Source organism: Jatropha curcas, chromosome 4, assembly GCF_041381405.1.
Source record: "Jatropha curcas cultivar XTBG-Jc1 chromosome 4, XTBG_Jcur_1.0, whole genome shotgun sequence".
Taxonomy (NCBI): Eukaryota; Viridiplantae; Streptophyta; class Magnoliopsida; order Malpighiales; family Euphorbiaceae; genus Jatropha; species Jatropha curcas.
Genome location: NC_143154.1, coordinates 26,556,267 through 26,628,355, shown reverse-complemented (window position 1 = coordinate 26,628,355; position 72,089 = coordinate 26,556,267). Strand labels below are relative to the sequence as shown.

Below are 72,089 nucleotides of genomic sequence, written 5' to 3'. Positions count from 1 at the left end.
AGTGCTGTTAAATTTATAATAAATATATGCAATGGAGAGTTGAAATTCTCTTTTTTAATAATTTTTGATGTATCTACCGACATGGATTAATATCAGATGCAGGAATACCAATAAGGTGGAAGTGGCCAGGTAAGCCATTTGGATGCCTTGTGAAGAAAAATTGTCTGCCTCCAATCCCTCCCATAAAAAGATTCCCTCCCAGAAGAAGAATCTATGCCCCACCTCCCCCCCGTTGAGTTCCTTACAGAAATAAGGGTTGTGATTCTCATATTACGAACCCTTGAAAATATATATATATATAGACGAAGTCATCTTCATTTTATACATAATAATAAATAAATAAAAACAAATGTTATGGCCAATCAAATATGGTTTGGTTCACTTATATGAGGAGTGAGAAGTTTTAAGTTCGAGTCATTTTGGCTACAAGTGTTTTTATTATTTTAATGAGTCAAGGGGATGGTTACCCCTATTGTGTAGCCCACAGTGTTATTTTAGTCTATTGTCAACTATACGTCAAGACTTATATATATATGCAGATGTTATCTTAGAACATTGCCTCTTCTTATATGAAGTTTTTTTTATTTATTTATTTACCTTGTGTTGCTTGTCGTTTACATATTTATAATTTTATCTTCACATATATAATTTATTATCATATGATCAACCGTTTATATTATTAAACTCTCTCACAGTATAATCATATTTTAAATTGATTGGATAATTCAAATTGAGGTGAGAATTAATGGTTTAAATTGAAAAATCAAATTGTTTTTTGATTTGCGCAATAATTCTTAAACCTTGAACGAAATCATAATACTCAAAAGAAATTTAATATATTTTTTTTTAATTTTTAATAAATCAAAGGTGTAAATAAAAAATTAAAAAAAATAATTCTTAAGGAGTGAAAATATTAAATTCCAATTTTTGGATATCTAATACAATGAATTTTTTTCTTGGTGGATAGGTAAAATATTTTCTTTTGTTTAATTTAACAAAAAAAAAAAAATGTATTCATTGTTTTCTGGCAAAACCATCCTCTGGACACCTATTAACAGGTAAAAAATAAATACATAAAAATATGCAAAGATAATTATATAAGAGATTTTATTAGTGTGAAATTTACAATTGAAAATAAACAAATTATATATGCATTGCCTCTTCCAATGATTTAATAAATTTGTTAATTGGATATCCAATTGGGTATTTCAGCATTATTAAAAGGTAATAATACTGCAATATACTTTAAATTGTATATTAAAAGGTTTTGAATATCGAATCGTAAAATTAGAATGTGGACTATCAAAATTTAAGTTGCTTACGTATACTCTCGGAATTTAGAGAAATCAAAGCTCACGTAGTTTCTACCTATTTTGTACCAATTTTACCTTTTTTACCTTAGTCGTTATTTCCATCACCGGTTGATGTTACCTTAGTCTCGGGATTTGTGAAATAATTTCCAAATTTTCATTTAGATATCCTTCAAGATTATATTGGTCGGGAGTGCAATCAAAGATGTCATTTGTAGGGATAAATGAATATTGTGTTTTTCCAACCTTTCCCTTACATATTATTATAGAAAAATAATATGTAACTTGGAAAACTGAATAAAAAAATTAGAGAGAATAATTAGAGATTGGAATTTGAGGAAATTAATTCACAATAATTTGGCAAATAATTAGAAATTGGATTTTGAAGAAATTATTTTGCAATATTTTGGACAATAATTTATGAATGAAAATCAAAGAGATTGTAAAGTAGAGAATAATATAGAGTAGATATTATTTTGTGTGAGGGGATTGTAAATGCAAGGAAGTATTTATAATAAATCCAAAAAATTATTTTTTCACAAATACTTTTGAAACTAGCCGTTATGTAGCTATTTATAGCTGTTAGGAGGGGTAATTTGGAAATTTCATAAAACTATTTGAAAAATAAAAAAAATGCTAGAACCGGTTGGAACCGCTAGTTCGCACCGTCGGTTCCGGTCGTTTAACATAAAATTCAAAATCTATTAAATCAAAAATCTTGATTTTCAACTATTTGGGCTATAAACACTAAAAAATCTTAACTTGAGTCCAAAATTTTGCGAGTTGGGTCCAAGACCAAGTATATTGTCGGAATTTTCGATTTGAGAACAGTTAAATCGGGTCAAAGCATTGATTTGGATCAAATCGATTAGAATCGAACCGGAATGGCCCAGAAGTTTCTGGACCCGCCTCTCTTCTTTTTCTTTTCTTCTCTTCCTCTTCTTCTGCGCGCGACCTCGTTGCCTCTCCTCCTCTTGTTTTTCCGACCACCAGAACCAGCGCCTCCTCGCCGCGCCTCCTTGCCACGTCGCCTCCTCACTGCAGTAGCTCCGGTCCTCCTTCCTCTCTCCCATTTTGTTGCTGGCATACACAGTGGTCGCAGGAGATTTGCGAGTTGGTGATCGGAGAATCGCGTCGCCTCTCTAGCTCGACTCTCCGGCGATCGATCGACTTCATTTGCATCCTTCATCGACGGCGAGCACCGAACGTAGGAGGGATGCAGTGGTCGGCGTTGGAATGGACGCAGAAGACGACAGTGACACCAGACCACTGCCAAGCCCGGTTCGACTGACTGGAGTGCTGATCTCGCGAAACGGAGGCCAAAAACTGACTCTGGATGAAAAATCGAGCCAAATGGTGTGGAGAGCATTCGGTTCTGAGCGGCCACGACTTTTCGGCCACCGTGGACGGCGGACGGCGGCGGAGGTCCGGTGACCGGATCGCGATACTCCGGCGAGGCCCGTGAGACAGAATTCTCTTCTCTTCGCGCCGATCATGGAATCGTGACCTGATTCTTAATTGGTACGTTCTAAGACCAATTTCCCCATTTTCGGTATAAATTCTAAACTTAGTAATTATTACTTAATTAAATTGAAGTTGAATGAATTAATTCATATATTATATATGAGCTAGGTTGAGAAGGACCCATTTATTTTGACGAACAACAACTATTTTGAATAATTGAGGACATTTAGATAAACTAATCATAGGAATTGATATATTTAAGGGCGAGTTGAATTACTTAGTAGATGTATTCATGAAATTTTAGTTTAATTGAAGCATTTGTTCTTAGTGTCTAATTTAAAATTTGATAAAGGTATAAATATGTGATTGTCACCTTTAAGCAAGGAATGGATGAAGAAATGAAGGTTTGATAAAGAGTTCTCTAATATATAAAGGCTAGGTAACTATCAAACGAGGATGACTGAATTTAACTTATTGATATAAGTTTTGTTTATAAATTATTTGATAATTGGTTAGATAACAATTAATAATATCGTTGGAACATGCTTGGAGGTTATTATAATTCGTAAATTAATTGGTGCATGTGGACATGGTTGTTTTGAAAGGAGAATGAGAATAAAGCTGATTGATTGCCCGAAGGATGGGCTGTGTGCATTGATTGATAAATATATAATAATATTGTGATATTTAAGCAGGTAGATAGTCATACTTTTAGGGGAGGTGCTGTCGAAATTTCGATAGAATCTAGACTAGTTTTAATTAATAACATAATAAATAAGCTTATTTAGATAATTCTATAATTTGATACATAATAAATAAAGTGCTTTAATTAATTTATCATTATCATTATTATTCATTTAATTATTCAAATATTTATTTATTTTCATTATCATTGTTTATTATTATTATTATTATTTATTTTATCATTGTTGTTTATTGTTAATATTATTTATTTAATTATTTATTTGCATTTGAGAATGAATGTCTAATTGTGCATTGCATTATGATGTTCAACTGATCAATATGTCTGCATTTAATTGCAATGTTTGATTAATTGTGTTGTGATAATGCTATGCTTTGTTTGTGTGGAATTGGGATGAAGTGGGTCACCATGGGTTTGTGAGACCGTTACCGTTATATGGATCCTGATTATGATTACCGTTAGCCGGGTAAATGGGAGATCGGCTCCCCCGTGTGCACCTACCGTTACCGTTACCGTTAACCACAGGATGGCTGCTTGTTGTTGCGCACCTGAAAATCTAGATTTGATTGCAGCCCGCAGGGTGGCCTCCTGTTGTGTGTGCATGATGATCTAGATTGGATGGAGACCACCGAGTTGCCTCCTGTTAGTATGGAAAAGAAAAGAGAGAATGGAAAAACAATGAGAGGGCTGGTCAAGTGAAGATTAAACCGGTCAGCCAGAATGGGGGATCGACTCCCTGGTGCACACGTGAGTGGATGAGCCATGTGGGAGGACGGCTTATCGGGGTTTCGGTGATGCCATTGACTAATTTCCACGTGATGTAATTATTTGAATGTGAAATTAATTGTGAGTGCTGGTGATATGCCATTTGTGTGACTGACTGTATGAGCATATAACTAGTCGGATGACTAGATTGATATATTTACACATTTGTGTGAATGTGTGTGTTGTGCAATAGTAGTTACTCCTTAGAAAGCTCACATATCTTGTTCAATTTTTCAGGAAGTAAGTTTCTCTTTAATTCGGTTAAGCTATATTCTTTCGCTGCGGGGCTAAAAAGAAAATTTTTCTAGTTCAATAATTATTTTGCTATGTATCTATATGTATAAAAATATATGTATATCTATCAGTTAGTGACTCCGCAGTTGTAGAATTTACTTACATTTAGTCATGTATTATCATAGACGAAATTATTCTGTGAGCCCATATTAAAAATGTGATGTATTGTTAATTGGACCCGAACTGTGGAATGTGGTAGCTGATAAATTTGGGCCGAGATTTAAAAAAATCTTGAGGTTTATTTTCCTATAAATTATAAATATAGGCTGAATGTTTAAAATTATATTAAGACAGTAAATTTTTAGTGTTTCAGGCATAATACGGGCCTCGGGGGCTTTAAGCTTACTTAGGCCCTAGTGCCAGTCCGGCCTATGGAATCGGGTCGTGACAAGCTCTCGCCTACCATGAACACAAGAAAAAACATGAAAACTTCTAAAAATGGCATCTAATTCCAATAATCTGGTTCCATATTGATTATCAGTTGGGTATTACATAATTCATATCGATAAATTAAAATGAATTTTTTATTTATTTATTGGAAGACCTAATGAGCGAAATAATTATGGGTTACATAAAGGTAGTCATCTTCTTAATCATCAAATTGATAATAATTATTAGAATCCAAAGGACTCTAACACATAATTAAGAAGATTAATCAGACCACGTTAAATAACAAAATGAATGTTACATTGTTTTAAAGCTCCAAAATCATATATAGATGAGAATTTTGTTCTTACACATTAACATAAGAAGAAGGAAAAAAACATATTTATTATTTCAATTTAATATAATAAATTATTGAATTTCTTCTCATTATTGTTGTATTTCCTTCCCTATTCCATTCGACCTACTAGACATATAAATAGGAATATCTATTTTTATTACTATTCTATTTCATTTGTGTATTTCGCTTAGTTTTTATGATTTGGAATATTTAGAACTTAAAGGCCAATTTCAATAGATGATTCTTGATTTGCCTTGACTAACGAGTCAAGTTAATTAAGTTATTTAATTTTTTTATTATTTTTCAAAAATATTTTTACCCATACATGAGACATCATAGTCGCATGTATCAATTACCGGTAAGTGGTTTCATTTTAAGCAAATATCATTTTGCAGTTCATGGTCTTCGTTTTACCCATACATGCTAATGAGTGGGATAGAAGAGTACTTGAAGGGAGCATTTCATACTGATAACCTGGTTTCCACTGAAGAAACATTTCTCCATTTTCAATACTCTCTATTCTTACTTTTTACTTCCTTCCCCCTTTCTTTTCTTCTTGCTAACCTCCTGAAGACAATAGTTAATGGAAGGGTCAAGATCCTTTTGATTATAGGTTGCTGCATTTGATGAATAACACAAATACCAATTATATGCAAGTCAATAATGTTGACAGTGAGATAGAATAAGTATGCCCGACTAGATCCTTTTGATTATAGGTTGCTGCATTCGATGAATAGCACAAATACCAATTATATGCAAGTCAATAATGTTGACAGTAAGATAGAATAAGTATGCCCGACTCTCTAAACGAAAAAGCCATAGCATTGTATTAGGATAAACGTTTGAGCTGCTGAAAACGTGATTCTTTGATTCTTGTATCTGCTAGTGGCATTCCAAGATCTATAGAATTTGCATTAAACATTAACCCTAATAGGAAGTAATTTACTTTGTCAGTTTAGTTTATGATGATCTCTCAGCTCAATTTCAGCCCCTCTGAAAACAAATAAGCTTTTTAAAGAGCTTGGCATACATTCCATGTTATCTTGCTTGCTTATTTTTGTTCTATTTTCACCCATGTAAATTATATTTGATGGACATGTACATGCAGAAATTTCCCTCAGGGAACCATCAGTGATATGCTAACAGATGCTTGTCAGGGGATTTCATTTATCTGCAACAACATCTCAGAATATGGAGGTGACCCAAACAGGTAATAGAATATTTTTTCTGATTTTTCCATGTTCCGTTTACTTAAAACTATGTTTTTAGTTCCTTCATGCTTATTGTGTAGGATTTACCTTATGGGACAGTCAGCCGGTGCACATATTTCTGCTTGTACTCTTGTGGAGCAAGCAATCAGAGAAGCTAAGGGAGAAGAGAGCATCTCCTGGAGTGTTTCCCAGATAAAAGCATATTTTGGTTTATCTGGTGGGCAAGTTACCATCTTCCCCTCTCTCTCTCTCTCTCTCTCTCTCCCAAAAAGCAGAAGAGAGCTAGTTTATGCTATTCCAAATTGTAAAATTTGTAGTTAATACCTTTTCAGATCTATGGATTCAGAAATTTCCATTTCCTTTGTTGTATAGAAATTTTTGTATTTTGGATATAGAAAAGCAACAAGCATCTTTCTGATTTTTGATAAATTAATATTTTTATCGGATCTACCTGTTCAAATATTTTTGGAACATCCTCAGACCTAATGAAGGACATCTACCTGTTCTCATGTGCGTTAAATTCATTTCGGAGTGTCATAGTTTTGTTTCTTTTAACGCCCTTTTTGTGGACCCAAGAATATGAAGGCAACTCCTTTTGTTCATTATGCCAGGAACTCAGTGTATGATGTTCTGTATTTCAAATTTGATGGACCATATCCTTACTAGTAGTCCACTGATAAGGTCTAGAGGGGCTTTCTAGATGTTGGCTTTTCATCAATCTAAAAAAGAAGCAAATCATGTAATCAAGATAAGTCTGGCAGTTGACATTGATTTGTTTTTGCAAACTTTTTAATCCGCCGATTCATGATTGCAATGTCCTTCATAATTCATTGGTTTCCTTTTAAACTCTATGCACTGGTACAATTTATTGAAGTTAGTTGATCACTTCAAAAATCGGGGCCTTTACCGCTCTCTTTTCTTGAGGTACACACTGGAGATATCTTGCAGCTTGCTAATATTTATATGCTTATTGTATATGTTAATTTCATTCGTACTGTTTGCTGCCTAATATAACCTTTCCGGACATGGCAACTGCATAATGGAAGGGGAAGAATCCTTGCACAAATTTTCTCCTGAAGTTAGAATAAAGGACCCAACCATTAGACATGCTGTTCCACTCCTGCCTCCAATCACCCTTTTTCATGGAACTGCAGCTTGTTCTATACCATCAACTTCCAGGTCAGAATTCGATTTCCTTGTTTTCAACATGAATGCCACATCCTTATTCCAAAATGAGGATATATGAAGGATTCATGGCTGAAGTACACAAAAATTGATATAATGTATATTTATCATTCATAGGACGATGGATGTTTACAATATGGTTTTTGTGATATAATGACGATATAATGTATATAATATGCACACCAATCCGTCTTGGTATCAACATGTCCAGGAAATAGGAATAGCAGTTTTTAGGCAAAGAGATCTATTTTTTTGGCTAATGAATAATTTATTTTTACAATATGGTTTTTGAACAATAATATTGTAATAGCTTGTTGTAATGGTTGTATCTGAGGAAGAAAGAGTTATCTCACGTTGGAAAAACACAAAGTTTAAATGTGTTTATAAAAACAAGTTGGTTTGGAGGGACAGTTTATTGAAATCAAAATTTTCATAAAATAATATTAAACATCTAAATAAAGTCTTTTCTTCCACTCCTTAAATACAAATAGAAAAAAGGAACTGTGATTGCCCGTGAAAGAATAGGGAAAGGGGATCCTGACCGTCCATGGAAGAATAAAAGAGAGCTTTAGATTTTGGGAGAAAGTACTTTCTTATTGTAATTGTTGGTTAATATATTTTATAGAAAGCATAAGTGTTGAAAATTATTTATAAAAAATATATTAATGCACAATATACGTAAACTATATGATTTAACATATAACATAGCTAATAATATCAACATTTGAATTTTAGGTCCATAAAATATTTAATTTAATGATGTAAAATAAATAATTGAAATATAAAAAATTAATGTGAAATTGAGAATTAAATATATATGTAAAGGTGAAGATTAATTTTTTATGTATTCATAAAATTATGTTTTAATACATTAATCATAATCATAAAGGGTGGTAAGTGACTCTCCAGAGTCATTAATCAGATATCTGTGTTCAAGCCCTGAATATAGTCCTTTTAAACATTTTAAAGAAAGCATTTTTCTCCTTCTACGAATCTAATCTAAATTAATAGGATCAGTAAACTTTCGAACGCCTGACAGTTAAAAAACTAAAAATAAAGGGTGCTAACGGAGGAAGATGTAGAGTCCAAATTTGACCATTAACAACCCCATTGAGCACAGAAAAAAAAAAAAAACGCTGTCGCTATCACTCTTCATCATGCCCATAATGAGTTTTAGAGTAGCCATGATTCCGGAACCGACGGTTTCAATTCCAAAAAAATTGAAATTGGAGCCGAATCAAAAGTTTTCAGTTTCAGTTCAGGTTCTGGTTCCGGTACGGTGACAAAACCAACTGTTCCGATCGATTTTTCGACAAATCGCATAATTTTAAATTTTGAATTTTGAAGACCAATTTTTAAAATTTAATAAATTTGTAAAAAAATACACCTAAAAAATTAAAAAATACTTCAATTAAATATATTTTTTTAAAGATTTTAACTTAATTATTTTTTAAAAAAAATTCTTTAACTGAATTTCACAATAAAATTTAAAAAAAAAACACAAAATTGACAGAATCAAAGCCTCCATTCTTGATTTTCCGGTGCGTGGTAAAACTGGCCCAAGAAAATTTGTGGCGGCAGAAGAAAGAGAAAGCGAATGGAACGGATACGAAAGAGTAGTGGGGTGCCACCAACTTGGCAACTTGGAGGATTAATTACTTTATATAGGGGAATAGGTAGGGGAGGGTGCCCCTGGAAGAGAGTTGATAAAGGGCACATGCATTTGGGGTTTTTCGGGATTTTAAATTTTTAATGAAGTGTTGTCCTTTGGTTGGGACAGGGTGGCACTGGCTTTGGCGTATTTGGTGCCTTACAGCTGTTGCCAACGGTTTCTTTGGCCTTTCTTATGATAAGAATGGACTCATCCAAAGTCAAACATTGCGTCTTTTGATGTAGACGTACAATTTTATTATTTATATGTGTGTTTTATAGCCCTCGTAAGAATGGAGTCATCCAAAGTCAAACATTTCGTCTTTTGACGTATACGTACAATTTTATTATTTATATGTGTTTTAAATCTATTTAACGTACTTTTTAAACGAATGTAATATCTATAAATTTTAGACTATTAAAAATTTAACCTATTTAATATCTATCGATCTATATCTATCTATTTATACAATATATAAATATAAAAATAAAGAGGATTAATGAAATTTTTGATATCGTCCTTAATAAAATTTTAAATATCCTAAAATAACATTAGTTGTAACATATTGTTATACGAATGGATATTTAGATGACTGGTTCGACATTCTTCTCCCTTAGGTTAGGTCGAGGGTTTGATCCTTATGTATGGAACAAATACTCGTTGAGAGCATTTTATCTCTTTTTGGACTGAACTGGTGCAGTAGGATTTAGTTCTAGTCCAATAGGCTCGGAATACCTGTGGTTAAGACAAAAAAAAAAAGAAAAATTATATTTTATTATTTGGTTGGATATAATTTCTAAAAATTATTTTTTAAAATAAATAAATAAATATATAATAATAATAATAATAATAGTATACTCTTCTTTTTTTGTATGGTTATAGAAAAATTATAAGTTTATTTGGAGAGGATATAACGTTTCTTTTGTGTAATCTTTCTATTATTACTTAATTAATTAATTAATTAATTAATTTTTTATTACTTAATTAACTTATTGGATTCTAGCATGATTTGCTTTGTAATTTTTATTTATTGACTGGGCTTTTTTTTCCCATCAAATTGAAATTTAATTAAATTATAGCATTTCCAGAATTATTTTTGAAATTCAAATTGGTAATTTTTTTAATATAATTTATTATAATATGTTGAGTTCTTAAAAGAGATTTATTCTCAATAAAAATTTATTATCTATTATTTTTCTTTTTCGTTGGCCTCCTGATTAAGCATTTTTAATTTTCTTGATATTTTTTCTTTTATATCCTCAATATGTTTGACTTGAAAGAAAATAGTGTTTATGAAATTGGAAAAAAAACCATAACTATATATTTCTGTGTTTGGTCTTTCTTGGATTTCAAGAGTTTGTGTGTAAGTTCATATATTCCTTTCTCTAATGCACTGGGTAAGTAATACTATCACTATAGCTAAAATGATTACTATTATTAATTCAAATCATCTTCTCATTTCTTTTCTTTTACCTACCATTAGAAAATAATTTATCATTATTTTTCATTATAGCTGTATATAGATATTGATTTGAGATTGAGGATAAATGTTGGGAATTGAGTGGTAACTTGATTTTCTTTTTAAGTACCTATCAGAGTTTTAAGAATCTGTATTTATAAATTAGAGACTGAAGGATTAGGTATAAAGATTGTATTGAATTTTATTTTTAGACCACTTCATCATATAAAAATACAATCAAGTACATAAAAAATAACATTGCAAGTATCTTATACGGCAAAGTCTACTACAAATTAACCAATTATATTTATTTTAATCTAAAAAAATTTATGTTTTAATATTATATAGATAAAAAATTAAAAGAGTATAAAAAATAAAAATATAACGAGCATTGTTAATGTGCAACATACGTCATAAAAAAGACTACTACTATATATAAAAGTAAGAATGAGGCGGGAATAATGAGATTGCCGATATTGTCATTATAGAATTTAAGATATCCTAAAATAACCTTGGTCTTAGCCAATTAAAAAATTTAACCTAAAAATATATATAATACTTCTATAATTTGATTGGATGTTTTTTTTTATTTTTTAATAGATAATATATATAAATATTTAAGCATTTCAAAATTTTAAATTTTTACCATTATTATCTTATTATGTCTAACTATATTTTATTTCATTATATTATTATGTAAATTATTAATAATAATTTAATATTTTTTAAAAATTTATTATTATTTATAATTTATAATTTAGTTTCAGCATTATTATTTTAAATAATATATGTGAACATGAGGCATTTGAAAACTTTTACATTTTTTGAATTTATTTTAAATAAATATATCTAGATGATTCAAATTTTGATTTAAAAAGGATATGATTAAATTTTTTATAATTATAAATTGCACTATAATTTGATTGACCAAAAATTAAGATAAAAGATTATTATTTTTAAACATCTTGAATTTTATTAGTTATATGGATGTCTTACATATTCAAATCCTTTATTTATTAAAGAATAATATTCAATAATTTTTTAAATGCTTTCATGATTTTAATTGGCTAAAAAATAAAAATAAAAATGGAAATTTATAAATATTTAATTTAATTTATTAGATTGGTTTCTTATTCTATTGTTAAATAATATTTATTTACTACAAGAGATTATAATGAAAGTTATTAACAAAAAATATAAATTAATTATAAAACTTATAATAGAAGCTAAACGATGATTTTTTATAAATAATTTGGTTTTTCTTTTAAAAAGAAAATGAAAGCAACTAATGTATAATAAAAATTATATGAATCAGTACATTGATATATAACCAAAATATTTATTGTATCGATAAAGTATATTGTATTTTAATCACTCAATCTAAATAAGAATTTATACTTTAATATTATATAAATAAATAACTAAACGAGTATAAGTAATGAGCATATAACGAGAATAGTCAACGTGTAACGCACATTATAAAAAAGACGAATCATAATTAAATGGGTACATATATCGATAGTTAGTAGTGGATACTAAAAATTTAAATTGGTATAGTTGTCGAAAAATCCCAAGGAGTAATTTTACTGGTTAAACCATTCTAATCTTGTTTATAAGAGAAAATTAGTACGATCCCTGTGTTTATCCCTGATTTTTTTAAAATATACTAGTTTATATTTATGTTTTGCTTCTGATACACTATTAAGTCATTTTGTTTAATTTTTATATTTTTTATTAAGCCAATAAGAAAACACAGATGTCAAATAAAAGATACTAAAATATTATATCAGAAAAATTATAGCGCAGTTCCTATAATTTGAAAAATATAACTAGTTCGTCCCTTTGTTTTTTAAAAATAAAAAGAGTATTTTCGTCATTTCATAAGATACTTAACAGAAAAGATGCAAAATTTAAAAGGAAGAACCTTGTAAGCCGATGAAAGTAAATTACAAAAAAAATTTAATATATATTTTCCAAAAGACAGAAATAGACTAGTTGTATTTCACGAACCACAGGATCTCACTATCATTTTCCCTATTTATAATTATTCAAACTCGTAATAAAAGTTCAGAGCACGTACCAAAAAAAAAAAAAAAAAAAAGAAATCTAACAAAAAAAAAAAAAAAGAAGAAATCTAACGAAATAAAAACTAATTTTTCAAAATGTAATTCACTATTCTTGATGGAGATATTGGCATGTAGCTTTTTTGTCATTCAGCTTTTTCGCTGCGTTCAATTTTGAAAGATTAGTCTGCAATTAATCTTTGGACAGACATTAAATTTTCTAATGATTATCAGTATTTTTTTTCAATTAATGCTTATCAAGAAAATTAAGAATGATTACTGTTTATGTAGCTATAAATAACGCAATAAAGTAGACATCAAAGAGCCAAAAAAGTTTAAACCATACCTAAAAGATGAAGGCTTTTATCATAATATGCATTATCTTGGCAACCGCTCTCTTCTCTCCCTTTCTCATCACTGCAAGAGAATTAACAGAGGATGGTGAGTTTTGAATTTGTGGCTGTAATAATATTTTTAACATCACATAGCTTATGCTAACACGTTATGGATGTGATTTTTTTGCAGGAAAAGTCAGTGTTACCCTTCCAGTTCCAAAACCCAAAGGCAAGCCAATTGAATGCAGTGGCAAATATTGCTTCCCTTTAAAGCCCCCGCACATTGAAAAGCCTTGCACGAAGCCTCTGCCCCAATGCAATTAATTATCTATCTATCTATATTTATGTGAAATAAATATGTATTTCTCAATAAATTGTTGAGAGGATATCTTTGAACCTAAGCCAAGTCTAATAGGGGATTTCTTTGGCTTTGCAAAATCCTTATTACATGTAATCCCATCTTACAATAGTATATAATAACTCTTAATTCAAGGCAACCATGTTTTCGGAGTAAATATTGTTAAATTCCAATTAATATTAAAATTCACAAATCTTATTGCATGCGTTTGCAGTTATTTTTTTATTTAGAAAAAATATAGAAATTTTGATAAAAATAAAAGGATAAATCAGTCTGAAAAAAGATAACCAGTAGAGGATGAAACTTCCTCTATCCAAAAGAGCTCTTTATAAATAGAAGAGAGAAGTTCTTTAACTAAAGTATGAGCGACGGACATTATTACCAGCTCGACAGTGAATTTTCAAAGGATTAATAATCTATTTCCAACCTCAGAATGAGTGACTTCATATTTCTGTAGCAAGTTAATCGAAGACAATATTGCATGCCATTAGCAGTTTTTACTTTTGATTTATTTCCCCTTAACATATTTATTTATTTCTTCTTTATTTATTCCTCGTATAAGTTGAAAGTACCCCTTTAGGCGTTCATGTCTTCAACGTTGTTTTTCCAGGTTCAGAGGATTGGTTACTTCGCGATGTTCGTGAAGTAACAAATTCTAAGTCATGTTCTTATGGGATTTATTCTCTCTCTTTTGTAATAATAAAAAAAACATATGGTAAGTGTCACCAATAGATATCTGCCAAATATAATCGATATATATATATATATTGTAGTTTCAAATTTATATGTTGTAATCAAAGTTGATGTGGATTAATAGTAAGTCATTCATTTTAATTAATAGAAAAAAAAAAAAAAAAAAAAGGATGTGCCTTTCGAGAGACAGAGCCAAAAACTAATGAATTCTTTGCACAGACAAGTTGAAGTGACAAAAATTGCTGTCTCAAAGGACTTGTCAAAAGTAGTAGCAAAGTCAAGAAATGGATAACAAAAGGTGCCATTATTTGTTGAAGCAGTTGATTGAATTGATGTTGCTAAGTTTCCAAAAGTCCCAATTCATAATTGAATCTGAATTTTGATTTAAAAATTTTATGTCACTCTAAATTTAAAAAATGAACGATGGTATTTAAATTTCAATTTTTGTAATAATTTTATAATTTTTTTTACTACTTATAATAATTTTAAGATTTTTAATTTTTATATGCAAAATATAGATTTGATATGTGATTACACAGTTTTTAAAACGATAATTTTCATATTTTCAACTAATAAATAAGTGTTTAATTAATTTAATTTTACAAGTTGAACTGATCAATTGGTCAAAATAGAAGTCAAGGGTACTACAAAATTTTTCATAAAAATACATAAATAAATTTATATACTGTGCCGTTTTCAAAATGAAATTAAATTTATGTCACGACCCGTTTCCATAGGCCGGACCGGCACTAGGACCTGGGTGGGCTTAAGGCCCCCGAAGCCCATAGTAAGCCTATATTATGCAAACGTCATTTCCTATTCATAACTGTGGATGCAAGCCCAATAATTTATTTCAGTTATGTATCACTAATACAGTTCATATATTTAATATGGACTTTTATTATTCATTTACAACCCAACTGGAATACAATTGCGGAACTCTACCTTTACATTTACATCGTCATTTCTATCATTAACAATCTTCTATAATTATTGTCTCAACTCCATAGGATTTTTCTTTCTTCTATTACCTGGAAAAAAAATAGGTAGGCAGGGATGAGCGCCAAACTCAATGAGTAGGGTTAGATGACCCTCTCACCCCACACAATCACACAGATGCGAAAATATTTTTATCTGGTTACCGTTTAATTATATGATCATGCAGTTTGTCACACAAATGGCAATACAACAGCAATCACAAGTATTATCACCTTCATATAATCACATCACGTGGAAATTAGTCAGTGGAGTCACCGAAACCCCCGATGAGCCGTCCTCCCACATGGCCCATCCTCTCACGTGTGCACCAAGGAGCCGATCCCCTATTCTGGCCGACCGGTCTAATCCTCACTTGACCAGCACTCTCATTGTTTTTCCATTCTTTTTTTTTTTTTTTATACCAACAGGAGGCAACCCGGTCGTCTCCTTCAAATCTAGATCATCAGGCGCTCACAACAGGAGGCCACCCTGCGGGCTGCGATCAAACCTAGATTATCCGGTGCGCCCAAATAAAGAAGTCAACCTGTGGTTAACAGTAACGGTAACAGTAGGTGCACACGGGGGCGCCGATCTCCCATTTACCCGGCTAACAGTAATCAGTATCAGGATCCATATACAGTAACAGTCTCACAAACCCATGGTGACCCACTTCATCCCAATTCCACACAAACAAGGCACAACAATATCACAGCACAAGTAATCAAACAATATTTAATATCAACAAATAGTGCATCACAATATGGCGATAATGCATGATAACATTTAACCGTGAATGCATGAATGCAGGCGGATGAGGCGAATTATCTAACACTACTCACAAATCTTTATTGTCCTCTAAGGGGACTGCCTTTCTAGCCACGTGCTTCCAGCCTTTGTCCTCGCATTTCGGAATTTTATAAACCTCTAAAATAAACAATAAAATTCTAAGTAAGAATTTTAAATTTGAAGATTCTATTTCATATTCGTTTACTAATTTTGGTTACCAGTCATTTAATTCACTTATTAATTTAAACTATATATATTTATAGATATATATTGAGTTTCTTTATTTATTTATCACTCTAATACTCTTATTCTATATTTTTAATTTCTATAAATAATTTAATTTCTATAAGTAATTTAATTTCTATACTTAATTTTATTTTCTACCGAAATTTCGGCAGCATCTCCCCTAAAAATTGGACTATCCACCTGTTAAAATATCAACAATTTAACAAATATTCAACTCAATCCATACGGCCCATCTGTCGGGCAATTAATCAAATAAAATTTTTCCCATCCTCCTTCAATCTCAACATCCCCACACAACCAAAATTATAATATACAATAACATTATATCTAAACTACCTTAATCTACACTTTAATCCTATTAATATATCATTATCAAGGTTCCTTAATTAAATCAACACGAATGGAGTTATACTAGAATTAAATCAACGCAAAATAAATTAGCTAATCACAAAACTAAGAAAAACATTCTGAAAATAGTCTAAAAATTAAATTTATATACCCAAAATCTTGCTGCCGGAATTGTTCGACTGGAAAAAGGGAGCTACGCGTGACGGAACTAAGAGCAAGTGAGAGCAATTGCGTTGAGTCGACCAAACCAGGTTGCTGCGCTCACCGGAACTGCGAGCAGGTGGCGCGATGAGCTAGAGGAGGAGCTGGCGCTGCACGATCTGGCCGAGGGTAAGGCGGGACTGCTGGCGGAGCTATTGCGGCGGCCAGTTGCGGCGAGGAGCACCGGTGGCGCGCGATGGCGTGGGTGGCGCGGCTCTGCTGCTCTGTCTCACCAGAAATGCAGGCGCAGTGAAGAAAGGAAGAAAGAAAGAAAGAAAATAAAAGAAAGAAAAGAAGAAGAAGAAGAAGAAAGTGGAGGAGAAGGCTGTGGTGGTGCTGCGTACAGGTGGAGGCACAGAATAGTGTAGGGGAGGGTGAAGTATGCGCTGGAAATAGGGGGAGAAGAGGGTTCTAGATGTGATTTGGGTGGGTTTGGGCTGGTTCGATTCGATTCCGGTTCGATTCAGCCCAAATCTCGATTTTTACTTATTTTTTTTTTACTTTTCAATTGGTTTTCGATTCGGTTTATCACTGTATGAATTATTAATTTGCGTTTAAATAATTAGATACATTTTTCACACTGTCAATTTATTAAATTTAAATGAAAAATCTTTGAAAATAAAAATTCGGGTTATTTCAATTTATATTTAACTGTATGATGGTTTCATGCACACATATATAAAATTTCTACAACAAAGTAAAAATTTCTTTGATTTATTTATATAAAAATTTTCATTTGGTTTTAATGTTGCGACTTCCTAAAAAATTTATGAAATTCAATTATTAAATTTCATACATGTTATAATTATTTATATTTATATAAATGATAGACTAGTGGATATGGCTAAGGTGATAACCTATTTCACTTGAAATTTTTATTTTTCACATATCAGATTATTGATAGATTTGCGATGTGATTGTAATAATATATTTAGAGTTGTTGATATCTTATAGCAAAAATATTTCATAGCAAATAAATTTATATTGATAATAAAGAATTGAATTATAATCCATTCAAAGAAAAAAAGAATTGAATTATCATGGACAATTGGACATACAAGAAACATATATAATTTAGAAAATTTTAAAGAAAAATCTTTCTTTTAATTCTATGCATATTTGAAATTATCTTAATAATATTTCAATATTATCAAATTACTAATATTTTTTTGAAGTTTTAAAATTTTGATCTTTTGACCGTTAGATATGCATCTGTTAGCTACCTTTCCCACCAAAACTATGTTTGAGAGGATGGAAAATGGGTGAAAAATATATTTAATTGGCATTACAATCAAAATATATTTTATCCTTTTGATGTACAGAGTCTATATTACAAACCAAATGCATTTTCAACCTATTTTCTTTTCTCCTATTTTTGATCCTCTCAAAAAAGAACATAGATATCTTTAGCATTTCTTGCTCTATTATTGATAATATGTTGATGGAATTATGTTCGTACTGTTCAAATATCAAAAGAATATATATATATAACCAACAATCCCCTAGATAAGCCAAAATTTTTTTAAATACAATTATAAACCTAATTCGAAATACATGGATCTCAATGTGGTTAATCTGTCGGTTCGACATGAACCTGCTTAATCCACAAATGATTAACGTTAACATGAGCACGACTCATTTAGTAATCATATTAAATATTTAAACATGAATACGGCATGAAAATTAAAACAATGATACAAACAGTATACATGTAATTTGTTTAATTAAATGGATCATATATGGAGAAAAAAATCCAACTACTAATTAATTAAATGGATTTTATACTGCTAAAAGAATCTAACATATACAATACATATAATCCACTTAATATATATATATATATATGAAATTATCATTCTAATTTTAATTAAATGAGTTAGACAAATTATACGAGTCAACATTTGACATATCATATTTATCATATTATACACAGGTCAGCCATTTATGACATAAATTTATTTAGACTCAACTTAAACTGCTTAATTTCTGTATTAGGTGAATTATGTTCTCTTGTTATGACCATTTTGACACCCTAGAAACACATAGGGTATATATAAGGAAATATATATAACACGTGCCATAATTTGATAACGAAATCAAATAATTCAGTGATCCATTTTTCTTTTTCTAGTGGAAATTCAGTGATGCATGGTTTTGGAATTATGTGGTATATTGTATCTTCTAGCTATAAATCTTTATCATTTAATTATTATTATTGTCATCTTCATTTTGTGGACGCGACATGCAATTCAAATTTGACGACTTCTGAAAATTGACATGCATGGCTGCTTTTATTGCTGCTATTATTATTTTTAATTAAAATCTCGGCAAATTACCCATATATATCTATATATATTAAAATTTAACTGAAATTAAAAAAAAAATTTAGATTTTTAGCCATGTTTCTCTAACTCTCTCGTTTTGTGTGTTTTTTAGATACAGTCGGCGGTGATTTCTTTTCGTTTATATCTATCGTTTTTCTTTATTTTATTTAGTTTTCTTTTTAATAATTTCCAAAAGTTGAATTTAGTCTCTTGGATATATAATAGATCTTGAGTGTTTTTGGTACTCTCTTAGTGGAGTTATTAATTTTTCTTCTTTCATAGGGTTGTTTTTCATTATTAAGGAATTTTTTGTATATGTTTTATTTCTCTAATAGTTCGAAATACAAGATAGATTGTTGGTTACCTGTAGTTGAAAACTTCGTATCTTCAAGTTAGCTAAGTTTCTTTTATCTTATCAATGAAGTCTGATAGTGCGGCCCCTCATTAAAATTTGGTATATTAAACTCTTTTATGGGTGAAAGTTGGATCAAAAAAAAAAAAAAAAAAAAAAAAAAAAACAATGTTGGAACAATATTGTGAAATGTTTCTTTTATCGTACTATTTGAAAATGGAATAGTTTTTATACGGAAGATTAACATTTTCTGCCAAAATTAAAAACATCTTCAAACATAAGATTTCTATATTCGTATTTCTTATTATGATGTACTTAACTTATATTTATTATTAATGAATTGTTAAGTTAAAAGAAAAAAAAAAAAAAGAAAAAGGAGTAAAAGCCAATTTGGTCCCAAACTTGTTTAGTAGGATAAAAAAGGTCATTTTTTAGGATAATTTAACCCTTGAACTTTTTTCATTTTATAAATTAATAATTGATTTAATTTATATAATTGACTTTTTATCCCTTTTTATCTTACATTAAAAACATCTAGATCAAAATTTTCTAATACTTATGAATATAAATTTAAAATGCATAAAACAACATTTCTTGTAATATAATAAATTTATAAATATGCATTATAACTTTAATTTATTCAACACGAAAAATTCACAGATTTCATAAGCGATAACTCAATAATAGAGTTTAATTTTAAAATGTTCAAAATATACATATTTATAAACTCAAAATTGTCAATCAAGATAAAGAGAGATACAATATACTTCATATATCATTTTTTATATTTTATAATTAATTAATTTTTTACTAAACCCAATTACAGTTTTAATAAATGTCTATATAATAATTTTTACATGTAAGTACAATGAAGAATTAGAGATTAAATAGACTCAAAATGTCAAATATGAATTTTTTTAATTATTTTAAATAAGTTCATTGGTTAAATTGATTTAAAATATTAAATCTAATTTTTAAAATTATTTTAAACAAATTCAAGGACTAAATTGATCTAAAAGGTCAAATCTAACATTTTTTTATCCTGTTAAACAAGTTCAGATAAATTAGCCTTTATTCTAAAAAAAAAGATAAAAGTTTAGATTCAAATTGATTTGAAAATGTCATTTCTAAACCAAATGAATGAACGGTTTCAGGATTTAGCTTAAAGATCTAATTTAGTATTGAAATCACTCCTAAATTATTTAAATTATAAAACTATTTTAAAATTAATCATAATTATGTTTGCTGTTCAGTATTAAATAATTTTATGACAAACTTTAATTTATCATTTAAGTGAATTAATTTAAATTTTAAATGATATGTAAATACTAACAATCTAAATTAAAATTAAAAATAATTGACATTTTTAATTTCAAGTTCAAAATCATATCATGAAGAATCACAATTTAAGTTCAAGCATATCATATGAATATGTGAATCTAAAGTCTTTACTTCTATATACTCAGCAGCTGCACTCAATAATTTATGTAAGGAAATGATTATATAGTTGGTATTTGTTCTTTCAATATATATATTTTAGTGTCTAAAATTTTATCTTTTTAGTTAAAGTGTCTGCATATATAAATAATATTTTCAATTACGTACGTTTGATTAAATTTTTTTTATTGAAAAATTTAAATAGATAATTCTTTGCCACATAAATATTTATTTTTATATTTTTATTATTTTTTAATTTTATTGTCTTATAGCGCTTTTTTTAAAAAAGAAAGACAAAATTTTTTTATGCTAATTTGATCTCAAAGTAAAAATAAAAAAAGAGAGACAAAATTTTTATACTATTTTAGATTGGTTGGCTTCTCATGCTTTCTCTCTTGGCCTTGGTGTCCATCCTCTTGATTATCCTCCTGCTGATATTTTTTCTTTGATTGTTAATGGTTGTTGATGTCTTGCTTCTAGGCATTCTATCGCCTCTTGGAGCTCCCTTTAGTCCGCAAAAAAAAGAGAGAGACAAAAATGATAATCTAAAAAAATATATAGTGAAAAATAAAGAAATAATTCTTTTCAATTTTCCGACTAAATACATCTAATTGGCAATTGCTTTCAAAGAAAAATGGCAATAATAAAAAAGATTTTAGGAGTTGGGACAAATTCAACATGCATTTATGAAATGGTAGGCCTTTCTGCCATTAAGTCTAACAATAGTTTTTATTATATCACATTTGAAATTTCATGTTTCTTTAGAAAATCATTGAATTTATCTAAGTTACAATAAATTATTGAGTAAATTGACTATATTATCCATAATTTAATACTAATTCTTTAAGAAAACCATTAAATTGAAATAATAATTATGGGTCATATACAAAGGGTAAACATGGAAACATTTATTACTCCTTGAAACTATAAATGTGACAAGTATTTTAGAACAAGCTATTTTTTCAATTCTGACAAGTATTATGAAATAGAAGTAGTATTTTTTTTTTCCATTTAGATAACACTTTTAGAAAATTAAAACAATATTAATTATTTTATTTCTACTTTACTATTTCCTCCATTGGGTGATTATTTTATCCTAAAATATAAGTCTTTTTGAGTATTTTAAGGAGCAATAGATGATGTTTTTTCAATTTTTCACTTATATTGATTAGTATTAATGATAATTTGGTCAAATTACCTTTAGTTTTCTTATACTCTAAGAGAATTAATTGTTTTATTAATCCTTGTGCAAAAACCTTGAACAAGATATTTTCACCTAATTTTTTCTTTTCTCTTTTTGATATCGAGGCAGTGTTTAGCCCTTGGCACTGACTAAGGGAGAGATGTAGTTCTTGCTTTCTACCTCGGATCTATGCAAATACCTCTTCTATATAGACCGGGAAAATTTTGAATACACATGAGGTTATGATCCATAAACATTGGCAGGCTTAAGTTCAAGCAGGGTTGATTAACTGTTTGGATGCCCCAAGAATCGAACCCTAATTTTATCTTTTAGTTATAAAATATTATTTAAAAGGTAATTTAATTTATTATCCTTATTTCATTTTCTTAATTTTCATGAAAATGAAGTAAATGTCAAAATTAATTGTAGGGAATTTAACATCATATATTTATTACTATAAATAAGAGTGAGTAGAGAAGAAGGAAATTGCAAAGTGGCAAAAGAATTCAATCGTCTCTCAAAATGAAGTCCCTCGTCGCAATTATATCCATTCTCTTTGCAATCTTTCTCTTCTCTTCCTCTTTAACCACAGCTCGAGAATTAACACAGACAGCTGCAGGTAATTATTCACAAACACACACTATTCTTACTGATAATAGTAATATAATTTCCATTTGCTTAATTATGTTTCCTAAATTTAAGAATTATCCTTAATTAAAATTCGTCGTTAATCTCAATCATAAAAATACTGCTACGTTAATGACTTACAAGTTCTTCAAACTAAAAAAAAAAAAAAACCCTTTGACAATTAGTTACTTTTATAATATGAATTACCAACAAGTTTTGATTTAACGGTATTGAAGTCATTTCTAGGGTTTTGAGTTCTCCGAGTTCAAAAATATGTACGTGGATTCTCTAATTTCGTTATAAATAGATTTATTTTTAACTTTGACGGAAAAATAAATTTAACGTGTTATTTATATAGATGTGAATGCCTTAGGTGATGGTACTATTGGCCAGATCGATGGTACTATTGGCCAGATCGACAAGCCTCAACCAAAGAAAGGGTATCCATACAAACCTTATCCAAAGAAAGGGTATCCATACAAACCTTATCCACGGAAGAAAAAGCCACCACCCAAGAAGAAGAAGCCACCGACGTAAAAGCCTTGTTATCAATACAAGTCCCATGCTTATGAAACAAGTAGTTCTTGAAAATGGATTTCTGTACGTGTGGACAATAAATGTTCTCGATGACACTGTCTTGAGAACTTTAATTTCTGGCTTAATTGCACTTTCTTAGTACTTATGTGTTGTTTGTACTTTGATTATAAAAAAAATACTATTAATGCAATAAAATTAGCCTATCCATATATATTTTAAGTATATGGATTATTAATTTGATTTCTATTATATTAATTCCATTTTCAATAATGAAAGTTCCTTTCTTATCTATCTTTAGAAATGGAGTGTATGTATATATCTAGTGGTTGGGCTCGGTGAATTTTTGAAACGGAGTGTCAGTGGCCCTAGATATATTGGTGTGTTGAATAAATATGGTAGAATACTGGAGGAATTGACACTGACTGCCTAAATGGTTGTGGACCATAATATGTGGCATGAATGACTGAAGGGAGTTTTGAAGGTTGGTCAATGGTAGCTGACGTTGAAGTTTCATCCGAACTTGCAGACATCCCATCAAAAGATATTGGTTGCAAATTCAAATCCTTTCTTTTCAAATAATATCATATGAATTAGGATTTTTTTTAAAAAAAATCTTTTAACTTTTTTATATTATGTATGAAATTTGAAAATACACATATGATATACATCCAATAAATGTTATTTAATATTTATATAGACTAGCAAAAATATAGAATCATCTCCGGCACGAAGGTCTTTCTCCTAATGTGCATCCTCTTGGCTACCATTTTCTTTTCCCTTCTTTCTACAGCTAGGGAATTAGGTTGCTCAGATGGATAAGAGCCAGCTAACTAGCTAGCTACTTTGTATTTCCACAATTTAAAATATTATTGTTACCGGATTCTTATGATTTATGATGTGAATTTTACGATTCGATTCAATTTTCATGTTAAACAATTTGAATCTTATGGGTGAATCGGTATTAATCGCAAATCTTACGATTCAAGTCGATTCTCATATGCGACAATTTTCTTACCAAACAAATCTAACGAAAAAGTCAATATAGAGGAAAGAAGCAAGAGAATATAAGTATATTAGAAGAAAAAGATAAAGAAGGGCTTGAATTTGGAAATGATAATGAATAAATATGGATTTGGATAAGAAATTTTAATGGCTTTATATTTTTACTTTGTTTTATATTAAAATTTTTAACTTGATAGTTTGATATTTTAAACTTGCAACACACAAGTCATTAAGTTTTCTTTCATTTTGTATTTAGTAAATGATTTAGAATTGAAATTTATATAAATACATTATTTGCACTTAATATTTTGCATCATGTGACAGAATTAATGGAAATATATCCATATATATACATAATTAATTTGAAAAGTTATACTCAATTTACAGTTTGATTTTCGATCCTCGATTTTAAAAACAAAGATTTCAATTCTCGATTTGATAATTATAGCGTTAATTATGTTTTTTAAAGTGAAAAATAGTGTTTATGTATTTCACTAAAGGTCCAATCAAGAAATTCTTACAGTTTCTTTCACGGATCGAAGAAAACATACAATCTAGAAAAATAAATAAAGTGAAAAAAATAGAGTAAAATATTGTTCATTTTGAATTTCCGATAAAAGGCTCATCTAATAAATTTTATTGAATGATAATCTAAAATAAGACGTTAGATTCAAATTTCATCGATATAGATTTTTTTTTCATTTATTTAGGTATATTATAAAATTTTTTTTCTGATATCAGCAAAAAAAAATATAATTCTCTCAATAATTGGTTCAATTGACGAGTCAACTTTGGTCATCTTTCCTTTTTTAGTAACATAGAGAGATCAAATCTTGAAAATAAACTAGTAGTTGGTCACCAATCCCAACTACTAGTTGATAAGTGGAATGAGGTGCTGGATCTTTTAAGTAACGTCTAAGACTCGAACTGGTACTGTTAATAGAGAACACTGGATTGGAAGGGTCACCTCCATACTAAACTTCTGCAGAACCTAAAATTTAAGTCATTTTTGGATGATTATTTTGTACCAAATTATTATCAACAAATGGAGTAATTTATTAATTTATTATAACAGCTATACAATTGCTTGGAAAAAATCTATCTATGGATTTACTGTGGAGTCACGTTGTAATTGATCAAAGTCTTTGGCTTTATATATTTTTTAACATATAGTTGCAAATAATTGTGTATTTATTGTGGAAACAAGTTGTAATTGATTAAGTCTTGGCTTTATATATTTTTTAACATATAGTTGCAAATAATTATGTTATTACAATTCAAATTTGGCTTGCTGATTTATTACTATAAATAAGAGTACTCAAAGAAACACATAATTGCAAACAAAAATATAGAATCATCTCCAACATGAAGAAGGCCTTTCTCCTGATTTGCATTCTTTTGGTTACCATTTCCTTTTCCCCTTCTCTCACTTCAGCTAGGGAATTAGCTGCTATTGGGAAAGGTAAGAACTAGCTACCTAGCCAGCACTTTTTTTCAATAAATTTTTCATCTCGCTAAGCAAATTCGAATATAAAATTTTCTTATAACGTCTCTTACGCTTCACTCTTAAAATGTTTTTTTTAATAATATTTTTTTTATTATTAAACTTGTTTACAGGCTAAGACTGAATTTTAAAATGTAAAATTTTACAAGATAGACTATTCATAATCTTTTTTTCATAAATTGAAGTAATAAACGTGTTTTTTGTAATAAAGTTGTTAAATTTATAATAAATATATACAATGGAGAGTCGAAATTCTCCTTTTTAATAATTTCTAATGTATCTACCGACATGAATTAATATCAGATGCAGGAATACCAAAATGGTGGCCAATCAAAGGTAAGCCCAAAAACCTACCATTTGGATGCAGCCGTGGGAAGAAAAATTGTGTGCTGCCTAAAGTCCCTGCCAGAAGAAGAAGCCCTGCCCCACCTCCCCCACGTTGAGGCCCTTACATAAAGAAGGGTTGTGATTCCATATTACGAACCCTTGAAAATATATATATATATATATATATATATATATATATATATATATATATGAAGTCATCTTCATTTTATACATAATAATAAATAAATAAAAATAAGTGTTATGACCAATCAAATATGGTTTGGTTCACTTATACGAGGAGCGAGAAGTTTCAAGTTTTGAGTCATTTTGACTACAAGTGTTTTTATTAATTTAATGAGTCAATGAGAGGGTTACCCCTATTGTGTAGCCCGCAGTATTATTTTAGTCTATTGTCAAGTATATGTCAAGACTTATATATGTATACAGATGTTATTTTAGAACATTGCCTTTTCTTATATGAAGTTTTATTTATTTATTTACCTTGTGTTGCATGTCGTTTACATATTTATAATTTTACCTTCACATATATAATTTGTTATCATATGATCAACCGTTTATATTATTAAACTCTCTCACAGTATAATCATATTTTAAATTGATTGGATAATTCAAATTGAGGTGAGAATTAATGGTTTAAATTGAAAAATCAAATTGTTTTTTGATTTGCACAATGATTCTTAAACCTTGAACGAAATAATAATACTCAAAAGACAGTTAATATTTTTTAATTTTTAATAAATCAAAGGTGTAAAGAAAAAATTAAAAAAAAAATCTTAAAAAAATAATTCTTAAGGAGTGAAAATATTAAAATGACTATTAATGCCTTCCAATTTTTGGATATCTAATACAATGAATTTTTTTCTTGGTGGATAGGTAAAATATTTTCTTTTGTTTAATTTAACAAAAAAAAAAAAAAGTATTCATTGTTTTCTCGCAAAACCATCCTCTGGACACCTATTAACAGGTAAGAAATAAATACATAAAAATATGCAAAGATAATTATATAAGAGATTTTATTAGTGTAAAATTTACAATTGAAAATAAACAAATTATATATGCATTGCCCCTTCCAATGATTTAATAAATTTGTTAATTGGATATCCAATTGGGTATTTCACCATTATTAAAAGGTAATAATACTGCAATATACTTTAAATTGTATATTAAAAGGTTTTGAATATCCAATCCTAAAATTAGAATGTAGACTATCAAAATTTAAGTTGCTTACGTATACTCTCGGAATTTAGAGGAATCAAAGCTCACATAGTTTCTACCTATCTTGTACCAATTTCACTCCTTTTACCTTAGTCGTTATTTCCACCACCGGTTGATGTTACCTTAGTCTCGGGATTTGTGAAATAATTTCCAAATTTTCATTTGGATATCCCTTAAGATTATATTGGTCGGGAGTGAAATCAAAGATGCCATTTGTAGGGATAGATGAATATTGTGTTTTTCCAATCTTTCCCTTACCCTTAGTGGAACTAGAGTTTCCTCTACTTGCTATTATAGAAAAATAATATGTAACTTGGAAAACTGAATAAAAAAATTAGAGAGAATAATTAGAGATTGGAATTTGAGGAAATTAATTCACAATAATTTGGCAAATAATTAGAAATTGGATTTTGAAGAAATTATTTTGCAATATTTTGGACAATAATTTATGAATGAAAATCAAAGAGATTGTAAAGTAGAGAATAATATAGAGTAGATATTATTTTGTGTGAGGGGATTGTAAATGGAATGAAGTATTTATAATAAATCCAAAAAATTATTTTTTTCACAAATACTTTTGAAACTAGCCATTATGTAGCTGTTTATAGCTGTTAGGAGGGGGTAATTTGGAAATTTCATAAAACTATTTGAATTTCATAAAACTATTTGAAAAATAAAAAAAAATGCTAGAACCGGTTGGAACCGCTGGTTCGCACCGTCGGTTCCAGCCGTTTAACATAAAATTCAAAATCTACTTGGAACCGCCAGTTCGAACCGTCGGTTCCAACTGCCGGTTCGAACCGTCAGTTTCAACCGTCGGTTCTAACCAGCTGTAAAAACTGTCGGTTCCGGATGATTCTAAAAATGGTGAAACCAAAACTGAACCATAGGCCATCGATTTCGGTTCCCATTCGGACCGATTTTGGTTCTAATTCTCATCGGTTCAGAACCGACGGTTCCCATTCTCACCGGTTCGGAATCGACGGTTCCGATTCCGAAAATCGTAATATGGCCAAGTCTGTAACTAGCTACGTACTTTGTATTTCCAGAATTTAAAATATTAGTATTATCAGAATTTAGAATTGAAATTTATATAAATACATTAATTATTTGCACTTAATTTTTAGTATCTTGTGGCAGAATGAATACTAAATCTTATGATTCGATTCTTGATCCTCGATTTTAAAGATAAAGATTTCGATTCTCGATTTGATAACTATAGTGTATAATATTATGTTTTTTTGAAGTAAAAAATGGTTTCATTAAGTGAGCCACAGGAGATAGATTTGCTTATTCTTTGCTCAACATATTCAGATATATATGAAATCTTCTTGTAGAGGTTTTGACCTTTACTCCTAAAATGGTTTTTTGGAGAACTTTCACCCCCCCCCCCCAATTATTAGAGCTATTTATGAGCCTAGACTAAATTTACGAATGCAAAACAAAGGTCCAATTAAGAAAATCCTACAATTTCTTTCACGGATTGAAAAAAACACAGAGTCTAGAAAAATAAATAAAGTGAAGAAATAGAGTAAAATAAGATGAAAAACAGAATTTGGAGAGAAAAAAATGAACGAAAAACGTTATAATTATTATTGAATGTTCTGCGTATTTTTCTTGACATCATACAAAAGCAATTGTCTATTTAAACTAATATTCTGCTAGGAATTAAGCTATTCTAGGACTCCTATTACAACACATATTCTTTAATTATTAAACCTTATCACTCCTATAAATCAGCCTTATCCCTCCATTATTTACTCAAATCGGCTGCCTTGGGGATTTCTAGAATAATCTACCTTATCGCTCCTTAATATTCTATTATCCCCCCTCAAACTATGGCGAGGGCTGAGACATAGTTTGGTGATGACAGATCGAATGGCAGACTTGGAGACAGATTTGGTAAATATGTCCGCGAGTTGTTGTGCGGATGGAACATATTTTGTAATGAGGAGTCCTTAAGCAACTCTTTCCCGAACAAAATGATAGTCTAACTCGATGTGCTTGCTTCGAGCATGCAGAACTGGATTTACAGAAAGATACAATGAACTCAAATTATCACAATATAAAACTGGAATTGAACTAGGAACCCGAAGTTCTTGAAGTAAAAACGTGAGCCATGTGAGTTCAGCTGCTGTATGTGCCATAGCTCTATACTCGGCTTCCGTACTTGAACAAGATACGGTACTTTGTTTTTTGGCACACCAGGAAATGATATTCTTGCCGAGGAAGGTACAATACCCAGTTGTTGAACGGCGTGTTGCAGGACAACCTGCCCAATCAACATCGGAATAAGCCTTAAGCTCAAGCGTCGAATCCTTTGTTATTTTGATTCCAAGCTCGAGCGATCCTTTGATGTAGCGTAGTATTCTATGAATGAGTTTCATGTGTGAGGTTGTAGGAGCTTGCATAAATTGTGACGCATAGTTGACACTGAAGGCAATATCCGGCCGCGTTAGAGTGAGATACTGCAGTGCTCCAATGGCACTTCTGTAGACAAAAGGATCGGCCAGTGATTTGGCTTCTTTGAAATCATGCTTCATGTATTGTGGGCTTGGCATTGGCTTACAATCCTGCATTTGAAACTTCTTTAAAATAGAAAGAGCAAAGTTAGTTTGTGAAAGATGTAACCCATCTGCCGTTGTTATGACTTCCATTCCCAAAAAGTGATGAATAGGACCAAGATCTTTCATGTTAAATTCACTGCATAAAAGCTCCAGAAAAGATTTGATTAATTTATCACTAGACCCAGTTAATAACAATCCACATAAACCAATAAAGTTAATGTTTCTGAACCATAATGGCAAATGAAAAGTGATGGATCAGCTAAACTACAAATAAAACCATGAGAAATTAAAAATTTACTCAAGCGATCAAACCAGGCCCGTGGCGCTTGCTTCAATCCGTACAACGCCTTTTTTAGTTTGCAGACATATGACGCCTTTGATGAATCAACAAATCCAGGAGGCTGAGACATGTAAAGATCTTCGTTCACATAGCCATGAAGAAATGCGTTCTTGACATCCAACTGTCGTACCTGCCAATTTTTAACAACAGCAATAGAAAGTACAAGGCGAATTGTACCTGGTCGCACAACAGGAGAAAAGGTTTCAAGAAAATCAATTCCATCTACTTGATTGTATCCTTTTGCTACCAGGCGAGCTTTCAAGCGTTCCAAAGTACCATCAGGCATAAGCTTTGCTTTAAAAACCCATTTCGCTCCTATAACGTTCATATCTTTTGTTCTTGGCACAAGATCCCATGTACAATTTTTTTTCAAGGCTGAAATCTCTTCCTCCATTGCCTTCTTCCATCCTGGATGTGCAATTGCTTCTTTTATTGTTCTGGGTTCTACTGGAATTGAATCTGTCGTTGTAACAAGCAAGGCATACTTCGGATTGGGTTTCACTATTCCACACTGAGATCGAGTTACCATAGTATGTTGTCGAGGTGCCTGTTGAGCTGATGCATCCGATTCTGTTACACCAATATCTGTAGCAGCTGCTGAAATTTCAGTACTCGCACAACTCCCTTCAGTTGAACCAGAGACTGTGTTATTTTCTGAAGATTGCTGAGGTTGAGATTGTGCAGCCTCCTCATAGTTCTCCTCAGTATTCGACTCGGCTTTGACGTCTGTATTGTTCCCATCGGACTGATTTTCCGTCGGTGGTTGTGTAGTATATTCGTCGGAAGAGGCTTGCCGCTCCTGGTCAACTCGAGTTTCTTCATTATTTTGTAAAGCCTCCGTTCCACCAGACGCATCAACTGAGTGAGTTCGCATGACAGTTAAATCAGCTGCGACTTGAGAATTTTGAGCAGTCCCTCCTGAAATCGTTGGAATAAAATTGCACGCAGAATTAGTGACAGTTTTCGACGACATAATCCATGAATAAATTAGATTAAGAACAAGCTGAGAATCTGGAGTTTCTTTTGATTTATACGGAAAGTCAGTTTCATCAAATGTGACATGTCGAGAAATGATGAACTTTCGCTGTTTTGGGTCATAGCATTTATAACCATTGTACTGCTCTGTATATCCTGCAAACACACAAAGAGAAGATTTAGGATCAATTTTGTTTGTTTTGTTGTCCCAGGTGTTTGGAAAGCATTTGCAAATAAACACCCGCAACATTGAATAGTCAGGATGTTTTTTGAATAATCGGAAAAATGGAGATTCAAAATTTAAAGCAGATGATGGTAAGCGATTAATCAAATAAACAGCGGATGTGAAAGCCTCAACCCAAAGAAATAAGGGTACTCGGCTTTGAAACATCATTGACATTCCAAGTTCTCGAATCATGCGATGTCGTCTTTCCACAACTCCTGATTGTTCGGGTGTATGTGGACAAGAAAGTCGATGAACAATACCTGTTTTTAAACAATGTTCAGCCATTTGTTTATTAACAAATTCACCTCGACCATCGGTTTGGAGAATTTTTATTTCAGCGCCAAATTGACGTTTAATATAATTCTCATATGCAACAAAAATAGTAAAAAAATCAGATTTTGCGCGTAAAGGTAACAACCACATGAATCTCGTATAATCATCCACAAGACAAGCATAATACCGATATCTAGCAATAGACAAAAGTGGTGCAGGACCCCATAAATCACAATGAACCCGTTCAAACATAGAAGTAGTAGAAATTGTACTTGTAGTAAAAGGAAACTTGCTAAATTTGCCTAATTGGCAACTATCACAAATCTTATTAATTTTAAGTGGACCATCAACACTAATAAGGCCCTTATTTGATAACCTAACAATAGATGAAACTTGAGTGTCCAAGCCTTTGATGCCATATATCAGCACTGCACGATCGAAATCGTTGAGAGAAATTCGCCGTTGCACGCCGATTAGGAAGTATATATAGATCATCCTTCTTTGGGCCCTCCAAAATTACCTTCCCTATCTTTCGATCCTTTAAGAAAACATTACTATTAGTAAACTCACAGTTTATAGGATAATCACTTGTCAATTTTCCCACAGATAACAAATTCTTCTTCATTTGTGGAACAAACAAAACATTATTTAACTTTATATTATTTCTATTGTTTTCCACACATGAATCACCAATTCCAGTGATAGGAATCATGGTACCATTACCAATTATTACTAAATCATTATATTGATTTAAGGTAGAGAACATACCTTGATTTGCAGCCATATGGTCAGTAGCTGCTGAGTCAGCAGTCCAATCGGTGTCCGTAATTGTGTTATCCAAGGTCAGGGCTGCCAAGGCTTGTGGAAGCTTTGCCGACTGATCAGCAGCACTAATCACCCACCAACAGATCTTCGCAATGTGTCCCTGTTTATTACATACCTGACAGATTTCATTGCGGTACAGTTCCCTTTCTTCAGGTATCATACGACGAAGACCAGGTGGTAACGTCCTCCGCTGTGTTTGCTGCGACTCAGGCGCGCCTCCATCAGCCTTGCTCCCACGTTGCTGCGCCTGAAAACCTCTACCGGCTGAAGAGAAATTCACGTTGCTTCGACTGCGCCCTTGATTATTGTTGTAAGAAGAAGTGCTGTAAAATGCCAGGTGCGTCGGCTGGGAAGCACTGAACCACATTCACCGTTGATCAAGATTCTGGAGTTGCGAGATCATCTCCGTATACGATGGTCTAGGTGGCTTCAACATAGTTGTGGTGAAAGTTTCATAATCTGGCCCAAGACTAGTTAGAAGACAGTAGACCTTCTCCTGATCAGCCATTGGCTTACCGATTGCAGCCAAATTATCACATAATGACTTGAATTTCCGAATATGATCGCCAATTGAGACATTGTCATCCTTACGTAGATACGTAAGTTGCTGCCTCAAAGTAAATTCACATTCTTGTGAATATTTGGCATAGGCTTCCTTGAGTGCCTCCCAAACTGCATAAGCAGTATCGAGACCTATGACTAACCCCAAGGACTCTTCAGAGAGCATTCCAACAATCCACCCTCGAAGTAGCCTGTCAGATTTTTGCCAAGCTTGGTTTTGTTTTGTTTCCTCAGAATTGGTTGTTCCAACGACAGCAGTTGGGGGTTTGGTGGTTAAATGATCATAAAGTTCTTGGCTTTCAGCTAAACCAATGACCTGCTCCCTCCATAACAGGTAATTAGTTTGCGAAAGCTTCAAGGTAACAAAGTTGCTTACGTTTAGGGAAGAGGTAGCCATGATGAGAGTGCGAAAACAGAAGCACAAAGGCTCTGATACCAAGATGAAAAACAAAATTTGGAGAGAAAAAAATGAACGAAAAACGTTATAATTATTATTGAATGTTCTGCGTATTTTTCTTGACATCATACAGAAGCAATTGTCTATTTAAACTAATATTCTGCTAAGAATTAAGCTATTCTAAGACTCCTATTACAACACATATTCTTTAATTATTAAACCTTATCACTCCTATAAATCAGCCTTATCCCTCCATTATTTACTCAAATCGGCTGCCTTGGGGATTTCTAGAATAATCTACCTTATCGCTCCTTAATATTCTATTAAAATATTATTCATTTTGAATTTCTGATAACATATTCATTTAATAAATTTTATTAAATGATAATCTAAAATAAAATGGGAGATTCAAATTTCATGGATACAGATTTTTTTTGGTATATTATAAAATTCTTTTTCTGATGTGAGAAAAAGAAGTAATTCTCTCAATAAATGGTTCAATTCACCTTTTACTTTTCAGTAAGAGAGACTTTTCAGTAAGAGATAGAAAGACCAAATCTTGAAAATGAAATTTCCTCTACGCAATATTTTGATTTATCCGACGGTCTACTACTGAATCTCTGGCTATGTCTTGCATTGACTTGGAGTCAATTTCGTAAGTCTATTTTCCTGGCTTGCTATAATTATTAATTTATTATAATAGCCATACAATTGCTTGGAAAAATCTATGGAGTCAAGTAGTAATTAAGTCTTTGGCTTTATATATTTTTTTAACATATACTGCAAATAATTATGTTATTAGAATTTAAATTTGGCTTGCTGAATTAATATCAGATGCAGGAATAACACGGCCAGTAGCAGCTGATCCCAAAAAACCACCGTTTCAATGCGGCCCTGGGAAGAGATACTGTCTGCCCTCTCCCAAAAAAAGAGACCCACCTTGTGGCCCTTCCGGTTGTTCTCATGTTACGAACCGTTGAATATATATATATATATATATATATATATATATATAATATGATGAATAAATAAAAACGAGTGTTATGAACTTGGCAACTATATATATGTCAAGACTTTTATATTTACTGAGGTGTTATCCTAGAATTTTCCCTCTTTTTATATGCAGTATTTTTATTTTGACCGGTGTTGGACGTTGTTTAGGTATTTATAATTTTATTTTTACATACATAATTTTTTATCTACGATATAATATAATATGATATGATCAACTGTTTATATTATTAAAGTATGTGAGAGTATACTAATATTTTAAACTAATTGGATAATTCAAATTGGAGTGAGATTTAATGGTTTAAAATGAAAAATCAAACTATTTTGATTTGCACAATTATTCTTAAACCTTGAATGAAATAATAGTACTCGAAATAAAAGTTAATATTTGTTACCCACTCCGTTGAATACTCGTCCAAACTTAATATATAAATGAGGCGGGGTAAAATTTAATATATTTAAAAAAGAAGTGGATATTAATTAAATAAAAATTATATATGACATGCTCATGATCTGCTCCATTTTATTTAAAAGCATTAAGCCAATATTTTTCTATTTCTATTTTTATTTTTTTATGAAATTTATTTAAACACGATCTGTTCATTACCCGTCGACTCTAACTAAAATTGGCGGTGGGACAAAAATGTATTTAATTTTGCATGTCGGGTAGAGGTATTAGAAAACCCGCCTCATACCTTATCCATTATCATTCTTTACTCTTATATAAGATAAACTCTTAATGTGATATTTGTCATTTGTTGATTCAAAAGATTTGAACGAGTGATAATAATCTAAAATAAGAAGAGAAATTCAGATCTCACTAATATAGAAATTAAAAAAAAAAAATCTGTGAAGATAAATTATTTTTCTGGTATGAGAAAAAAAGTATACTTCTCACAACAAAATGGTTCAATTTTCAAATGACGCAGTCAACCCTTGTCTCTTTTCCAAAACAAAGAACGAACAAATTTTGGAAAAAAGAAATTTCTCGCCCAGAATCTGTTGGTGGGGTACTTTAAATAATGACTAATGCATAATAACCATAGGACTTATTTTGTTATATTAAATTTAGCCAAATGCATAAATTCACTTTGCACTTTATATAAAAATATTTTACGGTATTTTCAATTTTTATTTTGATCATTGAAAATTTTAATTTATAAAATTATATAATTAAATACTTTAATTTGAATATTTTTTATATTAAATATTCTAACTTGTAAAATTAAATCGGTTGAACACTTATTAAATAATTAAAAAATGTAAAAAATTGTTGTTCTAAAAATTATAGTAACTAAAATATAAAATCAATGCTTTTACATAGAAAAGTCAAAAGTAAAAAAAAATATCCTTATTAATATGAAAAACGTGCAATATTATCAAAATTTATAATTGGATTATTTGTGCGGAGAATAAAAGACTATGAATGTTTTTTTTTTTTTTTTCTTCAAGGGGATGATGTTACATATATGGTTCATATTTGGACTGCTTTTATTAATTTAATCAATTAAGTTATCCATTCTACGCTTACTATTTTTGAAAAATTATTGTTTTTATTTTTAAAAATACTAAAAACTACATTTTCCTTTTATTAATTATTTTGATTTTTATGCCATATAGTCGCTTTTCTAATATGGCAAGTAATATGTGGCCAATATTACTCTTTTCAATCCAAATCTGTTCCAAAGGAAAAACAAAGGCGAACCTACTGAATACATGTGCAACAGCATTAAGCTCTCGCCTACCATGAACACAAGAAAAAACATGAAAACTTCTAAAAATGGCATCTAATTCCAGTAATCTGGTTCCATATTGATTATCAGTTGGGTATTACATAATTCATATCGATAAATCAAAATGAATTTTTTATTTATTTATTGGAAGACCTAATGAGCGAAATAATTATGAGTTACGTGAAGGTAGTCATCTTCTTAATCATCAAATTGATAATAATTATTAGAATCCAAAGGACTCTAATACATAATTAAGAAGATTAATCAGACCACGTTAAATAACAAAATGAATGTTACATTGTTTTAAAGCTCCAAAATCATATATAGATGAGAATTTTGTTCTTACACATTAACATAAGAAGGAAAAAAACATATTTATTATTTCAATTTAATATAATAAATTATTGAATTTCTTCTCATTTTTTGTTTATTTCCTTCCCTATTCCATTCGACCTCCTAGACATATAAATAGGAATATCTATTTTTATTACTATTCCATTTCATTTGTATTTCAATGGATGATTCTTGATTTGCCTTGACTAACGAGACAAGTTAATTAAGTTCTTTAATTTTTTATTATTTTTCAAAAATATTTTTACCCATACATGAGATATCATAGTCGCATATATTAATTACCGGTAAGTGGTTTCATTTTAAGCAAATATCATTTTGCAGTTCATGGTCTTCGTTTTACCCATACATGCTAATGAGTGGGATAGAAGAGTACTTGAAGGGAGCATTTCATACTGATAACCTGGTTTCCACTGAAGAAACATGTCTCCAATTTCAATACTCTCTATTCTTACTTTTTACTTCCTTCCCCACTCTCCCCCCCCCCCCCCCCTCTTTTCTTCTTGCTAACCTCCTGAAGACAATAGTTAATGGAAGGGTCAAGATCCTTTTGATTATAGGTTGCTGCATTTGATGAATAACACAAATACCAATTATATGCAAGTCAATAATGTTGACAGTGAGATAGAATAAGTATGCCCGATTAGATCCTTTTGATTATAGGTTGCTGCATTTGATGAATATCACAAATACCAATTATATGCAAGTCAATAATGTTGACAGTGAGATAGAATAAGTATGCCCGACTCTCTAAATGAAAAAGCCATAACATTGTATTAGGATAAACGTTTGAGCTGCTGAAAACGTGATTCTTTGATTCTTGTATAGGCTAGTGGCATTCCAAGATCTATAGAATTTGCATTAAACATTAACCCTAATAGGAAGTAATTTACTTTGTCAGTTTAGTTTATGATGATCTCTCAGCTCAATTTCAGCCCCTTTGAAAACAAATTTGTGTGGCTGAAGTCCACTTCTTCCATGTTAAGCTTTTTCAAGAACTTGGCATACATTCCATGTTATCTTGCTTGCTTATTTTTGTTCTATTTTCACCCATGTTAATTATATTTGATGGACATGTACATGCAGAAATTTCCCTCAGGGAACCATCAGTGATATGGTAACAGATGCTTGTCAGGGGATTTCATTTATCTGCAACAACATCTCAGAATATGGAGGTGACCCAAACAGGTAATAGAATATTTTTTCTGATTTTTCCTTGTTCCGTTTACTTAAAACTATGTTTTTAGTTCCTTCATGCTTATTGTGTAGGATTTACCTTACGGGACAGTCAGCCGGTGCACATATTTCTGCTTGTACTCTTGTGGAGCAAGCAATCAGAGAAGCCAAGGGAGAAGAGAGCATCTCCTGGAGTGTTTCCCAGATAAAAGCATATTTTGGTTTATCTGGTGGGCAAGTTACCATCTTCCCCTCTCTCTCTCTCTCTCTCTCTCTGTCTCTCTCCCAAAAAGCAGAAGAGAGCTAGTTTATGCTATTCCAAATTGTAAAATTTGTAGTTAATACCTTTTCAGATCTATGGATTCAGAAATTTCCATTTCCTTTGTTGTATAGAAATTTTTGTATTTTGGATATAGAAAAGCAACAAGCATCTTTCTGATTTTTGATAAATTAATATTTTTATCGGATCTACCTGTTCAAATATTTTTGGAACATCCTCAGACCTAATGAAGGACATCTACCTGTTCTCATGTGCGTTAAATTCATTTCGGAGTGTCATAGTTTTGTTTCTTTTAACGCCCTTTTTGTGGACCCAAGAATATGAAGGCAACTCCTTTAGTTCATTATGCCAGGAACACAGTCTATGATATTCTGTATTTCAAATTTGATGGACCATATCCTTACTAGTAGTCCACTGATAAGGTCTAGAGGGGCTTTCTAGATGTTGGCTTTTCATCAATCTAAAAAAGAAGCTAATCATGTAATCAAGATAAGTCTGGCATTCGACATTGATTTGTTTTTGCAAACTTTTTAATCCACCCATTGATGATTGCAATGTCCTTCATAATTCATGTGGTTCCCTTTTAAACTCTATGCACAGGTACAATTTATTGAAGTTAGTTGATCACTTCAATAATCGGGGCATTTACCGCTCTCTTTTCTTGAGGTACACAGTGGAGATATCTTGCAGCTTGCTAATATTTATATGCTTATTGTATATGTTAATTTCATTCGTACTGTTTGCTGCCTAATATAACCTTTCCGGACATGGCAACTGCATAATGGAAGGGGAAGAATCCTTGCACAAATTTTCTCCTGAAGTTAGAATAAAGGACCCAACCATTAGACATGCTGTTCCACTCCTGCCTCCAATCACCCTTTTTCATGGAACTGCAGATTGTTCTATACCATCAACTTCCAGGTCAGAATTTGATTTCCTTGTTTTCAACATGAATGCCACATCCTTATTCCAAAATGAGGATATATGAAGGATTCATGGCTGAAGTACACAAAAATTGATATAATGTAAATTTATCATTCATAGGATGATGGATGTTTACATAGGGAAAGGGGACCCTGACCGTCCACGGAAGAATAAAAGAGAGCTTTAGATTTTGGGAGAAAGTACTTCTTATTATAAGTGTTGGTTAATATATTTTATAGAAAGCATAAGTGTTGAAAATTATTTATAAAAAATATATTAATGCACAATATATGTAAACTATATGATTTAACATATAACATAGCTAGTAATATCAACATTTGAATTTTAGGTCCATAAAATATTTAATTTAATGATGTAAAATAAATAATTGAAATATAAAAAATTAATGTGAAATTGAGAATTAAATATATATGTAAAGGTGAAGATTAATTTTTTATGTATTTATAAAATTATGTTTTAATACATTAATCATAATCATAAAGGGTGGTAAGTGACTCTCCAGAGGCATTAATCAGATATCCGTGTTCGAGCCCTGAATATAGTCCTTTTAAACATTTTAAAAAGAGCATTTTTTTCCTTTTACGAGTCTAATCTAAATTAATCGGGTCAGTAAACTTCGAACACATGACAATTAAAAAACTAAAAATAAAGGGTGCTAAAGGAGGAAGACGGAGATTCCAAATTTGACCATTAACAACCCCATTGAACACAGAAAAAAGAAAACGCTGTCGCTATCACTCTTCATCATGCCCATAATAGAGTTTTAGAGCCCTCATCAGAAGGGCGGTCACGGTTTCGGAATCGAACTGAAAATTTTCGATTTCGATTTTGATTTGGAACCGAAAAGTTTTGATTTCGGTTTCGGTTTTAGTTCCGGTACGGTGATAAAACCGACGGTTCCGATTGTTTTTTCGGCAAATCGCATAATTTTAAATTTTAAATTTTGAAAACCGGTTTTTAAAATTTAATAAATTTGTAAAAAAATACACCTAAAAAATTAAAAAATACTTCAATTAAATTTATTTTTTTAAGGACTTGAATTTAATTATTTTTTTAAAAAAATTCTTCAACTGAATTTTACAACAAAATTTAAAAAAAAAAAAAACATAAAATTGACAGAATCAAAGCCTCCATTCTTGATTTTCCGGTGCGTGGTAAAACTGGCCCAAGAAAATATGTGGCGGCAGAAGAAAGAGAAAGCGAATGGAACGGATACAAAAGAGTAGTGGGGTGGCACCAACTTGGAGGATTAATTACTTTATATAGGGGAATAGGTAGGGAAGGGTGCCCCTGGAAGAGAGTTGATAAAGGGCACATGCATTTGGGGTTTTTCGGGATTTTAAATTTTTAATGAAGTGTTGTCCTTTGGTTGGGACAGGGTGGCACTGGCTTTGGCGTATTTGGTGCCTTACAGCTGTTGCCAACGGTTTCTTTGGCCTTTCTTATGATAAGAATGGACTCATCCGAAGTCAAACATTTCGTCTTTTGATGTAGACGGACAATTTTATTATTTATATGTGTGTTCTAGAGCCCTCATAAGAATGGAGTCATCCAAAGTCAAACATTTCGTCTTTTGATGTATACGTACAATTTTATTATTTATATGTGTTTTAAATCTATTTAACGTACTTTTTAAACGAATGTAATATCTATAAATTTTAGACTATTAAAAATTTAACCTATTTAATATCTATCTGTCTATATCTATCTATTTATATAATATATAAATGTAAAAATAGAGAGGATTAATGAAATTTTTGATGTCGCTCTTAATAAAATTTTAAATATCCTAAACTAACATTAGTTGTAACCTATTGTTATACGAATGAATATTTAAATGACTGGTTCGACACTCTTCTCCCTTAAGTTAGATCCAGGGTTTGATCCTCATGTATGGAACAAATACTCGTTGAGAGCATTTTATCTCTTTTTGAACTGAATTGGTGTAGTAGGATTTAGTTCTAGTCTAGTAGGCTCGGAATACCTGTGGTTAAGATAAAAAAAAAAGAAAAATTATATTTTATTATTTGATTGGATATAATTTTTAAAAATTATTTTTTAAAATAAATAAATAAATATATAATAATAATAATAATAATAATAATAATAATAAAAGTATACTCTTTTTTTTTTTGTATGGTTGTAGAAAAATTATAAGTTTATTTGGAGAGGATATAACGTTTCTTTTATGTAATTTTTCTATTATTACTTAATTAATTAATTAATTAATTTTTTATTACTTAATTAACTTATTCGATCCTAGCATGATTTGCTTTTTAATTTTTATTTATTGACTTGGCTTTTTTTTTTTCATCAAATTGAAATTTAATTAAATTATAGCATTTTCAGAGTTATTTTTGAAATTTAAATTGGTAATTTTTTTTAATATAATTTATTATAATATGTTGAGTTCTTAAAAGAGATTTATTCTCAATAAAAATTTACTATCTATTATTTTTCTTTTTTGTTAGCTTCCTGATTAAGCATTTTTAATTTTCTTGATATTTTTTCTTTTATATCCTAAATATGTTTGACTTGAAAGAAAATAGTGTTTATGAAATTAAAAAAAACCATAACTATATATTTCTGTGTTTGGTCTTTCTTGGATTTCAAGAGTTTGTGTGTAAGTTCATATATTCCTTTCTCTAATGCACTGGGTAAGTAATACTATCACTATAGTCAAAATGATTACTATTATTAATTCAAATCATCTTCTCATTTCTTTTCTTTTACCTACCATTAGAAAATAATTTATCATTATTTTTCATTATAGCTGTATATAGATATTGATTTGAGATTGAGGATAAATGTTGGGAATTGAGTGGTAACTTGATTTTCTTTTTAAGTACATATCAGAGTTTTAAGAATCTGTATTTATAAACTAGAGACTGAAGGATTATGCATAAAGATTGTATTGAATTTTATTTTTAGACCACTTCATCATATAAAAATACAATTAAGTACATAAAAAATAACATTGCAAGTATCTTATACGGCAAAGTCTACTACAAATTAACCAATTATATTTATTTTAATCTAAAAAATTTATGTTTTCATATTATATAGATAAAAAATTAAAAGAGTATAAAAAATGAAAATATAACGAGCATTGTCAACGTGCAACATACGTCATAAAAAAGACTAGTACTATATATTAAAGTAAGAATGAGGGGGGAATAATGAGATTGCCGATATTGTCATTGTAGAATTTAAGATATCCTAAAATAACCTTGGCCTTAGCCAATTAAAAAATTTAATCTAAAAATATATATAATACTTCTATAATTTGATTGGATGTTTTTTTGATTTTTTAATAGATAATATATATAAATATTTAAGCGTTTCAAAATTTTAAATTTTTACCATTATTATCTTATTATGTCTAACTATATTTTATTTCCTTATATTATTATGTAAATTATTAATAATAATTTAATATTTTTTAAAAATTTATTATTATTTATAATTTATAATTTAGTTTCAGCATTATTATTTTAAATAATATATGTGAATATGAGGCATTTGAAAACTTTACATTTTTTGAATTTATTTTAAAATAAATATATCTAGATGATTGAAATTTTGATTTAAAAAGGATATGATTAAATTTTTTTTAAATTATAAATTGCACTATAATTCGATTGACCAAAAATTAAGATAAAAGATTATTATTTTTAAACATCTCGAATTTTATTAGTTATATGGATGTCTTACATATTCAAATCCTTTATTTATTAAAGAATAATATTTAATAATTTTTTAAATGCTTTCCTGATTTTAATTGGCTAAAAAATAAAAATAAAAATGGAAATTTATAAATATTTAATTTAATTTATTAGATTGGTTTCTTATTCTATTGTTAAATAATATTTATTTACTACAAGAGATTATAATGAAAGTTATTAACAAAAAATGTAAATTAATTATAAAACTTATAATAGAAGCTAAACGATGATTTTTTATAAATAATTTGGTTTTTCTTTTAAAAAGAAAATGAAAGCAACTAATGTATAATAAAATTGTATGAATCAGTACATTGATATACAACCAAAATATTTATTGTATCGATAAAGTATATTGTATTTTAATCACTCAATCTAAATAAGAATTTATACTTTAATATTATATAAATAAATAATTAAACGAGTATAAATAATAAGCATATAACGAGAATAATCAACGTGTAATGCACATTATAAAAAAGACTAGTCATATTTAAATGGGTACATATATCAATAGTCAGTAGTGGATACTAAAAATTTAAATTGGTATCTTTGTCGAAAAAATCCCAAGGAGTAATTTTACTGGTTAAACCATTCTAATCTTGTTTATAAGAGAAAATTAGTACGATCCCTGTATTTATCCCTGATTTTTTTAAAATATGCTAGTTTATATTTATGTTTTGCTTCTGATACATTATTAAGTCATTTTGTCTAATATTTGCATTTTTATTAAGCCAGCAAGAAAACACAGATGTCAAATAAGAGATACTAAAATATTATATCAGAAAAATTATAGCGCAGTCCCTATAATTTGAAAAATATAACTAGTTCGTCCCTTTGTTTTTTAAAAATAAAAAGAGTATTTTCGTCATTTCATAAAATACTTAACAGAAAAGATGCAAAATTTAAAAGGAAGAACCTTGTAAGCCAATGAAAGTAAATTATAAAAAAAATTTAATATATATTTTTTAAAAGATAGAAACGAACTAGTTGTATTTCACAAACCATTATCATTTTCCCTTTTTATAATTATTCAAACTCGTAATAAAAGTTCAGAGCACGTACCAAAAAAAAAAAAAAAAAAAGAAATCTAACGAAATAAAAATTAATTCCTCAAAATGTAATTCACTATTCTTGATGGAGATATTGGCATGTAGCTTTTTTGTCATTCAGCTTTTTCGCTGCGTTCAATTTTGAAAGATTAGTCTGCAATTAATCTTTTGGACAGACACTAAATTTTCTAATGATTATCAGTAACTTTTTTTTTTTTCAATTAATGCTTATCAAGAAAATTAAGAATAATTACTGTTTATGTAGCTATAAATAACGCAATAAAGTAGACATCAAAGAGCCAAAAAAGTTTAAACCATACCTAAAAAATGAAGGCTTTTATCATAATGTGCATTATCTTGGCAAGTGCTCTCTTCTCTCCCTTTCTCATCACAGCAAGAGAATTAACAGAGGATGGTGAGTTTTGAATTTGTGACTGTAATAATATTTTTAACATCACATAGCTTATGCTAACACGTATGTACGTATGTATGGATGTGATTTTTTTGGCAGGAAAAGGCAGTGTTACCCTTCCAGTTCCAAAACCCAAAGGCAAGCCAATTGAATGCAGTGGCAAATATTGCTTCCCTTTAAAGCCCCCACACATTGAAAAGCCTTGCACTAAGCCTCTGCCCCAATGCAATTAATTATCTATCTATCTATCTATATATATGTGAAATAAATATGTATTTCTCAATAAATTGTTGAGAGGATATCTTTGAACCTAAGCCAAGTCTAATAGGGGATTTCTTTGGCTTTGCAAAATCCTTATTACATGTAATCGCATCTTAAAATAGTATATAATAACTCTTAATTCAAGGCAACCATGTTTTCGGAGTAAATATTGTTAAATTCCAATTAATATTAAAATTCACAAATCTTATTACATGCGTTTGCAGTTATTTGTTTATTTAAAAAATATAGAAATTTCGTTAAAAATAAAAGAGTAAATCAATCTGAAAAAGATAATCAGTAGATGATAAAATTTCATCTATCCAAAAGAGCTCTTTATGAATAGAAGAGAGAAGTTCTTTAATTAATGTACGAGAGAGCTCTTTACCAACTCGATAGTGAATTCTCAAAGGATTAATAATCTATTTCCAATCTCAGAATAAGGGATTTCATATTTCTATAGCAAGTTAATCAAAGACAATATTGCATGCCATTAGCAGTTTTTACTTTTTATTTATTTATTTCCCCTTAACATATTTGTTTATTTCTTCTTTATTTATTCCTCCTATAAGTTGAAAGTACCCCTTCAGGCGTTCATGTCTTCAACGTTGTTTCTCCAGGTTCAGGGGATTGGTTACTTCTCGATGTTCGTGAGGTAACAAATTCTAAGTTATGTTCTTATGGAATTTATTCTCTCGCTTTTGTAATAATTGATATATATATATATATATATATATATATATATATATATATATATATATATATATTTTTTTTTTTTTGTAGTTTCAAATTTACATGTTGTAATCAAAGTTGATGTGGATTAATAGTAAGTCATTCATTTTAATTAATAGAAAAAAAAAAAAATGGATGTGCCTTTCGAGAGACAAAACCAAAAACTAATAAATTCTTTGCACAGACAAGTTGAAGTGGCAAAAATTGCTGTCTCAAAGGACTTGTCAAAAGTAGTAGCAAAGTCAAGAAATGGATAACAAAAGGTGCCATTATTTGTTGGAGCAGTTGATGACTTGATGTTGCTAAGTTTCCAAAAGTCCCAATTCATAATTGAATCTGAATTTTGATTTAAAAATTTTATGTCACTCTAAATTTTTAAAATGACTTATGATATTTAAATTTCAATTTTTTGTAATAATTTTATAATTTTTCATACTAGCAATAATAATTTTTAAGATTTTTAGTTTTTATATAGATTTGATATGTGATTCACACAGATTTTAAAACGATAATTTTCATATTTTCAACTAATAAACAAGTGTTTAATCAACTTAATTTTACAAGTTGAACTGGTCAATGGGTCAAAATAGAAATTAAGGATACTATAAAATTTTTCATAAAAAGTACATAAATAAATTTTTACACTGTGCCGTTTTCAAAATGAAATTAAATTTATATTTCATTGTGATGATTGTTTTCATACACACCCATAATTTCTACAACAAAGTAAAAATTTCTTTATATAAAAATTTTCATTTGGTTCTAATGTTGTGACTTCCTAAAAAATTTATGAAATTTAATTATTAAATTTCATATATGTTATAATTATTTATATTTATATAATGATGCCTGGTGGACATGGCTAAGGTGATAACCTATTTAACTTGTAATTTTTATTTTTCACATATCAGATTATTGATAGATTTGCGATGTAAGTGTAATAATATATTTAGAATTGTTCATATCTTATAACAAAAATATTTCATAGCAAAAAAATTTATATTGATAATAAAGAATTGAATTATAATCCATTTAAAAAAAAGAAAACAATTGAATTATCATGGACAATTGGACATACAAGAAACATATACAATTTAGAAAATTTTAAAGAAAAATCTTTTTTTTAATTCTATGCATATTTGAAATTATCTTAATAATATTTCAATTTTATCAAATTACTAATATTTTTTTTGAAGTATTAAAATTTTGATCTTTTGACCGTTAGATATGCAAGTGTTAGCTACCTTTCCCACCAAAACTATGTTTGAGAGGATGGAAAATGGGTGAAAATTTTACTTAATAGGCATTACAATCAAAATGTATTTTATCCTTTTGATGTACCAAGTCTATATTACAAACCAAATGCATTTTCAACCTATTTTCCTTTCTCCTATTTTTTATCCTCTCTGAAAAGAATATAAATATCTTTAGCATTTCTTGCTCTATTATTGATAATATGTGGATGGAATTATGTTCGTACTGTTCAAATATCAAAAGAATATATATATATATATATATATATATATATATATATATATATATATATATATATATTCGAAATACAATTATAAACCTAATTTCGAAATACATGGATCTCAATTTGGTTAACCTTGTTAAGAATTAATCTCAAATAATTCCACAATAATAACCTAGATCGTGCAAACCACTAGATTCAACAAAATAGATTGAATAAGAAAAGGTTGCGTACCTGACATCGTTGTTCGTCGATCTTGATGTATAGAATTAGGTTTACAGCCTTCCAGAGAATTGAAGAATCGATTTAGCGGAAGCAATACGAAAGGAACGTAAAACTGAATTATATTCAACTTCTCTGAGGACCACGACCTTTATATACCTGTAGGGTTAGTACAATTCCTATTTCGATCCTTTAACGAAATAGGAATTATATAATGGTCTCTACACTTAATATCTATAATTAGTTGATACCTCAATAGTCAATTATTCACAATCAAGACCACATTTAAAATTGACTTTACAATTGGACTGCTGTACATATTTAATTTTACATATTAAGCCCACAATAGAAAATTAAATCTAACAATCTCCCACTTGGGCGAACATATGTTAAATAAAATACATACACCAAAATGAGCTCAACAAACGCAGTCATACAAGGTATCCAAAAACAATCTCGTCCATTAGTTATATTGATAAAGAGCTGAAGAAACATTCGCCATATATCTCATGACTAAGTTCATCATCAACTACATTACCAATATCCCTAAATGACATAGATTCATTATAGAAGTGTAGCATGAAAACTACATGTAATGTGATCATCATGTCTGTTTCCAACTGGTCACCAACAAAAGTGAGATCAAGCAAAACAATAATAATAATACAGAGTGTAACCATCAACCAAAATGAGTACTCAACAAAATTTCATAATAAAACATATCCAAAACAAAATAGAGCATTCAAAAATATAATGTATACATAAAGAGCAAACTCCCACTAAAACTAGACAGTCTCAAACAAAACGATACCCATATGAGCGGTGTGCTCATGGAAAAGTTTCGGTATCACTGCCTTTGTAAGCGGATCCGCAATCATAGAGTTTGTTCCAATATGCTCTAAGGATATCTGTCCACTCTATACCCTCTCCTTCACAGCCAAGAACTTAATCTCAATGTGTTTTGATCGAGAAGAGCTCCTGTTGTTGTTGGAGAATAAAACGGCTGACCTGTTGTCACAATACAACTTCAGTGGTCTTTCTATTCCACCTACTACACGTAGCCCAGTGACAAGGTTTCTCAGCCAAATAGCTTGATTGGATGCCTCATAAGATGCTACAAATTCAGCTTCCATGGTGGAGGTTGCTACTAGAGTTTGTTTCACACTCTTCCAAGAAATAGCACCACCAGCCAATAGAAAAATATAGCCAGATGTGGATTTTCTACTGTCTTGGCATCCAGCGAAATCAGAATCAGTATACCCAATGATCTCAAGCTGATCTGATCTCCTATATGTGAGCATATGTCCCTTAGTCCTCTGAAGATATCTCATGACTCTTTTGGCTGCTTTCCAATGATCCATTCCTGGATTGCTGAGATATCTACCTAACATGCCAACTATAAAAGAAATGTCTGGATGAGTACAAACTTGAACATACATAAGACTTCCTACAGCTGACGCATAAGGAACCTTTTGCATTTCCTGAATTTCAAGTTCACTCTTTGGACATTGTTGATTACTAAATTTATCACCTTTTGCAATAGGGGTATCCAATGGTCTAGAATTCTGCATACTAAATCTCTTGAGCACTTTATCAATATAGCTCTTTTGTGATAATCCAAGAATACCTCGAGAACGGTCTCGATGTATCTGAATCCCTAAAACAAAAGAAGCTTCACCTAAATCTTTCATCTCAAAATGCTTTGAAAGAAAAACTTTGGTTTCATGCAGCAAGACTTTACAATTAGTAGCAAGAAGTATGTCATCCACATATAAGACCAAAAAGATAAACCTACTCCCACTGAACTTATGGTACACACAATTTTCAACAGCATTTGCCTCAAAGTCAAACGAGACAATTACTTGGTTGAACTTAAAGTACCATTGACGAGAAGCTTGCTTGAGTCCATAAATAGATTTCTTTAATTTGCATACCAGATGTTTTGGATCTCCAATTACAAAATTTTCTGGTTGCACCATATATATTGTTTCATCAATGTCGCCATTGAGAAACGCAGTCTTAACATCCATTTGATGAAGCTCAAGATCAAGATTTGCAACTAAGGCCATGATTGTCCTAAAAGAATCCTTCGAAGAAACTGGAGAGAAGGTTTCTTTATAGTCAATCCCTTCCTTTTGAGTAAAGCCTTTTGCTACAAAACGTGCTTTATATCTTTCCACATTACCTTGAGAATCCCTTTTGGTTTTAAATATCCATTTGCAACCAATGGGTTTCTTTCCTTCAGGTAATTGAACAAGATCCCAAACTTGATTGTCTTGCATAGACTTATACTCTTCGTTCATTGCCTCAATCCACTTATGGGAGTCAGAACTCTGCATGGCATGATAGAAACTAACTGGATCATCATCTATCATGTCTACAGTATCCTCATGTTCCTGAAGAAACACTATATAATCATCTAGAATAGCACTTCTTCTCTCCCTAGTAGATCTCCTCAAAGGCATTTGAACAGGCTCTAATTCTTGAGGTTGTTGAATTTGTTCTTGAGGAAGAATAACATTGTCTTGAATTGGATCTTGAATAGCTACAGGAGCAACTGGAGTCTGTACGCTATCAGAAACAACAAAAGGAATGAGAACCGAATCATCCTTACTTGGTTCCTCTTCAAAGACAATGTTTCTTTCTTTATTTCTCCCTCCAAAATCAACATCCTCAAAAAATGTTGCAATTCTCGTTTCAAAAAAAGTTCTGGAAGTAGGATTATAAAACTTGTAACCCCTAGACCGCTCAGAATATCCAACAAAGTAGCTGCTGATAGTTTTGGAGTCCAGTTTTGTTTCATTCGGCTTGTAAGGCCTTGCTTCAGCTGGACATCCCCAAACATGAAGATGCTTTAGACTAGGCTTACGTCCAGTCCAAAGTTCATAAGGTGTTTTAGCAACTACTTTAGATGGAATCCTATTGAGAAGATAAGCTGATGTCTTTAACGCTTCACCCCACAGAGACTCTGGTAAAGTAGAATGACTAATCATACTCCTTACCATATCCATAAGAGTCCTATTACGTCTCTCAGATACACCATTCATGTTGGGTGTACCAGGCATTGTATATTGAGGGACAATTCCACATTCCTGTAGGAAGAGCGCAAAAGGTCCTGGACGTTGTTCGCCTGAACCGTCATATTTACCATAATATTCACCACCACGGTCAGATCGAACAGATTTAATCTTCTTTCCTAGTTGATTTTCAACTTCGGCTTTATAAGATTTGAACACGTCCAAAGACTCAGATTTTTCATGAATGAGATATAAGTAACCATAACGAGAATAGTCATCAATGAATGATATAAAATATCTTTGGCCATTTCTAGCTGCAATATGGAATGGACCGCAAATATCTGTATGAATCAGTTCTAAAACATTGGATGACCGAATGGCACCTAGTCTCTTTTGTTTAGTTTGTTTTCCTTTAATACACTCAATACAAGAATCCAAACCTGTGTAATCAAGTGTATCTAAGATACCATCAGAAACAAGACGCTCAATTCTTGATTTGGATACATGACCCAAACGTCTATGCCAAAGTACAGCTGAGTTATCAATATTCAACTTTCTTTTGGTACCTCTTGTAGTAACATGCAGGGATTCATGATAACTAGTATCAATGTCTAACATATATAGATTATCACATTCATTCAAGCAACCAGTACACAAAACTTTTGAATTCATAGATAAAGTAAATACACTGTCTCCAAAAGAACAATGAAAACCAGATTCGTCCAAAAAGGAAATAGAAATCAAATTCCTTCTAAAAGAGGGAATAACAAAAGTATCTATAAGATCCAAAAAATAGCCAGTACTTAAACATAATCTAAAATGTCCAATTGCCTCTACTTCAACCAGATCGCCATTTCCCACATAGACGTATCTTTCACCGTCAGTTGGCTTTCTGTGGTTGAGGCAGCCCCCTCTTTGCAAGCCAAATAGCAAATTTAGGACAGTCCTTTCTCAAGTGATCCGTCTTTCCACAAAAGAAGCATTTTGGCACATAAGGCTTCTTTTGTACTGGATCTACAGCAGTAGCAGCAGCAGGTTTCTCAATAGCCTTTTCAACAGTCTTTGCAAAAGGCCTCTTTCTTTTCTTGTTCTTGCCCTTCCCAGCTGAAGAAACAAAATGAGCACTCTCTCTTTTGTTAGAATTCATCTTTTCCTCCTCATCAACACAATGAGAAATGAGCTCATTAAGAGTCCATTTATTCGGCTGACAATTATAAGAAGTCCTAATTTGTCCATACTGAAAAGGAAGAGAATTCATAACCATATGGACTAAAAGGTCATCTGGTAAAGCCATACCCAGCGCCTTCAGTCTCTTTGAAATCTGAGACATGCTAAGAATATGCTCCCGAACACCACCATTGCCAGCAAACTTCATGGAGGTTAATTTTCCTAAAAGTGTTCCCACTTCGGCTTTGTCATTCTTGACATAAGCCCTCTCCAGCTCGGCAAGATAGTTTTGAGCATTGTTCTTTTCAGCTGAGACAGAGTCTCGAACATGTTCTGGGACTCCTTTCTGCATGATCATCAGACCTAAGCGATTAGAACGCTCCCACTTCTCATACTGAAACCTTTGAACATCAGTGCTCGTATCAATAAGAGGAGCAGGTTCGTCCATCCTGAATGCAAGATCCAAATCCATACAGCCCAGAAAGATCATAATGTCTGACTTCCAAGACTCAAAATTTGATCCCTCAAGTTTAGGGACACAATCAGGATTAAATGACATGTTAGCTGACATCAGAGAAAATAAACAAATAGACAAGTATAAGCTCACAATCCACAAATGAAACAATTCACATAAGTAGAGATCAAAAAATGGAAATAAGATACAGACACAACATTAACATTCTCATCTTTGGATGTAAAACATTAACTTGTAATAAGTATCTCAACGCAGCAATCAAATATTGATAACATAGTCCTGACAAATAATAAATCTTCCTTTGGGCCGATATATTATTGTCATGGAAAATAATCAAACAATTATCACATACTTATTGCCAAACATGTATTCAAAACTTAGCCAGATAGTAACCTTCCTTTGGGCCGATTAACTATCCGCAACGAATTCTAATACACCTGTCTAATATTCTAAAATAAATCAATTCAAGCAATAGAGGTCACTTTGGTGACTTATTGATCAAATCAATTTATTTTAACAAATATCAAACACAATAGGGACTTAATCACTCCAAAATTTAATCTCAAGTCGACAAATCAAATCATTTAATTGTTATTAAAACAAAACAATTGCAATTAAATGAATTGATTGTCTAAATATTCAATAATCTAAAATTATTTAGCCCAAAAAAAAAAAAAAAAAATATATATATATAATCTAGTCTTTAAGTCACTAAATTAGAGACTAAGTTATAAAATTGGACTAAATAAATTTGAATAAATAAAGTTCAGGGGTCTAATTTAATTAAATATATGTTTATGGGTCTATACGAAAAAAAATAGAAAATTAGGGGGCCTAATCTGAAGTTACAGAAATTAGGGGCCTAATCTGAAGTTACAGAAAATTAGGGGCCTAATCTGAAGTTACAGAAAAATTAGGAGCCTAATCTAAAGTTACAGAAATTTAAGGGTCTAATCTGAAGTTATAAAAAAATTAGGGACCTAATACAAAATTTTCCAGGGACCTAACTGTAATTTTCCATCCCTAACCCTAAAAACACAAACCATCAGAGACGGAAACCTCCCTTCCGCCGACTCTCTCCAAAGAAACCAGCCTGTTTCTCTTTTTTTTTTTTTTTTTTTTTTTTTTTTTTAACAAAACCCTCAATCCATAAACAGTAGGGTAAACAAATAAAAAAAAATATACGAAAATCAATCTAAAATCTAGCAATTATGCACAAGGCTCTGATACCACTTGTTAAGGATTAATCTCAAATAATTCCACAATAATAACCTAGATCGTGCAAACCACTAGATTCAACAAACTAGATTGAATAAGAAAAGGTTGCGTACCTGACATCGTTGTTCGTCGATCTTGATGTATAGAATTAGGTTTGCAGCCTTTTAGAGAATTGAAGAATCGATTTAGCGGAAGCAATACGAAAGGAACATAAAACTGAATCGTATTCAACCCCTCTGGGGACCACGACCTTTATATACCTGTAGGGTTAGTACAATTCCTATTTCGGTCCTTTAACGAAATAGGAATTATATAATGGTCTCTACACTTAATATCTATAATTAGTTGATACCTCAATAGTCAATTATTCACAATCAAGACCACATTTAAAATTGACTTTACAATTGGACTGCTGTACATATTTAATTTTACATATTAAGCCCACAATAGAAAATTAAATCCAACAAACCTGTCGGTTCGACATGAACCTGCTTAATCTGCAGATGATTAACATTAACATAAACACGACTCATTTAGTAATCATATTAAATATTTAAACATGAATAAAGCATGAAAATTAAAACAATGATACATATAGTATACATGTAATTTCTTTAATTAAATGGATCGTATATGGAGAAAAATAATCCAACTACATGTGCCATAATTTGATAACGAAATCAAATAATTCAGTGATCCATTTTTCTTTTTCTAGTGGAAATTCAGTGATGCATGGTTTTGGGATTATGTCGTATATTGTATCTTCTAGCTATAAATCTTTATCATTTAATTATTATTATTGACATCTTCATTTTGTGGATGAAATTGTCGCACTTGCAATTCAAATTTGACGACTTCTGAAAATTGACATGCGTGGCTGCTTTTATTGCTGCTATTATTATTTTGAATTACAATCTCGGTAAATTACCCATATATATATATATATATATATATATATTAAAATTTAACTGAAATCAAGAAAAAAAAGTTTAGATTTTTAGCCGTGTTTCTCTAACTCTCTCTTTTTTTTTTTGTTTTTCTAAATACAATCGTCAGTGATTTCTTTTTGTTTCTCTCTCGTTGTTCTTTATTTTATTTTGTTTTCTTTCTAATAATTTTTAAAAGTTGAATTTAGTCACTCGGATATGTAATAGTTAATAGATCTTGAGTGGTTTTGGTATTCTCTTAGACGAGTTATTAATTTCTCTTCTTTTATGGGGTTGTTTTTCATTATTGAAGAATTTTTTTATATATCTTTTATTTCTCTCATAGTTCGAAATACAAGATGGATTGTTGGTTGCTTGTAGTTGAAAACTTTGTATCTTCAAGTCAGGTAAGTTTCTTTTAACTTATCAATGAAACATGATAGTGTGGTCTATTCCTACATTAAAATTTGGTATAATAAACTCTTCTATGGGTGAAAGTTGTAATAAATTTTCAAAAAAAAAAAAAAAAAAAACAATGTTGGGACAATATTATGAAAGGTTTCTTTTGTCAACTATTTGAGAATAGTTTTTATCCGGGATATTGACCTTTTCAACTTGAATAAAAAAAATTATATGGACTATTATAAACTCGAATAAAAAAATTAATAAATTTTAATTGAATAAAAAAAATTAAATCTAATATTATAAACTAGGTATATCATTATCGCTTCATACTGGTCTACGTCAACTAGGGAGAGGTGTTTTAGTCTTTTAATCTTCAATTAACGGAAAAAAACTAACTTTTCGAACGGAAAGACCTTTCAATTAGACGGAGTTAAACCTGAGGGATTAGTTAGATATTTGCGCAAAACTTGAGATTAGTTAGATAATTATGTAAAACCTGAGGGACTAGATAATAATTTTTCCTTATGGTCCACGTAAGCTAGGGAGGGGTGTTTTAGTCTTTTAGTCTATAATTAGCGGAAAAAAATCAACTTTTCGGACGGAAGGACCTTTTAATTAGACGGAGTTAAACCTGAGGGACTAGTTAAATATTTGCGCAAAACTTGGGATTAGTTGGATAATTATGTAAAAACGGAGGGACTAAATAATAATTTTCCCAAAATCAAATGACAATAATAAAAAAAAATTTAGGAGTTGGGACAAATTCAACATGCATTTATGAAATGGTAGGCCTTTCTGCCATTAAGTCTAACAATAGTTTTTATTAAATCTATTTCATTAATTTTGACACTTTTTAATACTATATCTTTTTTGACACTTTTTAATACTATATCTGTTTCATAATACCTGTCACATTTGGAATTTCATGTTTCTTAAGAAAATAATTGAATTTATCTAAGTTACAATAAATTATTGAGTAAATTGACTATAATATTCTTAATTTAATACTAATTCTCTAAGAAAACCATTAAATTGAAATAATAATTATTGGTCATATACAAAGGGTAAACATGGAAACATTTATTACTCCTTGAAACCACAAATATGAAAAGTATTTTGGAACAAGCTATTTTCTCAAATGTGACAAATACTATGGAATAGAGGTCGTATTTTTTTTTTCCATTTAGATAACACTTTTAGAAAATTAAAACAGTATTAATTATTTTATTTCTACTTTACTATTTCCTCCATTTTAAAATATAAATCGTTTTTGAGTGATTATTTTATCCCAAAACATAAGTCGATTTGAGTATTTTAAAGAGTAATAGATGATGTTTTTCCAGTTTTACACTTATGTTGATTAGATATAATAAATACTTTCACGAGTAACTGTTGGTTTTGAGATAAACAATAATTTGGTGAAATAACCTTTAGTTTTGTTATAATCTAGGAGAATTAATTATTTCATTGATCCTTGTACAAAAACCTTGAACAAGAGAGAGTATTATTTAAATATTTTCACCTAATTTTTTCTTTTTTTTTTTTTATATCGGCGCGATGTTCAGCCCTTAGCACTGACTAAGGGACAGATGTAGTTCCTGCTTTCTATTTCAGGTCCATGCAAATGCCCATTCTATATAAATCGAGGAAATTTTCAATACACATGGGTTATGATCCATAAGCATTGATGGGTTTAAGTCCAAGAAGGGGTTAATTAACTGTTTGGATGCTCTAAGAATCGAACCCTAATTTTGTCTTTTAATTATAAAACATTATTTAAAGGGTAACTTAGTTTATTATCCTTATTCATTTTCTTAATTTTCATGAAAATGAAATAAATGTGAAAATTAATTGTAGGGAATTTAATATCATTTATTTATTACTATAAATAAGAGTGAGTAGAGAAGAAGGAAATTGCAAAGTGGCAAAAGAATTCAATCATCTCTCAAAATGAAGTTCCTTGTCGCAATTATATGCATTCTCTTTGCAATGTTTCTCTTCTCTTCCTCTTTAACCACAGCACGAGAATTAACACAGACAACTGCAGGTAATTATTCACAACCACACACTATTCTTACTGATAATAGTAATATAATTTCCATTTGCTTAATTATGTTTCCTAAATTTAAGAATTATCCTTAATTAAAATTCTTTGTTAATCTCAATCATGAAAATGCTGCTACCTTAATGACTTACAACTTCTTCAAACTAAAAAAAAAAAAAACCCCTTTGACAATTAGGTACTTTTGTAATATGAATTACCAACAAGTTTTGATTTAACGATATTGAAGTCTAGGGTTTTGAGTTCTCTGAGTCCAAAAATTTCAGTTGAACTAAAATTTATGTCCGTGGATTATCTAATTTCGTTATAAATAGATTTATTGTTAACTTGACGGAAAAATAAATTTAACGTGTTATTTATATACATGTGAACGTTTTAGGTGAAGTAAGAAGTGATGGCATAATCCCAGATGGGTACAAGCCTCGACCAAAGAAAGGGTATCCATACAAACCTTATCCAAAGAAAGGGTATCCATACAAACCTTATCCACGGAAGAAAAAGCCACCACCCAAGAAGAAGAAGCCACCGACGTAAAAGCCTTGTTATCAATACAAGTCCCATGCTTATGAAACAAGTAGTTCTTGAAAATGGATTTCTGTACGTGTGGACAATAAATGTTCTCGGTAAGACTGTCTTGAGAACTTTCTTTTCTGGCTTAATAATTGCACTGTCTTAGTACTTATGTGTTGTTCGTCGTTTGATTATAAAAAAAAAAAAAAAAAAAAAAAATACTATTAATGCAATAAAATACGTCTATCCATATATACTTAAGTATATGGACTATTAATTTGATTTCTATTATATTAGTTCCCTTTTTAATAATGAAAGTTCATTTCTTATGTATCTTAATTTAATGTCTGATGGTTTGGCTTGTTGAATCTCTGAAATGGAGTGTTTGTGTATATCTGGTGGTTGGACTTGATGAATCTCTGAAACGGAGTATCTGTGTGACTGGATAAATTGGTGTGTTAAATAAGTAGGGTAGAATATTGGGTAGAATATTGAAGGAACCGACACTGAATGTCTAAATGGTTGTGGACCATAATATGTGACATGAATGACTGAGGGAGGTTTTGAAGGTTGGTCAACAGTATCTGACATTGAAGTTTCACCTGAGCTTGTAGACATCCTATCAAAAGATATTGGTTGCAATTCAAATCCTTTCTCTTCAAATAACATCATATGAATTAGGATTTTTTTGAAAAAGAAAAAGTACTTTTAACTTTTTATAATATGTATGAAATTTGAAAACCTTTTGAAAGTACACGTATGATATACATACTCTTGGCTGCCATTTTCTTTTCTCCTTCTTTCACTGCGGCTGGGGAATTAGCTTGCTCAGATGGATAAGAACCAGCTAACTAGCTAGCTACTTTGTATTTCCACAATTTAAAATATTAGTGATATCGGAATCTTATGATTCATGATATGAATTTTATGATTCAATTCAATTTTCATGTTAAACATTTCTAATCGCATGAGTGAATCAGCATTGATCACAAATCTTATAATTCAAGTCGATTCTCATATCCGATAATTTTCTCACCTAACAAATCTAATGGAAAAGTCAATACAAGTCAATATAGAGGAAAGAAGCAAGAAAATATAGTTATATTAGAAGAAGAAGAAGATAACGAAGGGCTTGAATTTAAATTTGAAAATGAAAATGAATAAATATGGATTTGGATAGGAAATTTTAGTTTTACATTGTTTTATATTAAAATTTTTAACTTGATATATAGTTTGATATTTTAAACTTACAACAAACAAGTCATTAAGTTTTCTTTCATTTTGTATTTAGTAAATGATTTAGAATTGAAATTTATATAAATACATTATTTGCACTTAATTTTTTATATCATGTGACAGAATTAATGGAAAAAAAAAAATATATATATATATATAATTAATTAATTTTAAAAGGTTATATTCAATCTTATAATTCGATTCGATGCTCGAGATTCTCGCATTTAATTCTATTTTCTTAAAGTGAAAAATAGTGTTTATTTATTTCATTAAATGAGGTACAGGAGATAGATATGCTTATTCTTTGCTCAACATATTCAAATATATATGAAATCTCCTTGTAGAAGTTTCTGACCTTTACTTCCTAAAATGGTTTTAGGAGAACCTTTTTTTGACCCAATTATTAGAGCTATTTATGAGCCTAGACTAAATTTAAGAATGCAAAACAAAGGTCCAATTAAGAAAATCCTACAATTTCTTTCACGGAATGATATTGTTCATTTTGAATTTCCGATAAAAGATTCATCTAATAAATTTTATTGAATGATAATCTAAAATAAGAGATTCAAATTTTATCGATATATATATATACATTTTTTGGCATATTATAAAATTCTTTTTCTGATATGAGAAAAGAAGTGCAATTCTCTCTATAAATAGTTCAATAGACGAGTCAACTTTGATCACCTTCCACATTTCAGTACCAGAGAGAAAGATCAAATCTTGAAAATGAAATTTCCTCCGCCCAATATTTTGATTTGTCCGACTGTCAACCACAGAATCTCTGGCTATGTCTTGCATTGACTTGGAGTCATTTCGTAAGTCTATTTTCCTAGCTTTGCTACAATTATTAATTTATTAATTTATTATAATAGCCATACAATTGCATGGAAAAATCTATCTATGGATATATTGTGGAGTCAAGTTGTAATTGATTAAGTTTTGGCTTTATATATATATATATATATATATATATATATATATATATATATGAAGTCATCTTCATTTTATACATAATAATAAATAAATAAAAACAAGTGTTATGGCCAATCAAATATGGTCTAGTTCACTTATACGAGTAGCGAAAAGTTTCAAGTTAGAGTCATTTTGATTACAAGTATTTTTACTAATTTAATGAGTTAAGGGAGAGTATTACCCCTATTGTGTAGCCTGCAGTGTTATTTTAGTCTATTGTCAACTATACGTCAATACTTATATATGTATGCAGATGTTATCTTAGAACATTGCTTTTTCTTATATGAAGTTTTATTTATTTATTTACCTTGTGTTGCATGTCGTTTACATATTTATAATTTTACCTTCACATATATAATTTGTTATCATATAATCAACCGTTTATATTATTAAATTCTCTCACAGTATAATCATATTTTAAATTGATTGGATAATTCAAATTGAGGTGAGAATTAATGGTTTAAATTGAAAAATCAAATTGTTTTTTGATTTGCGCAATCATTCTTAAACCTTGAACGAAATAATAATACTCAAAAGACAGTTAATATTTTTTTAATTTTTAATAAATCAAAGGTATAAAGAAAAAATTAAAAAAAAAATTCTTAAGGAGTGAAAATATTAAAATGACTATTAATCCCTTCCAATTTTTGGATATCTAATACAATGAATTTTGTTCTTGGTGGATAGGTAAAATATTTTCTTTTGTTTAATTTAACAAAAAAAAAAAAAAGTATTCATTGTTTTCTCGCAAAACCATCCTCCGGACACCTATTAACAGGTAAAAAATAAATACATAAAAATATGCAAAGATAATTATATAAGAGATTTTATTAGTGTAAAATTTATAATTGAAAATAAACAAATTATATATGCATTGCCCCTTCCAATGATTTAATAAATTTGTTAATTGGATATCCAATTGGGTATTTCACCATTATTAAAAGGTAATAATACTGCAATATACTTTAAAATTGTATATTAAAAGGTTTTGAATATCCAATCCTAAAATTACAATTTGGACTATTAGAACTAGTAACTAAAAAATATCCAATCAATCAAACTAACACTGTGAGCTACACAATATGATGACTCTCTCTTTTCAATAACCTTCACTAAATTTGATAACAATTTTTTTGGTGAAGAGATAAATTTAATGGCAATTTTTTTGGTGAAAAAGACTCGAAGTCGAGACTTTGGAGGAGACCAATCAAAACACTACAAATTGGTGTGAAAATTCTTTTTTCTAGTATGAAAAAAAGAATATAATTTTTCAAATTGAGGCAGTCAGCCCTTTACCCTTTTATGAAACAGTAAAATATCAAAATTTGAAAATATAGCAGGACTTCGAACACTCGTTATATAAGTGAGAAGATCAATCAAACTATCATCCAATTGATATATTTAGATAATTTAATTTGAAAAGGCAGTCTACTTCAATGGAAAATTATTATTACTACTTTTTGTTTTCCGCATTGACTTGGAGTCAACAAGTATAATTGATTGAGTTCTTTATTATTTTTTATACTTCCCAAAATATTTTTTAAAAAATTAGTACTTTATTATTATTTTTTTAATTTTACAGATACTAAAAATACTATATTTTCCTTATATTCATTTGATTGTCGTAGCGTAAAAAATTTGCTTTTCTGAATAAGTAAACCTCGGCAAAAAAATAATACTACAATAATTAACTTGGCACACGAAATTCATATTTATAAATTAAGTAAAACTTATACTATTAATATTAGAAAAAAATATATAAAATTTTAACATGTAGATATTTGTTTAATTTATATAAAAATATATAATGACCAAATAATTAAAAGAAAAATATTGGTCGGTATTTGTTTAATTTATTATAACAGCCATACAATTGCTTGGAAAAAACTACAAAATGGATTTATTGTAGAGTCAAGTAGAAAGTCTTTGGCTTTATATATGTTTTAACATGTAGTGCAAATTATTATGTTATTACAATTCAAATTTGTCTTTCTGATTTATTACTATAAATAAGAGTAATTTAAGAAAGACATAATTGCAAATAAAAATATAAATCATCTCCAACATGAAGGCCTTTCTCCTATTTTGCATTCTCTTGGCTACCATTTCCCTTTCCCCTTCTTCAGCTGCAGCTAGGGAATTAGCTGATTTTGAGAAAGGTAATAACTAGCTAGCTACCACTTTCTTTCAATAAATTATTCATCTCACTTAGCAAATTCAAATATAAAATATAAAATATAAAACTTTCTTATAATGTCCCTAAACTTAATTCCTAAAATATTGGTTTTATAATTCTTTTCACAAATTGAAGTAATAGACGTGTTTATTTTATGATATTGCCACCGTGTTAAATTTATAATAAATATATACAATCAAGAGTCTAAATGTTGAATATGAGTAAATGTTGGGTGCAGGAATAGCAACAGCAGCAGTTAATGCCAGTGGCAAACCAATAACAAGGCCAGTATTTGGATGCGGCCGTGGGAATCGATACTGTCTCCCCGCTAGGCCTAGTCCTCCCAAAAAACCTTGTAATACTTACGAGCGTTGTCCCCCTGCTGTTAGGCCTAGTCCTCCCAAAAATCCTCCCAAAAAACCTTGTAACACTTACGAGCGTTGTCGCCCTGCTGTTAGGCCTAGTCCTCCCAAAAAACCTTGTAATCGTTACGAGCGTGATCCGCGGTGTCCCAACCCTTGAAGATACATATACAGGAAAAAAAACTTACCTGAATATGGTTCATGTTCCACTGTTGGACCAAGCAGATGAAATTTAGATTTCTAAAAAGAGCAGAGACATTGATCGAATTTAAGTAAGTTTTTCTATAAAGAGCGAGGACATGAATCGGATCTAGGTAAGTTTTTTCTTATATGAGGGTATCCTCAGTCCTTTTCATCATCATTTTATACCTAATTATGACTAAAAGTGAGTTTGTAATCAACTTGCAAGCTACATATGTGCTGAGGTGTTTCTCTTTGAAGTTTACCTCTCTCTCTCTCTCTCTCTCTCTCTCTCTCTCTATATATATATATATATATATATATAGTAATTTTTCTGAAAGAATAATTAAGCTTAGAGTGGAAATTATGTGTATGAATAAGATGAAGTGGTCTCTTCTAAGGATTTTTGTCTTCGGTTAATCATAAAACAAAAATATGTAACAATGTGATCTTCTATCTATATGTGGAGAATAAAAGACTATGTATGTCTTTTTTTTTTTTTTTTGTAAGAGGACGATGTTACATATAGGGTGCATATTTGGACTATGTTTATTAATTTTATCAATTTAGTTATCCATTCTACACTTATTATTTTTGAAATTTTATTTATTTTTATTTTTAAAAATACTAAAAATTACGTTTTCCTTTTATTAATTTGATTTTTATAAATAAAATTGCTTTTCTAATATGGCAAGTAATCTGTGGCACAAAATATTACTCTAGTTATTAGTTGGGTATTACATAATTCATATCTATAAATTAAAATGAAAAGATTTTTTTTTATTCATTAAAAGGTCCAATGAGCGAAATAATATTATGGGCTACATAAGAGTAGTCCTCTTCTTAATCATCAAATTGATAAAAAGTGTTATAGTCGAGAGGACTCAAATACATGATTGAGAAGACGAATCAGAAAATATTATTATGAACAACATAATTCATTAACAAAATGAATTTTATATTATTAGAAAAACTTTTTTAACTATACACAAGTAAAAATATTAAAAGCTTCAAAATCATAGATAAGAATTTTGTGGTAACACATCAACAAAAGAAGAAAAAAGAAAAGACACTTTTATTATTTCAATTTAATATAACTTTCTTTTCAATGTCCAATAATAATTATTGAGTTTCTTTTCAATGTTTGATCAAAATTCTTATTTCTTTACTTATTTTATTCCATCTACTAAACATATAAATTGAAATATCTATTTTTATTATTAGTCCTGGCGGTGCAAATTCGTAAGTGTACGAAATCGCAAATAAATAATAAAAAATAGTAGAGTATCGTTCCATGAAAATTATATGTTAATGATCAAAATTGTGTTAATCTATCATTATTTACACGACAACAAGGATAATATATTTGAAAATAAAAGAAATAAAATAGAACAATAAGAGAGAAATCAAATAAGTAATTATTGAAAGAAATCAAGGTTTAAAGGTTACTAGGAATTTTGACTTCACTTAATTCTATTCAATGCATCATGTTAGTTTGATAAATTTTAATTATTCAAGAAGGAGAAATAACCCTAAAATCGCTAATAAGTTCTCTCGATATTTTATTAGCTATTTTAACCAATTCAATTACCCATCTCTTAATGACACAACTAAATATAAATTAAATTATTAAGTTTTATGATTATTCAGGAATTCACAGATTAATACTTTTAATTTTATAAAAACTTCTCACAAGTCAAATTATTTAACTCTCGCATTAATTTATTATTCCCAAAAAATTTATTATTCTGTTCATATCAAAGACCTTTCTCTCGATAATGATTAATAAAATAAATTAATCTATGGGAGAAATTCTTTCTGGAAATATTAAAATCAATAATAAATTTTATTTAAATAAAGAAAATTAAATCTAATATTATGAATTAGAGTTGAATTTAAGCTACGTCATATCCCGCTAAAAAAGATTTAGTTGGACATATAAAAATTTAATTTCTGGCTATGTGGACAATAAATGTTCTCGATGACAGTGTCTTTTAGAACTTTAATTTCTGGCTTAATTGCACTTTCTTAGTACTTATGTGTTATTTGTACTTTGATTATATATATAAAAAAAAAAACTATTAATGCAATAAAATTAGTCTATCCATTATATTTAGGTATATGGACTCTTAATTTAATTTCTTATTATACTGATTCGCTTTTCAATAATAGAAGTTTCTTTCTTATCTATCTTAATTTACATTAATGATATAATTAGAATTTATTTATAACCCATAGGCCATATATAAAGATACATTAAAATTTTGGTTTAATGGACGTAACATTTTATTTCAAAAAATTATGAGAAAAAAAATGATACCTGATATTATAAAAAAAAATACATTAAATATAGATAGCTTATTTTCTAGTATCCATTACCAGGGATAATCTGATCTGACTCGAGACTTAATTACAGTTAAGGCTTTTCGGCGCTCCCTGCAGGTGTGTTTAGTGGGATTGAATCCCAAGAGCTCTTTTCACATGCCCAACTAGGTTTTTTTTTTTTTTTTTAAATACCTTTTAACTTTTTTATATTATGAATGAAATTTGAAAACCTTTTGAAAATACAGATATGATATACATCCAATAAATGTTATTTAATATTTATATAGATAGGCAAAAATATAGAATCATCTCCAGATGCGAAAGCCTTTCTCCTAATATGCATACTGTTGGCTACCATTTTCTTTTTCCTTACTTTCACTGCGGTTGGTCAAATAGATAAGAACTAGCTAACTAGCTACCCACTTTGTATTTCCACAATCTAAAATATTAGTATTATCAGAATCTTATGATTCATTATATGAATCTTACGATTCGATTCAATTTTCATGCTAAACAATTTGAATCTTATGATTCGAGTCGATTCTCATATCTAATGATTCACTTACGGTCTTACCTAACAAATTCAGTAAAAAAATCAATATAAGTCAATATAGAGAAATCGAAAACGAAGCAGGAGAATTTAGTTATATTAAAAGGTGAACATAATGAGGGCTTGAATTTGGAAATGATAATGAATATTATGGATTTGGATAGGAAATTTTAATGGCTTTATAGTTTTACTTTGTTTTATGTTAAAATTTTGAACTTGATAGTTTGATATTTTAAACTTACATGACGCAAGTCATTAAATTCTTTTCATTTTGTATTTGGTAAATAATTTAGAATTGAAATTTATATAAATACATTAATTATTTACACTTAATTTTTAGTATCATATGGTAGAATTAATACTGAATCTTACGATTCGATTCTCGATCCTTGATTCTAAAAATAAAGATTTCAAATAAATTTCCACCACATAATATTTTGATTTGTCCGACAGTCTACTAGTGAATCTCTGGCTATGTCTTGCATTGACTTGGAGTCAATTTCGTAAGTCTATTTTCCCGGCTTTGCTATAATTATTAATTTATTAATTTATTATAATAGCCATACAAGTACTTGAAAAATGTAGGATCATCTCCAACATGAAGGCGGCCTTTATCCTAGAGAATTAGCTGCTATCGAGAAAGGTAAGAACTAGCTATCTCTTAAAAATGTTTCCTGGAATAATCTTTTATTGTTATTATTATTATTATTATTATAGACCCAAACTGAACTTAAATATGCAAAAGTTTACAAAGGTTCAAGCCAGACAAGTTTATAATTTTTTTTCATAAATTGGAGTAAAAAACGCGTTTATCTTGTAATAGTGCACTTAAATTTACAAAAAAATATATGCGATGGAGAGTTTAAATTCTCATTTTAATAATTTTTGTCATTCAGCTTTTTCGCTTCGTTCAAATTTGAAAGTGATTATTCTGCAATTAATCTTTGGACAGACACTAAATTTTCTAATGATTATCAGTAACTTTTTTTTTTTTTTTTTCAATTAATGCTTATCAAGAAAATTAAGAATGATTACTGTTCATGTAGCCATAAATAACGCAATAAACTAGACATCAAAGAGCGCAAAAAGTTTAAACCATACCCTAAAAAATGAAGGCTTTTATCATAATATGCATTATCTTGGCAACTGCTCTCTTCTCTCCCTTTCTCATCACAGCAAGAGAATTAACAGAGGATGGTAAGCTTTGAATTTGTGACTGTAATAATATTTTTAACATCACATAGCTTATGCTAACACGTATGTATGGATGTGATTTTTTTTGCAGGAAAAGGCAATGTTACCCTTCCATTTCCAAAACCCAAAGGCAAGCCAATTGAATGCAGTGGCAAATATTGCTTCCCTTTAAAGCCCCCACGCATTGAAAAGCCTTGCACTAAGCCTCTGCCCCAATGCAATTAATTATCTATCTATCTATCTATATATATGTGAAATAAATATGTATTTCTCAATAAATTGTTCAGAGGATATCTTTGAACCTAAGCCAAGTCTAATAGAGGATTTCTTTGGCTTTGCAAAATCCTTATTACATGCAATCCCATCTTACAATAGTATATAATAACTCTTAATTCAAGTTTTCGGAGTAAATATTGTTAAATACCAATTAATATTAAAATTCACAAATCTTATTGCAGGCATTTGGAGTTATTTTTTATTTAAAAGAAAATATAGAAATTTCGTTAAGAATAAGAATAAATCAATCTGAAAAATATAACCAGTAGAGGATGAAACTTCCTCTATCCAAAAGAGCTCTTTATGAATAGAAGAGAGAACTTCTTTAATTAAAGCACGCGAGAGCTCTTTACCAACTCGACAGTGAATCCTCAAAGGATTAATAATCTATTTCCAATCTCAGAATGAGGGATTTCATATTTCTGTAGCAAGTTAATCAAAGAAAATATTGCATGCCATTAACAGTTTTTACTTTTTATTTATTTATTTCCCCTTAACATATTTATTTATTTCTTCTTTAATTAGTTTTTGTCCACGGTCTAGTCTATGGATAACGTGGTAGGTACAATCTACATAAGAATTATTGCCGCCTTGTAACCATATATTTCTTCAAATGTATACTACTTTTTGATTAAAATTTGTTTATATTTGGTATATGACTCTAAATTAATTGAAAAAAAAATTAATATAATGGTGCAGCCAAAAAATATAATTTGTAATTTTACCTCTATTTCAAATAGAGACAACTGTCCAGTCTTTTATTTATATATAGATATTATAAAAATAAAAATATTAAATGTATATTTGAAATAAGTGATTTTGTTAAATGATATTTATTAAGGTTATTTTTCATTTATAGTTGCATGTATATAGTTTTTGATAGGATTTTATATTTTTGCTTCCTCATATAAGTTGAATGAAAAGATATATCCAATTCTAAACTCTTATCCATAATTTTTTTATCATTAATTAGAAGTCATAAATGTGTCTTTAAAATTAATTACATTCAGTTTCATTAATAATCCCAAATATTAATTAATTATAAATAATTTAAATACATTTAATTGTAAAAATGTAGTTAAATTTCAATTTTGTAATAATTTTATAATTTCCATACTAGCAATAATAATTTTTAAGATTTTTAATTTTTATATGTAAAATATAGATTTGATATGTGATTAATATAGTTTTTAAAATGATAATTTTAATATCTTCAACTAATAAACAAGTGTTTTATCAATTTAATTTTACAAGTTGAACTGATCAATGGACCAAAATAGAAAGTAAAGATACTATAAAATTTTTCATAAAAAGTATATAAATAAATTTATATACTGTGCCGTTTTCAAAATGAAATTAAATTTATATTTCATATTGCGATGATGATTTCATACACACACATATAATTTCTACAACAAAGTAAAAATTTCTTTAATTTCTTTATATAAAATTTTTCATTTGGTTTTAATGTTGTGACTTCCTAAAAAATTTATGAAATTTAATTATTAAATTTCATATATGTTATAATTATTTATGTTTATATAATGATGCCTGGTCGATATGCTAAGGTGATAACCTATTTAACTTGTAATTTTTATTTTTCACACATCAGATTATTGATAGATTTGCGATGTGATTTAATAATATATTTAGAATTGTTCATATCTTATAACAAAAATATTTGATAGCAAAAAAAATTTATATTGATAATAAAGAATTGAATTATAATCCATTCAAAAAAAAAAAAAAAGGAATTGAATTACCATGGACAATTGGACATACAAGAAACATATATAATTTAGAAAATTTTAATGAAAAATCTTTTTTTTTAATTCTATGCATAATTGAAATTATCTTAATAATATTTCAATTTTATCAAATTACTAATATTTTTTTGAAGTATTAAAATTTTGATCTTTTGACCGTTAGATATGCAAGTGTTAGCTACCTTTCCCACCAAAACTATGTTTGAGAGGATGGAAAATGGGTGAAGAATATTTTTTTTTTTTTTTTTGAAGAGAAAATGGCCACTATTTTATTAAATGTAGTGGGAAAGGAGAACATCAGGGACACTCTCCCAAATACAAAGTGGTAAAAAGCGAATGGATGCTCTAGCAAGGGAATGAGCAGCACCATTCATAGTACGCCGAATCCATCTAATCTGAATATCCGGCCTATCAACTAAGAGTTACTTACAATCTTTCACAATAACCCCAAATTCCGAAAGATCTAAAGTTTTAGAATTCAAAGCACAAAATAAAACCTGGCAATCAACAAAAATATAACCACTAGACTGATAATGATTACCAATAAAAAGTAGAGCAGAACGAAGAGTCAAAGCTTCAGCTGTAGCAGGCTGTTTGCATCCTGCAGAATGAGTAGACACAGCTTGTAAGAACCTGCCTTCACTATCCTCAAACACCACCGCAGCACCTGTTACATCTTCGCTTTGAAATAGTGAAGCATCACAAAATGCATGCCAACTAACATTATTCAAGTTGACACATGGCCCCACACTTGGCCCATTTCCATGGAAAAGTATTTGTCTTGTAGCTACATTTAAATTATCAAAAGAATGCCATTCCATACAATGGGTAGAAACTATACAGGCAATCTGGGTGGGTTGCACCAATTTTGCCGACCAGCAAAATGTATTTCTTGCCTTCCATAAATGCCAAGCCAGAAAAGCCAGTAGTTCGGCTTTTTGTTGTCCAAGGCCATCCCAACACTGCATGAATAAATCAATAAAAGTTGCAGTCACACTGGGAATATTAAAACCAAGCAAACTCCAACAAGTATTTGCCCGAACACAATGACATAACACATGGTCACCATCTTCTCTTGAAGGACAGAAAAAACAAAGATCATTAACTGCTATACCACGTTTTAGAAGGTTAGATTTTGTAGGGAGGACATCTCTACAAGCCCGCCACAAAAAATCCCTTATTTTAGGAGGGATATTAAGGCTCCAAATACGTGTCCATAACCGTGGATTCCCAACATTCTGGCTATCTCGTACCAGACCCATACTAACATGATATCCAGATTTAACCGTATACACTCCACGCTTCTCATAATGCCATAAAACCACATCCTCCACCATATGAATAAATAAAGGTATAGACAAAATAGCCTTCACATCTCTAGCAGAAAATGAAGTCATCAACTTGCCTACATCCCACCTTTTCTCACCATCCACAAAAAAATCACAAACTCTAGTCACAGGATTAATGAATCGAGTCCCATCCTCCGCAAGAAAAGAGTCAGTCTTAGGGATCCAAGGATCCGAAGAATATATTTAATAGGCATTACAATCAATATATATTTTATCCTTTTGATGTACCAAGTCTATATTACAAACCACATGCACTTTCAACCTATTTTCTTTTCTCCTATTTTTTATCCTCTCTAAAAAGAACATAAATATCTTTAGCATTTCTTGCTCTATTATTGATAATATGTGGATGGAATTATGTTCGTACTGTTCAAATATCAAGAGAATATATATATTACCAACAAACCGCTAAATAAGTCAAAATTTTTTTAAATACAATTATAAACCTAATTTTGAAATACGCAGATCAACCTGTCAGTTCCACGTGAACCTGCTTAATACGCAGATGATTAACATAAATATGAACACAACTCATTTAGTAATCATATTAAATATTTAAACATGAATACGACATGAAAATTAAAACAATGATACAAATAGTCTACATGTAATTTATTTAATTAAATGGATCGTATATGAAAAAAAAATATCCAACTACTAGTTAATTAAATGGATTTTATACTGCTGAAAGAATTTATATATACAACACGTATAATCCGCTTAAGAAATTATCACTTTAATTTTAATTAAACGAGTTAGACGAATTATACGAGTCAACATTTGAAACACAATATTTATCGTATTATACACAAATCAGTCATTAATGACATAAATTCATTTAGACTCAACTTAATCCGCTTAAGTTCTCTATTAGATGAATTGTGTTCTCTTGATATGACCATGTTAACACCCTAGAAACACATAGCGTGTAAATAAGGAAATATATATTACACATGTGCCATAATGTGATAACGAAATCAAATAATTCAGTGATGCATTTTTCTTTTCTAGTGGAAATTCAGTGATGCATGGTTTTGGAATTATGTGGCATATTGTATGTTCTAGCTATAAATGTAAATAAGGAAATATATATAACACATGTGCCATAATGTGATAACGAAATCAAATAATTCAGTGATGCATTTTTCTTTTCTAGTGGAAATTCAGTGATGCATGGTTTTGGAATTATGTGGCATATTGTATGTTCTAGATATAAATCTTTATCATTTAATTATTATTATTGTCATCTTCATTTTGTGGATGCGACATGCAATTCAAATTTGACGACTTCTGAAAATTGACACGCATGGCTGCCATTATTGCTGCTATTATTATTTTTAATTACAATTCTCGGTAAATTACCCATATATATATATATATATATATATATATATATATATATATATATTAAAATTTAACTGAAATTAAAAAAAAATTTAGATTTTTAGCAGTGTTTCTCTATCTCTCTCTTTTTTGTGTTTTCTAACCAACAATCCATCTTTTCGTTTCTATCTATCGTTTTTTTTTTTTAATTTAGTTTTCTTTCTAATAATTTCCAAAAGTTAGAATTTAATCTCTCAGATGTATGATAGTTAATAGATCTTGAGTGTTTTTAGTATCCTCTTAATGGGGTTATTAATTTCTTTTCTTTCATGTGGTTGTTTTTCATTATTAAAGAATTTTTTTGTATATCTTTTATTTTTCTGATAGTTCGAAATACAAGATAGATTGTTAGTTGCTTATAGTTGAAAACTTCGTATCTTCAAGTCAGCTAAGTTTTTTTTATCTTATTATTGAAGTCTGATAGTGCGACATGTTCTTCCATTAAAATTTGGTATATTAAACTCTTCTATGGGTGGTTCGTCCGGGGGAGAGATCGAGCTTCAAAAAATAGTGAATGGCCTTATCAATACACAAATGTTGAAAAGTTATAATAAATTTTCAAAAAAAAAAAAAAAAAAAAAAAACAATGTTGGGATAATATTGTGAAAGGTTTCTTTTGTTGTACTATTTGAAAGTGGAATAATTTTTATCCGGAAGATTAATCTTTTCTACCAAAATGAAGAACATCTTCAAACATAAGATTTCTATATTTGTATTTCTTATTATGATGAACTTTAACTTATATTCATTATTAATGAATTGTTAAGTTAAAAAAAAAAAAAGAAAAAAGAAGTAAAAGCCAATTTGGTCCCAAACTTATTTAGTAGGACAAAAAATGTCAGATTTGACCTTTGAGCCAATTTAACCCTTTAACTTATATAAAATGATTAAAAAGATCCGATTTCACATTTTAGGATAATTTAACTCTTGAACTTGTTTTGATTTTTATAAATTTTTAATTGATTTAATTTACATAATTGACTTTTTATCCATTTTTATCTTACACTAAAAACACCAAGATCAAAATTTTCTAATACTTAAGAATATAAATTTAAAATCCATAAAACAACATTACTTATAATATAATAAATTTATAAATATGCATTATAACTTTAACTTATTCAACACGAAAAAATTAATAGATTTCATAAGCCATAACTCAACAATAGAGATTAATTTTAAATGTTCAAATTAAACATATTTATAAACTCAAAATTATCGATCAAGGTAAAGAGAGATACAATATACTTCATATATCATTTTTTATATTTTATAATTAATTAATTTTTTTACAAAACCCAATTACAGTTTTACTAAATGTCTATACAATAATTTTCACATGTAAGTACAATGAAGAATTAGAGGTTAAATTTACTCAAAATATCAAATATGAACTTTTTTTAATTATTTTAAATAAATTTATCGGTTAAATTGATCTAAAACATTAAATTTAATTTTTTAAATTATTTTAAACAATTCCAAGGGCTAAATTGATCTAAGAGGTCAAATCTAACATTTTTTATCCTGGTAAACAAGTTCAGATAAATTATCCTTTATTCTTAAAAATAAAAAAAAAAAAGGATAAAAGTTCAGATTCAAATTGATTTGAAAATGTCATTTCTAAACCAAATGAATGAACGGTTTCAAGTTTCAGCGTAAAGATCTAATTTAGCATTGAAATCACTCCCAAATTATTTAAATT

General features: G+C 29.6%; 2 protein-coding genes, 6 long non-coding RNA genes and 3 other non-coding genes across 12 annotated transcripts; 9 read left to right on the top strand and 2 right to left on the bottom strand.

Annotated features, from left to right (window-relative positions):
- The first annotated feature begins 5,628 nt into the window (after positions 1 to 5,628).
- Positions 5,629 to 7,936, top strand: LOC110010834 (uncharacterized). The gene is made up of 3 exons (XR_005177048.2): positions 5,629 to 6,470; positions 6,552 to 7,395; positions 7,518 to 7,936. It is a non-coding gene; the product is annotated as an uncharacterized LOC110010834 (transcript).
- A 5,150-nt stretch (positions 7,937 to 13,086) lies between these two features.
- On the top strand, positions 13,087 to 13,661 carry LOC110010838 (uncharacterized). Its single transcript, XR_002285856.3, has 2 exons — positions 13,087 to 13,270; positions 13,355 to 13,661. It is a non-coding gene; the product is annotated as an uncharacterized LOC110010838 (long non-coding RNA).
- A 1,366-nt stretch (positions 13,662 to 15,027) lies between these two features.
- On the bottom strand, positions 15,028 to 17,138 carry LOC149497092 (uncharacterized). The gene is made up of 3 exons (XR_016320317.1): positions 16,725 to 17,138; positions 16,033 to 16,117; positions 15,028 to 15,246 (listed from the first exon to the last, which is right to left on the bottom strand). It is a non-coding gene; the product is annotated as an uncharacterized LOC149497092 (long non-coding RNA).
- A 5,384-nt stretch (positions 17,139 to 22,522) lies between these two features.
- Positions 22,523 to 23,469, top strand: LOC105646826 (uncharacterized). Its single transcript, XR_005177044.2, has 2 exons — positions 22,523 to 22,689; positions 23,056 to 23,469. It is a non-coding gene; the product is annotated as an uncharacterized LOC105646826 (transcript).
- Positions 23,470 to 25,481: 2,012 nt separating this feature from the next.
- LOC105646830 (uncharacterized) lies at positions 25,482 to 26,563 on the top strand. Its single transcript, XR_005177047.2, has 2 exons — positions 25,482 to 25,698; positions 26,044 to 26,563. It is a non-coding gene; the product is annotated as an uncharacterized LOC105646830 (long non-coding RNA).
- Positions 26,564 to 36,862: 10,299 nt separating this feature from the next.
- Positions 36,863 to 39,319, top strand: LOC110010833 (uncharacterized). 2 transcript variants are annotated; one of them, XR_016320391.1, is made up of 5 exons: positions 36,863 to 37,298; positions 37,649 to 37,750; positions 37,832 to 38,684; positions 38,807 to 38,939; positions 39,063 to 39,314. It is a non-coding gene; the product is annotated as an uncharacterized LOC110010833 (transcript). The 2 variants fall into 2 exon arrangements; XR_016320390.1 differs by having other exon boundaries at positions 38,807 to 39,319.
- A 4,702-nt stretch (positions 39,320 to 44,021) lies between these two features.
- Positions 44,022 to 44,559, top strand: LOC149497091 (uncharacterized). The gene is made up of 2 exons (XR_016320424.1): positions 44,022 to 44,152; positions 44,249 to 44,559. It is a non-coding gene; the product is annotated as an uncharacterized LOC149497091 (long non-coding RNA).
- An 11,392-nt stretch (positions 44,560 to 55,951) lies between these two features.
- LOC105646825 (uncharacterized) lies at positions 55,952 to 56,892 on the top strand. The gene is made up of 2 exons (XR_005177045.2): positions 55,952 to 56,090; positions 56,485 to 56,892. It is a non-coding gene; the product is annotated as an uncharacterized LOC105646825 (long non-coding RNA).
- A 3,934-nt stretch (positions 56,893 to 60,826) lies between these two features.
- On the top strand, positions 60,827 to 61,809 carry LOC149497090 (uncharacterized). The gene is made up of 2 exons (XM_089720861.1): positions 60,827 to 60,985; positions 61,241 to 61,809. The coding sequence occupies exons 1-2, from the start codon at positions 60,892 to 60,894 to the stop codon at positions 61,522 to 61,524; spliced, it is 378 nt and encodes a 125-aa protein (XP_089576987.1). The 5' UTR covers positions 60,827 to 60,891; the 3' UTR covers positions 61,525 to 61,809.
- A 3,259-nt stretch (positions 61,810 to 65,068) lies between these two features.
- LOC149497089 (uncharacterized) lies at positions 65,069 to 66,010 on the top strand. Its single transcript, XR_016320677.1, has 2 exons — positions 65,069 to 65,616; positions 65,705 to 66,010. It is a non-coding gene; the product is annotated as an uncharacterized LOC149497089 (long non-coding RNA).
- A 2,067-nt stretch (positions 66,011 to 68,077) lies between these two features.
- On the bottom strand, positions 68,078 to 69,052 carry LOC119369505 (uncharacterized). The gene has a single exon (XM_037635834.2). It carries the CDS (start codon positions 69,050 to 69,052, stop codon positions 68,078 to 68,080), a length of 975 nt encoding a protein of 324 aa, XP_037491762.2.
- Between the last annotated feature and the right edge of the window lie 3,037 nt (positions 69,053 to 72,089).

Coding starts and splice junctions, on each gene's coding strand:
- LOC149497090 (XM_089720861.1), top strand. CDS start 60,892: ATGAAGGCCTTTCTCCTATTTTGCATTCTCTTGGCTACCATTTCCCTT. Junction 60,986..61,240: donor ATTAGCTGATTTTGAGAAAG/GTAATAACTAGC, acceptor TGTTGGGTGCAG/GAATAGCAACAGCAGCAGTT.
- LOC119369505 (XM_037635834.2), bottom strand. CDS start 69,052: ATGACTTCATTTTCTGCTAGAGATGTGAAGGCTATTTTGTCTATACCT.